The sequence below is a fragment of the Equus quagga genome, chromosome 13 (assembly GCF_021613505.1).
Source record: "Equus quagga isolate Etosha38 chromosome 13, UCLA_HA_Equagga_1.0, whole genome shotgun sequence".
NCBI lineage: Eukaryota > Metazoa > Chordata > Mammalia > Perissodactyla > Equidae > Equus > Equus quagga.
The window spans coordinates 86,416,128-86,474,899 of record NC_060279.1 but is presented as its reverse complement, the minus strand read 5'-3'; the positions used below and the strand labels follow the sequence as shown (position 1 = coordinate 86,474,899).

General features: G+C 40.1%; 2 protein-coding genes across 3 annotated transcripts in view; one reads left to right on the top strand and one right to left on the bottom strand.

Annotated features, from left to right (window-relative positions):
• Positions 1–9,562: 9,562 nt before the first annotated feature.
• On the bottom strand, positions 9,563–25,552 carry LOC124251516 (zinc finger protein 677-like). The gene is made up of 5 exons (XM_046684388.1): positions 24,955–25,552; positions 22,655–23,607; positions 22,244–22,334; positions 18,897–19,062; positions 9,563–12,573 (listed from the first exon to the last, which is right to left on the bottom strand). The coding sequence occupies exons 3-5, from the start codon at positions 22,256–22,258 to the stop codon at positions 10,511–10,513; spliced, it is 2,244 nt and encodes a 747-aa protein (XP_046540344.1). The 5' UTR covers positions 22,259–22,334; positions 22,655–23,607; positions 24,955–25,552; the 3' UTR covers positions 9,563–10,510.
• An 11,262-nt stretch (positions 25,553–36,814) lies between these two features.
• Positions 36,815–58,772, top strand: part of LOC124251513 (zinc finger protein 665-like) — a 25,204-nt gene continuing 3,246 nt past the window's right edge. The window contains exons 1-6 of one of the 2 annotated variants that reach the window (XM_046684382.1): positions 36,815–36,856; positions 38,975–39,080; positions 39,339–39,417; positions 46,582–46,668; positions 51,632–51,758; positions 56,951–58,772. In XM_046684382.1, the coding sequence (XP_046540338.1) occupies positions 39,034–39,080; positions 39,339–39,417; positions 46,582–46,668; positions 51,632–51,758; positions 56,951–58,772 (2,162 nt within the window). In that variant the 5' untranslated portion in view covers positions 36,815–36,856; positions 38,975–39,033. Of the gene's footprint in view, positions 36,857–38,974; positions 39,081–39,338; positions 39,418–46,581; positions 46,669–51,631; positions 51,759–56,950 lie in introns of those variants that run through there. The other variant, XM_046684383.1, reaches the window with a different exon arrangement.

Here is a 58,772-nt window from a genome sequence, read left to right as displayed (position 1 = left end):
CAGGGGTTTTAATACCTTCAGGGAGACCCATAAAAATGGAAAGCAGGTTTCAGAATTACTAAATTCTATGCCACTACCAAAACAATTGGCAATTATTAAAATACCTGGCTGTTCCAAATCTGACATTTGGAACCTAAAGGAAATCAGCTTTCAAATGTAGGTGCTAAGCAGGCAGCTTTAAAAATTTATTCTATTCAGCCTCCAGAATGCCCACTGCTCTCTGTTAACCCTGCTAAGCCAAAGAAAGGTTTCCTTCTACAGGCTTTAGAAATTGCTATAGAAGAAGAGAAACAAATATGGCAACAAAACGGGGAGAACTTTTGACCCCACCACACAAATGTGGTTTCGGCCAATTAAAAAACTCATAGTGCCTACTGAAGCACAATTCCACTGCTGAAGCATATACATCAAGTAACTCATTGGGCACCTGAAAAGATCATTTTGTGGGGAATTGATATTTTTGGAAACTTTCTCCTACAGTGGCTCATAAAGCCTATGATCATTGTACTGTATGGCCTAAATATAATCCCAGAAAACCACCTCATGGGTCATAAGATCACTTTCCCCTTCCTAAGGGACCCTTTGAGGTATGGCTATTGGACTTTGTTCAAATGTCACCACTCAAGGACATAAATATCTCTTTGTAATTATTTGTGTGTTTTTCCCAGAGGTTGAGGCTTTCCCTTGCAGGAGAGCAACCGCATTAACACTAGATAAGTTGTTACTAGGAAGAATAATTCAAGCTTAGGGAATTCTATAGAGTTACATGGTGACTGGGGAACTCATTTCACCAGACAAATAGTTAAATCTATTTGTGACATTTCGCCAAAAATGCATCACTTTTACTGCACTTATCATCCCAAATCCTCAAGATTGATGGAAAGAACTAAGGGCACAGTCAAAATTCAAGTGGCAAAACTTTCAGCAGCATTTAATCTCTCATAGTCAACAGCTCTTCCACTAGTGCTCTTCAATCTTGGATCTATACCCTTTGGTGCACTTTGGCTGTCTCCTTTTGAAATAATAATAGGACAGCCTATGCAATTAGATGAAGAAATGTATGAACCAACTTTGCTCAAAAGAGATATCTTGCAATATCGTCAAGTTCTTATTGAGCCACTAAAAAGAAATTAAACACTCATAACAGATTCTTTTCACAGCAAACTCCTGGGAGACAGACACCTTGAGGATCATGGACTACAGCCTGGAGATTTTGTTTATTGAAAGAGACACCAAATTAAAGCCTGTTTGCAGCCTCATTGGAAAGGACCATCCTAGGTACTTTTACCCAATCCGTGCTCTGAAAAATTAAAAGACATAAACTCATGGATTTACATTTCTCATTTTAAAAAGACCCTTCCTCCTGAGTGGATTTCAACTCCAGTTACTGACACCCAGCTTCGATGGACTATGACAAGTACTACAAAACCCGAATGAGAAGAAGCCAACATCAGTTTTGGAAAGCTGTCCCAAGATCCTGGACCAGGCTTGTATTCCCAACCTTCCATCTCCTTTTAACCCTTGTAATTTGTACACTGGATGCCCATTTATGATTGCTATAGTAATCATACTCTTGAGTATATTAGCAATTTTAACACTTTTATGTCATGCTAGTCACCTTTCTTGTGTTTCAGGTTGCCTATTTGGTACCTTTTAATTATTGTTCCTATAACTCTAATACTTTCTATCCTGCTAGACTAAAATAGATCAGAGCTTAAGTACAAAATCTTTTCATTAATTACCAGAATATCATTTCAGGTTTTTCTGACACTATAAACAACTAAGGTTGTTTATTCACCCCACATCTGAATGGACCTAATGGTAATACCTTCTTAAAATGGCCTCATTCTCTTGTTTCACATTATAATCAGTCCAATTGTTGGATATGTCGCCAACTTCCTCTTTCTAGTACAGCTGAGTTACCTTGATGGGTTTCTCCTTTTCAAGGTACAGATTGCAAAGTTCTAAAGTAATTTATTATGATAGAGAGATCTAGTTCCAGTGTTCACAGTTCACGTGATATTACTAATTATGATCCTGAAACCTGGCCAATAGTCAATACATGTTTATTCCTTTTATGTTGCTCAAACTATTCAATTGTCCTAACAATCTGCCCACTAAACAAGAGAAATTGGATTCCACAACAAGAACTATGGAGGTTTCACCCAAATCTGTGACAGATCATTTGGCTCACTCCTAGTTACGGATCTCTAAGGACATCAACACCTTTATGTTGGGAACAGAGAAACCACTGGAAATAACACTTATCTAACTGTACCTGAAATATGGTATGGATACATCCAGAATAATGTCCAAATACTGTCATTCTTAAAGAAAGTGGTTGGTTTGGAACAGATTGGTCTTAAAGGCCAAGTATTTACTGGCTGGTACCCAATGGAACTCAGTAATTATGTAGAACAGACTTTTGTCCTTTGCTCCCACCTGAATGGCTAGGTTGCTGCACCCTGGGGTTCCCTTGGAGGCAGGGAAGAATTCATTCTAAATTAACAACTGTTGGCAATCTTTCTTTCCTTAGGGCCAGATGGACTCATTCGGGCTTCCATTGGTATGACCATCTAGCACTATATTTTTTCCCTCCATAGGAGTAGAAAATGTCATCACCTATAGAAGTCCTGACTAAATTTACTCAGCAGACCTTTAATGATAGCCAAACAGGAATAGCTTTATGGAATTCTGAGATGTCCTTAATGAGAAAGGCCGTCCTTCAAAACAGAATGGCCTTAGATATTTTGACTACATCTCAAGGTGGTACGTGTGCTATAATTGAAACTGAATGTTGTGTTTTTATACCTGATGAATCTTGCAATGCGTCATATCTCTTTAAACACATAAAAAAAATGTGAATGACCTAAGCAATCCCTCACCAAATTTCAATTTGTTAAGTTGGCTCCCTTCAGGTACTAGGTCCCTTCTGTGATCCAGATTACAATTCTAATTTTTGTTACTTCTTGGAATTCTTGTATTAATCATAATATTCAAGCTAATTATGGTTTTCTTTACTCAATGTTGTAAAACTGATAAGCAAGATAGAGTAATGATCGCTTAACAACTTGAGATGGTTGATCATTCTTATAATTCCGAATGACCCTCTTTTTCTGGTAAGGATTATACTTAAGACTTATTCTTTTGAACTAAATGTTTTATTAACATTATCACTATATCTGCTCTCTAAATATTACTGTTATAAGTGATGATTACAAAACTTTTCTGAAGCACATGTACAATGTTTATGTGACAATCCAGAATTACTGACCTATGGGATGATTCCTCTTTCATAATATACCTGGCGGCTCACTAAACTCAGGTATTTCCCCCCAACATGGATAACTGGGTAAATCAATAAAATAAAAGCCAAGTTTCAAGGGACATGATGGACCCAGAGCAGGCAGCAACCACCTTGGCACTGAGGGACAATACATTGATCATCAATGCTTTCTATCAAAAGATTATCAATCAAAAGGGGGAAAATGATGAAAATAATAATAAGAAAGCATTTTTACACATTGAGGTCTATGGGAAAGCCATTCTGGTTTAAATGTGATTCAGTCTAAAACTTGGTTTTCGCAGAGAAGCCTGACTTATGGCCCACCAAACAGGCAGTGTACATCTACTTCAAACATTTTCCCAAAGAATGCACTCTTTAAAGATAGGAATGTAATATTTCCCTTTCTCTGAGGCTAATACCAGCACTTCTTTGAAGATAAGCTTTTCTTCTGAGAGAACCAAGTTCAAGTTGACCTGCTGTGTATGTGCTAAATTAGGGCAAAACATCTCCTTGTGACTTTGGGGAAAAAATTGTACTCCTGTTGTGCTTGATGTATGTTCTTTGTTCTGACAGGGTATATGATCATGCTATAAGCCATGCTTCTCTGGCGTGCTTTCTTCTCTGGGAAAAACAACACTCTTAGGCTAGTCGTCTAATTAACTCATTACATAGCTCTCATCTATTAATTGGTTGTGGATTATTTTCATCAACAGATGTTTCAGCTGAAATGATTTGCCCATTTTTTTATTCTACTGTCTGGTCCTTAAGAATTCTTTGTGCTGCTTATAAGTCATATGTCTTTGTCTGTGTGTGTTTGTGTGTGTGTATGTGTGTGTTTTATTGAGAACCATCTCTGAATTTTAATAAAATCTGAAGCCATTTCATATGGTTAATATTTCCATATGGTTAATATGTTCTGCACTGTTTAGGATATATTTCCTTGTTCTAGGACCATAGGGAATTTTTTTTTTTTGTCTAAAAAAATACGATTTATCTTTAAAATTTAGAACAGCAATACATTCAGAGTTGACTGGTTTTATGAAGTGGGTAATGATCAAGGTTTTTCTTTTTTCCAACATGGCTAGCAAATTTCAGCTTATTCTGAAAATGTTGTATTATGCTTTCTTTTGATATGTCTCACTTGTCATTACTTCCCTCAGGTTAACAGGGCTTCATCCTTAGTGCCGACTTTCCCTTGAAAAGTACTGGTTATCTCTCTCTCTCTTCTTGTCTCATGATGTCTTGGCAATCAAACAGGAGCACGCAATGCAAGTTACTCTTGGTGTCAAAAATATTCAATGGGGGCCAGCCCAGTGGTGCAGCGGTTAAGTTCGCACGTTCTGCTTCAGCAGCCCCAGGGTTCCTGGTTTGGATCCCGGGTGTGGACATGGCACTGTTCACCAAGCCACGCTGTGGTAGGCCTCCCACATATAAAGTGGAGGAAGATGGGCATGGATGTTAGCTCAGGGCCAGTCTTCCTCAGCAAGAAGAGGAGGATTGGCAGCAGATGTTAGCTCAGGGCTAATCTTCCTCAAAAAAAAAAAAAAATCTTCAATGAGCCTTTTGACTCAGAGAAATGACTGTTTCCGTAATTTAAAGGAAAACATGTTGAGTGAGAAAATAGCCTCCAGGGACATCACGGTAGCAACTATCTTCTGGTCACAGACTATAGTTGGAATTCTGGACAACATCTCTCTTCTTTACCATTACGTATACTTTTACGACACTGAATGCAGGTTGAGGGCCACAGATTTGATTCTCAAGCACCTGACTATGTCCAACTCCTTGATCATTCTCTTTACAGGAATCTCCCAGACAATGGCAGCTTTTGGGTTTAAATATTTTTTAGTGATGTTTCATGCAAACTTCTTTTTATGTTCACAGAGTTGGCAGGGGTGTATCCTTTGGCAGCTCTTGCCTCTTGAGTGTGTGCCAATCATGATCAACCCCGTGAACTCCCGTTGGAAGGATCTTAGAGTCAAAGCTCCAAAGCACAGAGGCTTTTCCATTTTCCTCTTCAGGAGCCAATTCATGTTTTTAAATTTAATGAATATTTCCTATGTATATGTTTGGCAAATGGAGCACCAAAAACCTCACTAAGAAAAGAGATTTGGGATACTGTTCTGCTATAGATCATGAGAAAATCACAGGCTCAGTACATCAGCATTGATAGTATTTTCTGAAGTTTCATTTTCTATGCTGACTGACTGGGCCAGTGGCTCCATGGATTTTGTCCTGTACAGGCATAAGCAGCGGGCTCAACACATTCACAGGACAAATGATTCTCCCAGATCCTCCCCTCTGTGTCCAGAGCCACCCAAAGCATTCTTGTCCTGGTGAGCACCTTTGTGTCTTTTTATTCCCTCTTCTCCATCTTTCATATTTGCAATGCTCTTATTTACAATCCCAATTGGTGGTTGATGAATGCTGCTTCCCTAATATGTGTGTATTTCAACTGTCAGCCCCTTTCTGCTTATAAGTTATGACTCCACTATAACCAGGTTCTTTGTATGGATAACAAACACTGTATATGTATAGTAAGCCTTGAAGCCAAGTAGTCTCAGTCTTCTTGCTATTACGGGTCTTCTGACTCTCCATATAAACTTTAGGATATAGGATACTAGGATATCAAAGTTCATTGATATCCACAGAATAACCTGTTGGTATTTTGATTGGGATTGCATTGAATCTGTAGGTAAGTAGGGAAGAACTGACATCTTGACAATATTGAGTCTTCCTATCCATGAACATGAAATGTCTCTCCATTTATTTAGTTCTTCTTTGATTTCGTCCATCACTTATATAGCTCCCCTCATGTAGATCTTGTACATACTATGTTAGATTTATGTCTAAGTATATTACCCTTTTTGGTGCTAATGTAAATGTTATTTTGCTTTTAATTTCAAATTCCACTTCTTCATTGCTAATTTATAAGAAAATTATTGACTTTTATATATTAAACCTCTTAGTCAGTTTGGGCTGCTATAACAAAGTATCAGAGATTAGGTGATTTATAAACAACAGATGTGTCTTACTAATCTGGAAGCTGAGAAATCCAAGATCAAGGTGCTGGCTGATTTTCTGTCTGGTGAGTCCTCTTTCTGGTTGCAGATGGCTGTCTTCTTGTTGTATCCTCATACGGCAGAGAGTAGGAGAGTCTCTGAGGCCCCTTTTATAAGGGCTCTAATCTCATTCACAATGGCTCCACTCTGATGAACTAATTACCTCCCAAAGGTCCCACCTGCACATACCATCACACCATGGGTAATAACTTCAACATATAAATTTTGGGTGGGAGACACAAACATTCTGTCCATTGTATTAACCATGTATCCTTCAATCATGCTATAATGACTTAAAAGTTCCAAAACTTTTCTGTTGATTCCTGAGTTTCTACATATCAATGTCAAAGATAGTTTTACTTCTTCCTTCCCAAGATGCATATTTTCCATTTCCTTTTCTTATTGCACTAGCTAGGACTCCCACTAGAATGTTGAAAAAGAATGGTGAGAGAAGACATTCTTGTCACTGAATCGTACACTTTGAGAGTGAATTTTGTGGTATGTGACATATACTTCATTTAAACAATCAAGCAGAAACATCTACTAGCTTTACGTTGGACTTAGAAAAAACGTGCTGACCCTGTCCTACAAAGCCTTGGAGATACAAGGTCCAGCATCCATTACAATAAGGGAGGCCAGAGATGATAATGATTATGGCAATGAGAATGAAATGAGAGGAACTGGAGATTATTTTAAGGTAAAACGAATATATTGTTTTCCCCAAATCCAACTATTAGATTTGTGGGGTACCAAAAGGTTTCCTGACTCCACCTTACCAGATTTAGATTCCAGTTCACCATTTTGTATTGTCCCACTTCTTTAATTGAACTAAAGATGTAAAGGAAGTCTCCCTCTTTATATCATAGAGCACTTACTTTGCACCTGTTATTGTCCTAGGTACATTTTCATGTTACACAGCCTTAAAACAATTTTTAGTTTATGTATCTTCAAATTTTCTAATGGAAGTAACAGGGGGAAAAATATAAGTTAAATATAAAAAATGTGTTAGGTGTGGAAGAAAAAATAGTAAGAAAAAATTCTAAAGGAGCAAAAAGGATTTCTAATAGAGTTGAAAAGAATCATGTAATAACACTATAATCACAAATTGAGAGTTTTATAGCCTTTGAAAAACTCTCCTGGTAAAATTATTGAATCATATTTATTGTTTTATAAACACTTCCATTAATTATTATGAAACTACTGTAAAAAATATCTTAGGCAGTTTATCTAACAGTATTTCAGAAGCACTGTTGACAACTATATTGGGCAAAGGGTTCTATGTAGGCAGCAAGAAAGACATATAAGAAGTTATTAACATGAGGAAAACTGTGCTCTTTCCTAACTAAGGAATCAAGAGGTTTGACAGTAAAATATTCAGTGTTGTGTTAAAGTCTTACTCCATTTTTTGATATCTGACTATGGACAGCTTTTAAGCCTCAACCCTCTCTCAACTCCCCTCCCCACTTTTGGTACAGCTTATTGAGGTGTAATTGCTACATTTTAAAAAAAAACAACCCTGCTCATATTTAATGCATCCTCCCTCTTCTTCTACTCTATAGGTGTGCAAGCTTATAAGCCCAGTTGCTCCTTTGTTTGGTGCCCACAGGAAGATCAAACGACCTGCGGGATCCTGACCCCAGGGCCAACTCATAAACTCTATATAAACCCAAAACAAATCTACTTTCCTTGCTCCCAAGCCATTTTTTGTTCTAATTCAGAAGGCTGCCCTGCTTTCCTTGGAAAGTCTCATTAGGCATTAAACATTCTCATCCCCATTTGGCATCTGACATTATCAATCTTGAAATCTAAACTAAATTTTGGATGGGGTCCATCCTGTGTCTGCATGATATACGCAAGTGCAAATTAACTATTTTTGAGGGAGTCAATATGTGAAGTTCCTAGTCAGCCTAGAGACAAAACAAAACAAAACAAAATCAATCTTTCCCCCTTAAGTGAGTCTATTCATTCTTAAGGGGAAGCTCATGATCAGTGATCTGTTCAAATTACTCCAGTGAGAGCTCCATGCAGAAAAAAACTTTGTTTATATATTTATTTCTGAATTTTTTAAATTTTCTAACACTTTTTCATATACTTAACATATTTTTATTTTTTACCTCATGTAAATCAAGGCCAATGCAAGCCATGGGTCTTAAGTATGCACAAAAAAGGGCGTGTGGAAATATAATCATATGGTCCACACTCATGAATAGTATTTCAGATGTTGAGGGCAGTCTAAAGTTGCACCTCTATGGTATTTTAATCATAGCCACATAAATATCCAAGGGGCAGTGTGTGGAGACAGTAACTCAACTAACTTATGAGTACATACTGACAAAATTGTACAGGCATAACCCAAAGATATTGTGGGTTTGGCTCCAGACCACTGCAATAAAACAAATATCAGAATAAAGTGAGTCACATAAATTTTTTTGTGTCCTACTGCATATAAAAGTTATGTTTACACTATACTGTAGTCTATTAAGTGTGCAACAGCATTACCTCTAAAAAAGTGTACACACCTTAATTTAAAGATACTTTATTGCTAAAAAAAAAAAAGTTAACCATCATCTGAGCCTTCAGGGAGTCATAATCTTTTGCTTGGTGAAAAGTCTTGCCTCAACGTTGATGGTAGCTGACGGATTGGAGTGGCTGTGGCAATTTCTGAAAATAAGACAATGAAGTTTGCCACTTTCATTGACTCTTCCTTTCATACACTTTCTCTGTAGCATGTGATGCTGTTTGATAGCATATTATCCTCAGTAGAACTCCTTTCAAAATCAGAGTCAATACTCTAAAACCCTGTACTGCTTTATCAACTAAATTCATGTAACATTCTAAATCCTTTGTTGTCATTTCAATAGTCTTTACAGAATCTTCTCCAGGAGTAGATTTTATCTCAAAAAACCACTTTATTTGCTCATAAATAGGAAGCAACTCCTCACCTATTAAAGTTTTATCATGACATTGCAGCAATTCAGTCACATCTTCCACTACACCCTCAATTTGCAAAAGAAACCACACAGTACCTTTTAGACACAATAAAGCAAAGCACAATAAAACAAAGTATGCCTGCATGTTGTTTGATTCCACCACGAAAAGAAACTGTTGCATATGCCTTTCAACCGTGAGAAGCTAAAGACATATTGTTAGTGCTTGTTATGAAGTAACACGATGATGTGGGATATATTTGATTTGATAGAAAAAATATGATTCATTTCAAGTTTTGGAAAAATGATTAAATTTTATTAAACATTACAACTATGATATACTGTATGTAAAATGGTATCAGTGATATAGTGCTTAAAGGCGAATCCTACACATGTACACCATATTCTGGTTTTTTGATTACATTCTCCTCTCTGATAGGTGCTCTCTTTGGCTTCCAAGAATAAGATTAATTTTTCACTCATTTTTTGATACATGCAACAGCTATTTTCTTTACAAAGAAAGGATGACCATCATTTCTTTGCCATTATTTCTACCACAGAAGCAGTCCCTACTAACCTATCATACTATTCTCATCAAAATCTCAGTCTCTCAATCTTAAGGCCTGCTGTTTCGTGCTTATCTAGTAGAGCAATGACTTCTGATAATCCAGGGGCCCTCTGTTGTACCAACAAATTTGTAGAAGAGGGTCCTGAACATGTGATTTACAACATTTTGCATATATTCTCAGCCAAAGCTTATGCTCTCATTCAAAACCACACATTATTGTAAGTTAAAATTCAGAGTCCTCATTCTCCCAGGAAACGTGGATATGATTGATCCTCATCTAATAAAGTACACCTGTTTATCTATCTCATTGATCTCCTCCAACAGACCATCATGGCAACACAGGAAAAATATGTGATGACGGCATAAGGTCAACAAACTTCAAACTTCAGGTCGGAAGACATCAACAGTAACGTAGCCTCTTCAAGAAAGCTCAAATAATAAAAGTATCTTAAACATGAAGAAATGGTACACTTTCAAAGATCTCCTTGCTCCACAATACTCGTCATTTCATGAGTTTCAAATGACTTTTTTAATTACAGTGAAGAACTTAATAGCTGAGGATGATTAATCTTCTAGGACTACAGACTTAGTCCTCCCTAGCATAAATTCTCTGCAGTATAGTCTATTGTAAAAAATGGTTAAATGATTTACACCATTCATTACATTTTTAAGATTTCTCTCCAGTATGAATTCTTTTGTGAATCCTGAAGTCAGACCATTGTCTAAAGGCCTCGCCACATTCAATACACTTGAATGGCTTCTCTCCAGCATGCATTCTCTCATGACCCCAAAGGTGTGACCGTTTGATAAAAGCCTTACCACACACATTACATTTGTGTGGTTTCTCTCCAGGATGTATATTCTGATGTCTAGTGAGGCTTGAGTACTGTTTAAAGGCCTTGCCACATTCATTACATTTGTAAGGTTTCTCTCCAGTATGAATTCTCTGATGAATTGTAAGGTTTGAATTTTGACTAAAGGCCTTGCCACACACATCACATTTATATGGTTTCTCTCCAGTATGGATTCTCTGATGTCGAGTAAGGCGTGAACACCAGTTAAAGGATTTGCCACACTCATTACAGGTGTAAGATTTCTCTCTACCATGAATTCCCTGATAATCCCCCAAGCTTGAGCTTTGAATAAAAGCATTATCACGTACAGCTGATTCATAATGTTTCTTTTCAGTATGTATTTTCTGATGTCTAGTAAGGTGTACAAATTGTGTATAGGCTTTACCACATTCATTACATTTGTAGGGTTTCTCTCCAGTATGATGTCTCTTATGTTTAGTTAGACTTGAACGCACAGTAAAGGCTTTGCCACATTCATTACATTTGTGAGGTTTCTCACCAGTATGAATCCTCTGATGTTCTACAAGACTTGGTCTTTGGATAAAAGCCTTACCACATTCATTACATTTGTATGGTTTTTCTCCAGTATGAATTTTCTGATGTTTCACAAGGCTTGAAATGTGGATGAAAGTCTTGCCACATAAACTACATTTGTGTGGCTTCTCTCCAGGATGTATATTTTGATGCTTAGTGAGGTGTGAGCACTGCTTAAAAGCTTTGCCACATTCATTACACTTATAAGGTTTCTCACCAGTATGAATTCTTCGGTGAATCCTGAGCGTAGACCACTGCCTAAAAACCTTGCCACATTCAACACATTTGTATGGTTTCTCTCCAGTATGAATTCTCTTATGATCCCAAAGATACGAATGTTTGGAAAATCCCTTACCACACTCATTACATTTATAAGGTTTCTCTCCAGTATGAATTCTTTCATGACGCCAGAGGTCTGAACATTTGATAAAAGCCTTACCACATTCATTACATTTGTGTGGTTTCTCTCCAGTGTGAATTCTCCAGTGATTGGTAAGATGGGAATTTTGATTAAAGACCTTGTCACATATATTACATTTATATGGTTTCTCTCCAGTATGGATTCTCTGATGTCTTGTGAGGTTTGAGAACTGCTTAAAGGCTTTACCACACTCATTACATCTGTAAGGTCTCTGCTCAGAATGAATTCTCTGATGACTAGTAAGGACTGAATAATGGCTAAAAGTCTTTCCACATTCATTACATCTGTGTGGCTTTTCTCTGTTTATTTTCTGATGGTGTGTAAGCAATGAAGGATACATGAAAACTTTTCTATATTTATTACACATGTTGGTTTTGATAGTAGGAGGAGGAAATCTTTGAAGTGGTGAAATTAAGGAATACATTTTGATAGACTTCTCAACTTGATTACATTCATAAATTTTCTCTTTAGTTTGAAATCTCTGCAATTCAGCCAGATGTGACTGAAAGCTTAATCCAAGTCTATTTTCAAAACATTTCATATACTTGTTTCCTGAGGAGACTATGTTTTTTATCTTTAACAAATTCTTTATAAATGACTTCGCATGTTTGAAATGTTGATATGCACTTTTCCTTAAAGAAACATTCTGCTTTAAAGGTAAATTAATGCAAGATATGTTGCCTTGTTTCTCTTTTTTACTACTGAGATTTACATTATCTGTCATAAGCACTTCTTCGGAATTTCTTTCTTCATATCCACACGTACTCTCAAAGTCATACATATTTCTCCAGACTTCCCCAAAGTCAAGATCCTCAATGTCATGGCTTTTATGTCTTCCCAAGACCACTGGTTGGTATAATTCTCCAATATTAATGTCTTCCTTTAGTAACAATTCCTTGATCATAGATCTAGCAGAGATATCTGAAAGATAGGGAAAAAAATCTTCATATTAACTAGAGTTGGCAGATGAATACTACACTAAAAGTAATATTTACATAGAATAGAAAAAAACTTCTCAACATAGGTCTACAAATGTTTAATAACAGAACACGTTAATAAATGATTACCTGTATTTTAAATTATTTTTAAGAGAAGCCTACTTTCAAACATGTTATAACCAAATTGCTCACACTATGTAAACAAATAAGCTCTGAAAGAAAGTGTATTATTTCACTACCACACAAAAACACAGAGTGGCAACAGACAAACGGGTGTCTCACATTTCAAGAGAAAAAGATATTATACAAATGCATATTTACATAATTATTGCACAAAAAAATGCTAAAGTACAGCATTATATGAGGTTATGATAAATAATCCATTAAAAACAGCAGACACACTGAAAAGCCTGGGAAGAAAGGCTGGGGAGTTTTTTTGTGGTTGAGCTCTATGAGTTCTTTGTATATTTTGGATATTAACCCCTCATCTGACATGTGGTTTGCAAATATCTTCTCCCAATTGTTAGGTTGTCTTTTCATTTTGTTGATGGTTTCCTTTGCTGTGCAGAGGCTATTTAGTTTGATGTAGTCCCATTTGTTTATTTTTTTCTATTGTTTCCCTTGCCCAGTCAGGCATTGTATTTAAAAAAGTGTTGCTAAGACGGATGTCAAAGAGTGTACTGCCTACATTTTCTTCTAGAAGTTTAATTGTTTCAGATCTTACATTCAAGTCTTTAATCCATTTTGAGTTGTCTTTTGTGCATGGTGTAAGATAATGGTCTACTTTCATTCTTTTGCATGTTGCTGTCCAGTTTTCTCAAGACCATTTATTGAAGAGACTTTCCTTTCTCCATTGTATGTTGTTGGCTCCCTTGTTGAAAATTGGTTGTCCATATACACGTGGGCTTATTTCTGGGCTCTCGATTCTGTTCCATGGATCTGTGTGTCTGTTTTTGTGCCAGTACCATGCTGTTTTGGTTACTAGTGTCTTGTAGTATATTTTGAAATCAAGGAGTGTGATACCTCCAGCTTTGTTCTTTTTTCTCAGGGTTTCTTTGGCTATCGGGATCTTTTGCTGTTCCATATAAATTTTAGGATTCTTTGTTCTATTTCTGTGAAAAATGTTGTTGGAACTTTGATTGGGATTACATTGAATCTACAGATTGCTTTAGGAAGTATGGGCATTTTACCTACGTAAAAACAAGAACATCATCAAAAAAAAACCCCAAAACAAATCAAAACAAAAAAAGGCTGGAGAGTAACATGCTTTGGGGAATAAGGGCTTTTAAAAACTGCCACATATTCATAGAAATCTAAGTCATAGACATGCCGAGGGCTGGGTGAATGTTCAGAAAACATATGAGAAGGCCCTGAGGTCTTACCTCCAGCTAATCTTCAGTCTCAGCAAAAGCAGGAGGTAAAGGTGAAGGCAGCATTGTAAATTGTCAACCTGAGTTTTACAGGTATTCCCAAACACACAGAGTCTGTCACCAAAGACTGGGAGTTGACTTTTTTGGTTTTTTGTTTTGATTTGTTCGGGGGTTTTTGTGGTTCCAGGTGTTTGAGAAATTCCATGTTGAACCACTACCTAACCACTAAGCTAACTAAACAGAGACTTGAGTAGCCACACATGACAAAGAATAAGGAATAGCAGCAAACCAATGCTGGGGTGGGGAGCAATGTGACTTCCAAAGTTGCCATATAATAAAATTCAAAATATTCAGTTTAAAAAAAAATTACAAGGCATGAAACCAACAATGATGTATGGTCCATACACAGGAAAAAGTGAAATTTAACAGAAACTATCCCCAAGGAAGCCCTGATATTGGACTTTACTAGACAAAACAATTTCTATCACTATATTAAATATCCTCAAAGAGCTAAAAGAAACCAAGTGCAAAGAACTAAAGGAAACAATGAGAACACTATTTCCCCAAAAAGAGAATATCAATAAAGAGAAATTATAAAAAGAAACCAAATAGAAATTCTGCAGAAGTACAAAAACTGAAATAAAAAAAAGCTAAAGGGTTTCAACACAGAATGGAACAAGCAGAAGAAAGAATTAGCAAACTTGAAGATAAATCAATTGAGATTACCTAATCTCAGCGCATAAAGAAAAAAGAATGAAGAAAAATGAACAGAGAACTGCGGGACACCTTCAAGTGTACCAACATAGATAATGGGAGTTCCAGAAAGAAATAAGAGAAAGAAATGAGCAGGAAAAATATTTGAAGCAACAAGGCAAAAACATTCCAGAAGTTTATGAAATTCACAAATCTATATATCCAAGGAGTTCAACAAATCCCAGGTGAGATAAACTGAAAAAGATCCCCAGTAAGACACGTTATAATCAATCTGTTCAACGACAATCTTGAAAGCAGTAAGAGGCAATTTCTCAGGTGAAAGAGATCCTCAATAAGATTAACCATTGATTTCACATCAGAAACCATGAAGGCTAGAAGGCAAGGAAACGAAATTTTCAAAGCGTTAAAGAGAAATAACTATCTACCAAGAATTCTATGTACGTCAAAATTATCCTTTAAATAAAGGAAAACTTAGGACATTGTCAGAAAAACAAAAACTGAGAAAGTCCCTTGTAAGCAGACTAGTCCTACAAAAAACACTAAAGGGAATGCTTCAGGCTACAATAAAAGAAGAAACAGTAACTTAAATCCACATAAAGAAATAAGGAAAAGTAATAAAGACACTACATAGGTAAATACAAGGTCAGTATTAACATATTTTTGGTCTGTAATTCCTTTTTTCCCTATCAATTTAAAAGACAACAACATAAAACAGTAATTCTAAATCTACATTGATGGACAATGTACAGACTGCAATTTGTGACAAAAACAATAGACGAAGGAGAGGCAGGAGATGTATGTGTGTGTATATATAGTACATCAAAGTTTTTATATACTATTTAAATTAAGTTGGTATTATTTGAACTAGATTTTTATAAACTAATATTTTATTTGTAATGCCCAGGACGACCATTAACAAAACAATTAAAAAATATATAGTAAAGGAAACAAGAAGTAAATCGAAATGGTACATTAGAACACACCTAACACAAAAGAAGGCAGTAATGGAAGAACTGAGGAGAAAAAAAAGATATAAGACACACTGAAAACAAATAGCTAGAGGGCAGAGGTTATTCTTTATCACTATTTAAATTAAGTGTAAATGGATTAAACTCTTAATTAAAAGGGAGAGGTTGGCAGCATGGATAAAGAAAAAAGGATCTAACTATATTCTGTATGTAGGAGATTCCCTTTAGATACAGAGACACAAATATGCTGAAAGTGAAAGGACGGCAAATGATTCTGTTACGGGCCAAGGGGTCGGCTAAGTGGCGCAGCGGTTAAGTGTGCACGTTCCACTTCAGTGGCCCAGGCTTCGCCGGTTCAGATCCTGAGTGTGGACATGGCACGGCTTGGCAAGCCATGCTGTGGTAGGTGTATCACATATAAAAGTGGAGGAAGACGGACATGGATGTTAGCTCAGGTCTGATCTTCCTCAAAAAAAAAAAAAAAAAAAAAAACTGTTAAGGGCTGAATTGTGTCCTCCCCCAAGAAATTGATATGTTGAAGTCCTAACCTCCAGTACCTCAAAATGTGACTGTATTTGGAGATAAGGTATTTAAACGGGTAATTAGGGTTAAATGAGGTCACTGGAGTGGGCCCTAATCCAATGCTTGGCCTCTTTATAAGAAGAGATTAAGACAGAGACCCACACACACAGGAAAGACCATGTGAAAAAGCAGGGAGGAAAGACAGCCAACTACAAGCTAAGGAGAGCAGCCTGAGAAGAAAACCCTGCTGACACCCTGATCTTGGCCTTCTAACTTCCAAAACTATGAGAAAGCAAATTTCTGTCGTTTAAGCCACCCTGTTGTTTAAGCCTGTGGTACTTCGTTATTACATCCCTAGCAAACTATTACAGATTCCATGCAAAAGGCAACCAGAAGAGACCTGGAGTGGCTCTACTGATAACGAAATCTAAGTCAAAAATTTCTATGAGACAAAGAAAATTGTATATTTAAACAAAGATAACTCGGGGCTGGCCCTGTGGCCGAGTGGTTAAGTTCGCGTGCTTCACTGCAGGCGGCCCAGTGTTTCGTTGGTTCTAATCCTGGATGCGGACATGGCACTGCTCATGAAACCACACTGAGGCAGCGTCCCACATGCCACAACTAGAAGGACCCACAACGAAGAATATACAACTACGTACCGGGGGGCTTTGGGGAGAAAAAGGAAAAAAATAAAATAAAATAAAAATAAAAAAAAGATAACTCATCAAAGAATTACAACAAATATGAACTTATATAGACCTAAACAAAAAAGCCCTAAAATATACGAAGCAAACATCGACAAAACTAAAGAGAGAAATAAAAATAGTTTGAGAATATTTGGAGACTTCCAGACCCCACTTTCAATAAGCGAGAGGAGAGCCAGAGAGAATTTCAATGAGGACACGAACACTTGAGCAAGACTATAAAGCACCTAACTCTGACAGACACATACAGAGCACGCCAGCCAATGACAGCAAAATACACATTCTTCTCTAGATGCACATGGAACATTCCCCAGGATAGACCATACAGTAAACTATGAAGCAAGTCTCAATAAACTGAAAAAGGCTGAAACTATGTAAAATATTTTTTCCAACCATAATAGAAAGAAAGAAGAAAGAAGTAACTGCAGGGAAACTGGAAAGTTCATAAATATATGGAAATTTTAAAAACACTCTTAGAAAAACCAGTGGATAAAAGAAGATCTCACGAGAGAAACTAGAATTTTAGAGGAAAGAAACAAAAACACAATGTACCAAAACTTATGATACGGTATAGCATGGCACTGCTTATACTCCTGCTGAGTAAAAGCAGTTTTACTGCTGGATCAAAAGATCCACCCCACTCTCCTGTTACACACGCTCCTTTTGTTTTTTGAGGAAGATAAGCCCTGAGCTAACATCTGCTGCCAATCCTTCTCTTTTTGCTGAGGAAGACTGGCCCTGAGCTAACATCCATGCCCATCTTCCTCCACTTTATATGTGGGACGCCTGTCACAGCATGGCTTGCCAAGCAGTGCCATGTCCACACTCGGGATCCCAACTGGCGGATCCCAGGCCGCTGAAGCGGAACATGCGCACTTAACCGCTGTACCACCAGGCCGACCCCTACACACACTCCTTGATGTGAGGCAAAAGCAGAACTGAAGAAATGGCTGGGGCATCTGAAGAGGCAGTGAGGGCTTGAAACAGCCCCGTGCACTTTCCTGGGGCCCCAGATGCTGACATTTTTCCATCCTGCGAGAAGGTCTCCCAAGTACATGAAATGGGAACAGAAGATGGAGAAGGCCTGGGGTCCAGACTGTGAAGGCTTCAGTTCTGATCTGTGTGGACTGAGAACTGTGTATGAGAACAAGGAAGAAAGAGGACCCCTTATAACCAGCCCTCCTGGTGCACCTCAAGGTCAAGCTAGCAAAGAGATCCTCGGGGGCAGGTAAGAGAAGGTTCTATGTCATGATAAAGATTTTGCCTTGGTCTTTGCACGAGCTGGTGGGTGGGAGGAGGAACTTTTACTCATCTGAAGAAAACAGTGATAAATGGAAGGGAAGAAAACTTTCCGTTGAGAGCCCACAAGAAATAAACTCTTGTTTTCCCACAGAACTCTCCCACTTGTGGAGAGTTTCCCAAACATGATTAACGGTGCGGCTTCCTTTCCGTCGAGCTAAACTCTTTCCTCTGTTCACACCTTTGATACATTCCCACCCACTTAGTTTTTTCACTATTTTCACCTGGCTTTGCACAGTCCAGGGCTCTTTCCCATGCTCCAAAATGGAGATAATACTCAGGCCAAAAAGAGACATTTCTGCTTATAAGAAAGGAACATGATATGCTGTGGCTTTTCCAGAATACAATTTCATCCCTTTGTTCAGCTGAGGAGAGAGGACATTACAGACACGTCTAGAAAAATATTTCACAGATTTGTTCACTGACTATCTCCTTCTGAATGCTTAAGGAATATTTTTAAAATATAGATGTCTAGCTCCCCTCCAAGAACTACTGAATCAAAAGGACAGGGGTAAAAGCAGAACCAGAATCAGATATTTTTAAACGTTTGCCATAAGGTTTTGTGATTACTTGACTTTGGGAACCACCGTTAATCTAATGTGGAGTGGGCAGATCATCTGAAGAAAAAGGAAGGTGAAAGTCTAGATGCTACATCATGAAGCTTTTCATTTCAGAGGCAACCCAGCATCAATCGCAAGTGAGCATGGCAGGGTCTCCCGAGAGACTTACCAGGGCAGATCCTGACTTCTGGAGGGCAGCTCTCCTCACCCAGGGAGAGCAGGTTCCTGTAGTTCTCCAGCATCACGTCCCTGTACAAGGCCCTCTGAGCGGGGTCCAGGCTTTCCCACTCCTCCTGAGAGAACTCTATGGCCACGTCCTTGAACGTCAGCAGTTCCTGAAAGGAAAAACACATTTCACTAAGGTACAATGGGAATCATTCTTCTCTTCAAACAATATGAGAGCAGGAGAGAGGTGTAAGGATTGATTCAATTGAAGTGAATTCAATTGAAGTGAACAGATCATTTTGAGCAAGATAATTGTGAGCAAGTTATATAGCCCTAATTTTGCTTTATTATATTTTTCCATCAGAGGATATCAAATCCACGAAATCACTGTAGATTTCACATTTTTGCGGACAATAAAAGAGACACATAAATGAAAAATATTCAACACAGGGTTGTTTACACGGACATGGTACATATTATGTTCTACACACTGAGTGATATTCAATATCTAGACAAGCTAATGCATGAGTGGTACCTTCAGGGATGACAAAGTCCACATACATGCACAAATATAAATAGAACTTTCCATTTAAAGTGAGATATTTAGCCATTATGGAGTTTATCAGCCTAATGGAGTTTAATCCACTAATAAAAAAATGATTCAAAATGAAAAAATGTACTACTGTTGTATGTTAAAGTAGCAGATTAAATAGAACAAAGATTTATCACCGCAGTAGATCTTTGAAGAAATACTCGATGATTAAAAATCATGCCAGGGCCAGTCTGGTGGCGAAGCAGTTAAGTTCGCAGGTTCCACTTCGGTGGCCCACGGTTCGCCGGTTCGGATCCCGGGTGCAGACCTATGCACTGCTTGCCAAGCCATGCTGTGGCAGGCGTCCCATATACAAAGCAGAGGAAGATGGGCACGGATGTTAGCTTAGGGCCAGTTTTCCTCAGGAAAAAGAGGAGGATTGGCAGCAGATGTTAGCTCAGGGCTAACCTTCCTCAAAAAAAAACTACGCCAGGCAAAAAATTAAAAGAACTGTTATCAGGCAAGACAATTTCACCAGGCATCATAATCTGCAGTAAGCACTAGAAGAATTTCCACTACAGGTAAGGCTGAGGTAAGTGGGCCAGCCAGGCGCCTGCCATTCGCCACTGCACAGGATGCCTGAGCCAGAACCAGAAGAGGGAAAAGCAAATGCCAGTTAGGAATTTTATCATGACACCTAATTAGAAGAGATTTCCCAAGCTATGTGAAGAAATGAGGAGATTTTATTGAAGGAGATAACAAAAACATAATCAAAGACTGACAGACCTAATTCTTATTGGAAGATGTGGTGACATAAAGACGTCAGTCATTTAGAAATTCGGCGCAATTCAAATATAAAAGAAATGTGGAATTTCAAATAAAAAGTCTCCACTTCGTTGAGAGATAAATAATTTTGAAAAGAAAAATAAAATGGAGGGCCCTGGCAAATAATATGTGAACCTGTTAGTATACGTGTACACGTGTGTGTGCACTAGTGTGGATTACACGAAACTTTGAAATCAATGAAATAAAATGGCTACAAGATATCCACAAAAAGGCCAAATTAAAAAGATTTCAGTAAATCCAAATTAAAGAGAGAATTTTAAACAAAGAAAGATTAGGACTAAAGAGAACACAGTATTTTGAAATTATGCTGGGTGAGGCCTTCAAGCAACATCAGAAAGCAGAAGACAAGAAGGAAAGAGATGTATGTTTCACTGCAAAACAATGATAAACTAAGAAAGACACCAGGGCACATATAAAGAATTAAAGTACAAAATACAGAATAGCTCCTAAAATAAATCAAAGGAAAACTCAGCAAAGTATGAAAATCCATGTTTTATTTCCACAAAACAATGAAAGTTACTCACAAGTAGTTGGAAAATGGAAACACAAACAAAGGATTATCATTTTCCTCTAAATTTTCAAAATACAAAAAGATAATGGCACCAAGTTTTGCTTATATCCGGGGAAATCTCATGTGCTGTTGGTGGGAGAGGGTACCTTTGCAGCTTTAGGGGAGGGAATCTGACAGACTCTATCAAAATACCAAACACACCATCCTTGACCCAGTAATCACATGTCAAGTTTCCCAACCTAGAGAAATCCTCAGACATCTGCAGAGAGGTCAGCCTGCTCAGACACAGCCACTGTGGCATTCTTCACACTAGCGAAAAATTGCAAAGGTCTCGTGTGGCTTCAATAAAGAGAATGCTCCAATAACCATCTACAAAAGAGCAAGCTATATCTGTGTTTACTAACATGAAAATAGCTTCTAGACATCCATTATGTAAATTTTTCATATTTGCAGAATAAAATGTTACTCTAACAAACTTCATTGAAGAATTTTTTCCAAAACCTCATTAGAACATGTAAATTCATTTTTACAAGATTTAGCTGACTCTTGCCACAGAACTGACAACAGTGGTCCCTCACTGAGACATGAGGGATGGTGAAGGAAGTAACAGGGAAGGAGATACATTATATCTTAGTGCCTAAGTTGCTTCTTTTTTCAGAGTTTGACCACACACACACACACAAAAATACATATATCATGTAATGTTTAAAATGAAAGACATATAATAGTTAATAATAATGATGGAGCAAGAATTTGGATTCAGCCTTTTTGATGACAAAGACAAAGTTCTGTGCTCCACGTCTTGGCTGAATTATAACCATTTTTACCTAAAACACCTGCTGCACGAGAGACCCTGCAGGAAGACCACGGTTTCTGTGGGATGGACGTGCTAAGCATGATTTTTGTAAAACCTCTTATTGTTAGATATTTAGGTTGATTCTATATTTTAAAACCAATAATGGAATAAAACATCCTCTATCACTCAGGTCTGTTTCTGAACTTTATTCTCTATCATTAACATTTTGGAACCAGAAACACCATGATTCATTTGTGTAGCTCTGAAGGCATTATAAAGTCAGGAACAGCTGATCTCCTTTTATCACTCTTCTTTTCCAGAATTGTCCAACTATTCCTAGATATTAATACATGACTTCCCACATGCAGCTTCTTTCACCGAGACATGGCCCAACCTCACAGACACCACGTGGCTCACACTCCATCCCCAATCCACAGATGTGAAGCCCTGCCCGGGACAACGCCCAGTGGAGGCTCCTCACAAGTTCCATGTCACTGGGTCGCGGTGAGATGGAATCTAAGTGGAGACGAGAGGGACTGAGGGAAGGCCCCGAGTGAGTGGAAGGAACATGTCAGGCAGGACACTTCAGAGTCAGAGATTAGCAAGTCCAAAGAAGGACATTTCAGGAAGGAGAGACAGATTAATCAACAGAGAATATGACTTCACCTGGGAAAGAGCCATTCTTGACTCCTCTTCTTTCCTCTTCCTCCTCTTCCAGGCTTCTTCCTTGGGCAAGATTGCTCTTGAGAAGTCAACCCTGAGTGTCAAAAATATGCTGTTTAATGTTTTGAATCAACATGCCTCCTTCCTGTGCCACAACCACACACACAGGGAAGACCTCACCACGTAGCAAAGACAGCCCTGTGCTGCCCATAGCCACAGGAGGGATTCAGGGAAAACAAGCTCCTATACAGAGACCAACAAGTGAGGGGTTTGACCCCTTTCTTCAGAACTCGCTCCCCTCCTGGTGAAGCCCTCAATACACTGCCGCAGCAGGGACATGAGATGGACTGTCCCTCCCCTTCAGGTCGCAGACCTGGTCTTAATCAAACCCTAATCACAGCAGAGCCCCCTCACCTGTCCTGGGATCACAGGCTGATCCCATCCTCAGAAATGGAGGACCCAGAGCCTCGCTGCTCGATGCTGCACGCAGATCAGAATCACCTGGGACACTTAAAACATCCCATCCCACTTGACCATCTGAAGTGGATTCTCTGGGGACTCGGCACAAGAGATATACTTGCAAAACGCCTCAGCAATCCAACACAAAGCCAGGGTTGAGCACCCCTCAGAGGAGGCAAGCCCAGCACACCTCCCAGCTTGTGGCTCTGTTGTCATGTGGGCACTGTTGTCATGTGGATCCAGCCAGAGGAAAGGGAAGGAACAGAGAGAAACAAGCAGAGTAGGCAATACGGACCAGACGTGGGGGTGAGGGGGTGGCTGGATGTTAAAAGGAGGCAGGGAGAGGAGAGAGAAATCAGAGAAGGTGCCTCTGAGAGGTGATATCAGAACAAAGACCTGAGGAAAGAAGGGATTTTGTCACCTGCAAGTGAGGGGTCAGTGACTTCTAGGCAGAGGGACACCAAAGTGAATGCCCTGAGGCGGTGGTGTTCCTGGCTCCAGGAAGGGAAAAGCAGCCTGTGTGGCTGGAGTAGACTGAGTGAAGAGGAGCCAAGTAAGAGCTAAGATCAGAAAGGGCTGTGGTCTTCAAACATTCTTCCCTGTCCCCAAGATTTTTGAAAACCAAGTATTCCCTTAACCATTTTTTTATTTGTTTTGTCCTAAGTTAAAATACTAACAAATAAAATAATATCTTATATATTCTGAAAACATGCTGAGACACTCATCTAAATCCCAGGAAGTACAGGGTCGCCCTCTGCTGAGATGTAGCGGGAGGACTGCAGAAGAACACATCTGGCGGAGTTCAGGGGACCATTTTTGAACATATGAAGATGAAAACGCCAGTCAGTATCCCAGCAGAGATGTTGAGGAGACAGCTGGATACAGAACTCTGGCTTCAGAGGAAAAGTCTGGTGGAGAGGTGAAAACAGACATTAGTGTTTAAAGTCAAGAGATGCGATGGAAAAGCAGTGGGTGTGGACAGAGAAGAGAAGAGGTTCAAGGACTAAGTGCAGAAATGCTCTCACAGAGACTAGGGGGTTAGGAGAAACAGGCACAGGAAGCTGAGACATAAACAGGGAGAAAAAAATTAACACTGGTGACTGGTAGATAGATTCATTTTCTAAAAACAGTGTGATGCGAAAGCCAAGAAAAAAGTGCTTCAAGAAGAGAGAGTGCGGCATGCTGGTGAGAGGACGAGATGCTAAGAATAAACTACTGATTTAGAAATGGGGAGCTCACTATGACTCTGATAAGGAAAGTAACAGTGGAATGTGGATGTGAACACGAGAGCTGAAAGCAAGAATTGAGGCAGAGAGTATAAACAAGGTTTTAGTGTATTTTGCTCTGAAATGGAGCACAAGAAAGAGCACTTATTAGAGTGGCAAATGTAGCTAACAGAGGATTTTTTGTTTTAAAAATGGGAGAATGTAGTAAAAGCCTCCTCTTTTTTTTTTGAAAATGGGACAACATCGCCATCTGTATATGCTGAACATAACAATGGCCTAGAGGTAAAAATTGATGACATAGTGGCAGTGGCCAAAGGATGCTATACTGTCCTGAGACTGCAGTACTGCCAGCCCTTATAACCCCTCCACAGTTGTGCTCAGAGACCCACCTCCAGCAAGCCCATCCCAATGAAAACCCCAGCCACCCATCACCCACTGTTTCTCTTCTTGACCCAGACACTCCTACAAGCTCCCATGGTGTTCTATACTCCCAGTGGACACCCCAAAATATTACAGGAAAGAGCCCTGTGATCATCTATACACTTTCCCATAGAATCCCACACCACATTCCTAACATCAATCTTTTGTTCTGGCAGGAAAACACCCACCAATCCAGGATCCCATACGTTCCTTCTTGGAGACTACCCTAAAGTCAGGCACTGCCATAATGTCAAAATACAAGATTACCGTCTCCAACGACCCACATTTTCCAACAAGACTCCAATATCGTCTAATGAAACACCCCAAAATGTCATCTGTATCCCACAAAACACATGTGACACCCTCAGTAATGCTTGGCCTCTATTTTACCCTCGCTTTTTCATTCACGGTTTTTCCCATTCTCCCTCAGACTGTCTCTACTCCGCCCCCTACCGTGCACATTCACAGATATGGAATAAAGACGTCCCTTGCCCGGGAACAGAGCTTTCCAGAAGAGCTTCAGGAATGTAAACGCACCACAGCAAGCACAGCCAGGGGGATGCGATTTGTGCAGGAGAAACACAGTGTCACCGAACGGGTGCAGCTCACCTCCCCCAGCGAAAGAATCAGACATCTCCCCTAAGGCGGTGACAGCAAAGTGGAGGACTAAGGACGGAAGGAGCCCGACTCCGGAAGACAAAGAGATGGAGCAAGTGTCAGGAAAGCGGTGGGGTTTGCGGAATCCCAAGGCCAAGGAGATGTGGCGTCCATGTATGCACTGCCATCTCTGCCTTGGAGGAGCAGAGAGGGGCGAGGCTGGGGAACAAGGGAGGGAGAAAAAGAATCCACCTGAGAAGTAAGGACTTCACACAGCGCGGCTGAGAGGGGAAGGGGACGGGAGCCTGCGGGAGTCACCGAAAGGTTCTGAGCAGGAAAACGACGCAGCACGCGGTGTCTACTGCACCCAAGGCGGGAAGGCCAGGGTCGGGGACCCGCCTCACAGCGATTTTAAACCGAAGCAGACGGGGACCTCCGGACCCGCAGCGGAGCTACAAGGGCCTGGAACGTCTCGCGGTGCTGCCGGGACTCATCGAGCGCGGAAAGAGGGCATGAAGGGGTTTTAACGTACGCGGCGACCCCCAAACCTCGGGTGTTACGGTTCCTTGAGTCTGAGGGCGCCGCAAAGATCAGGGTTGAAGCAGAAAACAGTGACTGACTCACCCAATCTTGCCCCTCGCTCCTCTTCCGGGTCTGGAGGAAACTGCGCGTGCGCGGCGCTACAGGGGGCGGGGCCGGTGAGGTGCGGGGCGTGGACAGTGGCCCGGAAGAGACAAAGTACGCTGCGAGACGGGCGCGGGCCGAAGTAGGGGCGGGGACTGGAGGCAGAGGGATCTGGGCTTACGCCCGCCCTCGCACCTTTCCGGAGCTGTACCTGCTTCTCAGCTTTTAAGCGTTCATGAATCTCTTTGTCGTCCCGCGGACCGAGGCTCTTCCTCGCTATTTTAAGGCAATGTCAAAACCTATTTAAGGTAAAAGATTAGAGTTGTGAGGGTTGCTTATATTAGAAGCTAAGATGTTTTCTTGTTAACTGAAAACTGTTGAAGTCAAAGTTCTTTTTGCCAGCGGGTAGTGGTGGAGCATATAGTTAAAAATAAAATCATTTCCCAACCCAGAAATCCTCTCCACAAAGCTAGCAGAAAAAGAAAACAGTTTCATTATTGAATAAGCATTAAACCAGACTGTGATGGGGATCACAGGCAGTCTGCTAAGAGATTGCAAAGAGAAAACTCTCACAGTGTCGTATAAGCCAAGCAGATACAACCCATTACTTTTTACATACATGTTCTCAAGATAAAAAAAAATAACTAGTCCTCATGTAAGAAGACGTGACAGCACCATTTGTCAAACATGCTTCATCCTAACTTCATCAGGTAATTGGGGTGACCATCTGTGTCAGTTAATTGGCTTTATCCAAAGGAAAAACAAACTTCTCACATCTCACAAGGCACCTGCTGAGTTAAGCACCTACCCTCCCACCGGAAACCAGATTAGTGTGCTATCTCCCTTGATTTACATTTCGAAGAGATGCCTCCCAGGTCCTTAAAGAAACATTCCTGGGTTACAAAATTGGAAAGGGCCTTATTTAGCTTTTTAAAAGACACACATTTCAAAGAGGCAGAGAAAGAATTACAAGTTTTCTAAAGGAAATGCTCTAAGAAAAGGGAGGCGGAGAAGTCTCTTCCCTTTCTTTCAACAGAGAATTGTCTTTTTTTTCCCCCTCTTATTTTTGATTTGTATTTGTCCTTATAGAAACAACATGCATTCATTCATTAAGGCAATACTTTTTGAACATCTACTATATGCTCACAAGAATAGTAGTGTGCGCTCTGCCTCGGGAACTGTGCTCGGAACCTCACATAAATTGAGTTAATCCTTGTAAATACCTTGGGAATTCAGTATTATGTGTCCATCCTCCCCAGGAGGATTAGGTGCTGGGCTTTGCCTTTCTAGGGGTAGAAATTCTCTATGTCTCTTCTGTTTTCTTATCACTGATCATTAAAATGGTCTTACATGTGATGGTAGCTCAGTACACGTGGAAGAGAGAAGGCAGAAAGGAATGGTGGGGTTAGTGGTTCTGAGGGATTTTTTGATGGTTTGTCCATTTGTCTTCATGTGTTTTGTTTGTTTTTAACATGTAGAGTGACCAATGGGCCCCCAGGAGTTGGAGACATGGTGCTTCCAGGAATTCTCTACTCATAGGTTATAACCAAAGAAGCAAATTCTGTTATCAAATTTTAAGTCCTTTGCTCCTGGCACATAAATGAAAAGCAATGGGATATATTGGAGTATATGAGGAAGCCATTTGTTGTAAAAATAATTTGACCTGATCTTGTTTTTCCAAAAGAACCTGACGTGGCCTGTCGAGCATGCATTATACATCTGCTTTAAACATTTGCTATGTCCCAAAGACAAGAATGATGCCCTTAAAGATAGAGATGTAGCTTCCACCCATATTAGCATTTCTTTAAGGATAAGCATCTCTTCCTAGAAACTAAGGATTTATTACTAGCCTGCTGTGCTCACCTGTTGACCACTAGCCAGCTGACCACTGACCTGCTGTGCCAACTGAGTATCTCATGACAGTAGTAAAAGAGATATTCCTGTCATAGGTGATGCATGCTCTTTGTTCCTAGACAGTATATAACCACTCTGTACACTCCAGTTCTTTGGTGCCCCTCCTTCCTTTGGGAAGGAAGGCCCCGGGCTATAGTCCTCAGACCTGGCTCATAATAAACTCACCCCAATTTTGATTTATAGATTGATTAGGGATTATTCCTGTTGACACTCCCCTTCATGTTCATCTGGGTGTCTGGAAATTCTGAGTCCCAGTTCCAGGTGGGCAGCAGGAGGAGCCATCTTGAACTAGGTTCTGCTCTAAACAGTTCTGAGAAGGGAAGACCTGAGGGGGATGGGATGGATGGGAGGGGTGTGAAAGGCAAATTTGGCATCTAAGAGGTTATTTTAGAGGGGAACTGCACTGATGATTCCTGGACTGATGGACAATACATGCTCAACAGGCCATGCTAGACCCTAGCGACCCCAGCTAAGCAAAGAAGATCACCTCTTGGGTGCAGATTCTGGAGGCAGCTGAGCTCTGTGCACACAATTGTGGAAGGCCAGAAGTATGGAGTAGAAATTCAGGAAGTTTTGGGAGGAGTAGTTTTAGCCAGGACTTATGGGCTAGTTATATGTTACATAGCACAGGATAATTCTGGGCAGCCAGTTCCAGCCCCTGTGCAGCCTTAGGGACATGTATTGTAGGATGCCCTGAGGGGCTGCCCACTTTCCTATGTGTGCATGCCAGAGGATTTGGGCAGGAAGGAAGACGCAGAAAGGGGGAGAGCAGGGGAAATCAAGTACCCTGGGGGACAGTGTGGGATGGTGGTGGAACTGGTTTGTGCTACAGATTCATGTCCAGGCAGGGCTGAGCTCTGCAGCTTCTTCCTATGGGCTTGGGTTCAGACTGGATTCTGGTTGGATGATCAGAGCCCTAAATCAGGTAGATGGACCAATTTGCTGCATGTTTGGATCCTGAGAAAGGGGTGCATATGACATAAGACTTCAGAGCAGAAGTGCAGCAACTTGGGCAGAAACCTATAGTAGCACAGTGGGGCTCCCGTGGGCAGAGTTTGGTCCCAAGAGGGACAGAGCCACACCAAGGTCCTGTGCACATGCGTGGGCATAGGCACAAAGTGCTGTGTGGTGGCTTGGCATTCAAGTTAGGTACCCAAGGATCCTCCCTCCCTAAATTCCCTGGAGAAGATGCATCCCAAAGACCTGTGCTCAGATGAGGTCTTGCCCTCTCCCAGTGACCCTGATTTTGTTATAGTGCTTGTATTGTCTAATTGTGACCATAAAATTTATGATGCTGTTATCAGGTTTTTTTCCATGATCAGTGAAAAAATGGCAAAGGGGAAAATATATTTATTAATACAGCTTCTAGGTTCTTGTTCAATTTAACAGTCACAGAGACCTCTGAGTTTGGTGACTTAGAACGTCTTCCAGCAGTTAATGATGGCTCATGTATGACAAAGTGAGATAATAGAAAATATATTTATTGGTCTCTGTCCCTGCCTGGCCCCTAGCACAGAGCCCTTAAAACCCTTGTAATCTCCTAAGTGATGAGAGCACTAGGAGCATCTTTTGTTCTATTTGGTCTTACCCTGATTCCTGGCACTAAGCTCCAAAATTCGTTGGAATTTTGTGGATGATAGTGTCTTTTGTCTTTTTTTCTAGTGAGTTGAATCTTGGTTGGCTCCTAGATGGGAGATGGTCACCAGAAAGACCAGGCCATGATTAGAAGCTTGAAACTTTCTGCTCCCATCCTCCACCCCATCCCCAATCCTCCTGGTAGAGGAGTAGGGCTGAAAATGGAGTTAGTGATCCATCATGCCTATGTGATGAGGCCTCCATAAAAATCTCAAAAGTATGGGGTTCAGAGAGCTTTTGGGTTGGTGAACACATGAAAGTGCTGGAAGAGTGGTGCGCCCAGAGAGGACATGGAAGCTCCAAACCCCTTCCCACATACCTTGCCCCAGGCATTCTTTAAAATGGCTGTACCTGAGTTATATCCTTTTATAATAAACTAGTAATCTAGTTACTAAACTGTTTTCCTGAGTTCTCTGAGCCACTCTAGCAAATTAATTGAACCAGAGGGAGTCTTATGAATTTATAGCTGCTGACAACCCAGACTTGCGATTAGCATCTGAAGTGGAGGAGGGGAGAGTCTTGTGTGACTGAGCTCTTAACCTGTGGGATCTGAAGCTATCTCCAGGTGGATAGTGTCCAATTTGACTTGAATCATAGACCACCCAGCGGGTGTCACAGAGGATTGTTTGGTGGGAGAAACACTACCACACATTTGATAAGCAGAAGTGTCAGAAGTATTATGCGTGTGAGTAAAAGAGAAACACAGGAATGTGTTTTTCCAACTCAGACAGGGACACAACAGAGCCACAATGAAGACACAGGACCCTTCAACACCATTCAAAGAGCATACCAAGGTTCTTCGGCAAATTTTTTATCATTAAAGTTTCTAATGTTCCATTGTTTAAATATAATGTGTATTTATTATTTTTTGAACTTTACTTGGTGTCATAATATGTAATGACAATGTTGAACTGTACTCCAACTCTCTAATTCTGGAAAATAGCAAAGGCTAAAGAACCCCTCACCTTCACCCACATGTTGCAGGAAATAGCCTATTGCGAGGAACCACACTTCCTAAGTGACTTCAATAGGACTCATGATAGGCCCCTTGTTTACCTAGGAACAAGACAGATACAGATGCTCCAGAACCCCATCCTTTGTCTCATTAATGTTGTCTCATCAATTGTTTGTCCACACTGATGAATACAAACTGAAGAAAACCAGAATAGTATGTCACTCCAAAATATGCCACTTAAGCATATTGATTATTTTGAATTAAAGGCACTTAAGAAACAGCCAATGCAAGAAAGACACTGACCCTCTATTGTCTTCCTGAAAGCAGGAGATCAATCTCTCATGTGAAAGTTACCTTCCTTGTACCAGGAGGAAAGAAGACATTCTTATCACCCGAGACAGGGGATTTGGGGCTGAGAAATCTGTACAAACAAACCTTGTTAAACTAACCCTTATCTTACTACCTCTAACCCAAACCCCTTTCTCTTCTCAATTCTTCACAAATTTATTGTTTTTTGTCTAAACAGTATAAAAGCTTCCTGCTCTGACTACTTCCTCAGGCCTTTATTCTCTTGTGAAGGCTCCTATGTACATGTAAAAATTTAATAAAACGTGTATGCTTTTCCCCTGTTAACTTGTCTTATGTCAGTTTAATTCTTAGGCCCAGCCAGAGACCCGAAGAAGGTAGAGGAGAATTTTTCTTCCCTTACAGAACAATGCTTATTAATATGACTTAATCAAACTTTACTTAAGCTTCTCTCCTTCCCAAACGTCCCTGAGTTTTAGCCTCCTCTGGAACACTGTAATTCAGAACAACCTCTCCATCAAAACAGCCCCTCTCACCAGCAGGCAACTTCAGGGTGAAACATTCCCTGATCAATTATAGGTCATGCCACATGCTCATCTACTCTCCGATACCTTTTTTTCCTAGCCTTGCTTACCCCTCTTTATAAAAGAAAAGCTCTTTTCTGTCTGACTTTTGAGACATTTGCAGATCATGTGGTTGGAGCATTCTCCCTATTGTTAACAACCCTTTCAAATAAAACCTTTCTTTATCTAAGTTCATATTTGTTCTTGATTTGGCAGTGGTAAATATTTTAGTTTTTCATTTGTTCTAGAAAATGTATATTCTCTATTTTTGTGTCACAGGTTTTAAGATCTATTCCTTAGGTCCAATTAGTTCCCTGTGTTTTTCATATTTTTGAATTTTTAATAATTGGCATCTGTTTCTTCATGATATTACAAGGAGACATGTGTCAAAATACTCCTGGGATTGAGGAAAGATCCTTTTTCATTTCTTGTGAATGTATCTATTTTGCTCTTACAATTTTACAAGCAACAAAATCCCTCATGAACAAAATAGTAGTGGTAGCCTTTAGGAAAAATGGAGCAGAGAAGAGCTGTAAACAAAGCTCATTTATTTCATATGAACATATTTTAAAAAGTAGATTGAGGGGCCTGCTCAGTGGCATAGTCATTAAGTTCAGCGTGCTCCACGTTGGCAGCCCGGGTTTGCAGGTTTGGATCCTGGGCCCAGACATACATCGCTCATCAAGCCATGCTGTGGTGGCAACCCACATACAAAATAGAGGAAGATGGGCACAGAGGTTAGTTCAGGGACAATCTTCCTCAAGCAAAAAAGAGGCGATATTGGTAATAGGTGTTAGCTCAGGGCCAATCTTCCTTACCAAAAAGAAAAACAACAAGAGAATAAGAAAAAAGTAGAATGACGTCAGACATATATTTCACTCTGAAAAATTACAGAACAGCTGAAGTTATTGTTTCCTATGTAGGTTACTATAATTATTACATGTAAAAATAACTAGTGTTTCTAGGTTGGATTTTTGAGATAGCATGCAAATCGTAAGCAGTTTCAATAAAACACACTGAAATACCGTTACTTGAATTCACATTGAATACACTGTTTCTTTTTAGTATATTAATTTTGTACTCCTGAACACCTCAAATTTCACAGGGATCCCTCAATCCCCACTCTACTCTCACTGTGTAAGGAAAGACCACTACTCGTCCACTGGCCAGCTTTCTCAGGACACTGCCTAAATCAGTACGTATGGAGTGATGACTCAGATAGTGTTATCCATGAGGGATGGCTGAGTAACTGTGAAATAATAAGAAATATATATATATATTAATCTCTGTCCTAGTTCCCATCACAGAGCTCCTTCTAATTTCGTAAATGATAAGAGCACTAGGAGCATCTTTTGTCCTATTGAGGCAACTCTGGGTAGATTCCTGAATGGCTCCTGCATGGGAGCTGATCACCAGAAAGATCAAGGTATGATTAGAAGCTTGGAATTTTTAGCTCCACCACCCCCCCCCCCATCTTCCAGAGAGGGGAGAGGGGCTGGAAATGAAGTTAATAGTCAATCATTCCTACATGAAAATGCCTCCATAATATCTCAATAGTAGGGAGTTCAGAGAGCTTCCAGGTTGGCGAACACATCCACACTGGAAGAGTGAAGCACCCCAACTCCACAGGGACAGAAGCTCTTCTGCTTGGGACCCCCCCCAGACCTCACCCTATGCATCTCTTCACTTGGTTTTTCATTTGTATCTTTTATCATATCTTTTAATAAGCCGGTAAATGTAAGTGTTTCTCAGTTCTGTGAGCTGCTCTGGCAAATTAATTGAACCCAAGGAGGAGATCATGGGAACCTCCAATTTGTAGCCAAGTTGGACAGAAGTTGTGGGTAACCTGGGGTACTACTTCTTGTGCTTGGCATCTGAAGTGGGGTGAGAACAGTCTTTTGGGACTGAGACCTTAACCTGTGGGATCTGATGCTATCTCCATGTAGATGATGTTAGAATTGAGTTAAATTGTAGGACACCCAGCTGATGTCATGGAGAATTGCTTGGTGGATGTACAGAATAAAACCACTACACATTTGGTGATCAGAAGTGTCAGAAGTGAAGTGTTCTATGTTACTTTTACATATGGAGATACACAGTAGGAGACACAGTAAGGAAGACACACGGTGAGGAAGAACTGGGTTTTCCCTACACAGGAAAGAAAGACCCAACTGAGTTTTTCTAATACAGTAACATTATTAGCAACACAACTCAGCTCTTGTATCTCTTTTGAAGTATTTCTTTCTAAGCTCCTGGTATTTGCTGTGACCAGTTGTTATTTGTACTAAGTAGTTGGGAAGTTGTGCTTAAGAACGTGGTGTCTGAGTTTGCAGGTCTGGGGTTAAATTCTGTTTTTCTCACTCACATTCTGTGTAAATTGGGATTAGATACATAAACCCTGTGGGTCTACTGTCCTTATTGGAAAAATAGTGGTAATTTACCTAAAGGTTTTTTTTCTTTTAATATTTATATCACCAAGTTTATTCTTATATATGGTGTGAGGAATAGATCTAACTTTATCTTCTTCCAAATAGCTATATAATTTATCCAAAAGCCTTTATTAAAACCTTATCTCAATGATTTGAATACCACTTTTTTTTACTGAGGTCATGATAGTTTATAACATTGTGACATTTCAGTTGTACATTATTATTTGTCAGTCACCATATAAATGTGCCCTTTTACCCCTTAGGCCCACCCCCAACCCCCTTAACCTCTGGTAACTACTAATCTGTTCTCTTTGTCCATGTGTTAATTTATCTTCCACATATGAGGGAAATCATATACTGTTTGTCTTTCTCTGTCTGGCTAATTTTGCTTAACGTAATACCCTCAAGGTCCATCCATGTTGTTGCAAATGGGACGATTTTATCTTTTTTCTGGCTAACTAGTATTCTATTGTACATATATACCACATCTTCTTTATCCAATCTTCAGTTTATGGGCATTTGCATTGCTTCCACATCTTGGGTATTACGAATAGTGCTGCAGTGAACATAGGGGTGCATAAGTATCTTTGAATTGTTGACTTCAGGTTTTCTGGATAAATACCCAGTAGCGAGATAGCTGGATCATATAGTATTTCTATTTTTAATTTTTTGAGAAATCTCCATACTGTTTTCCATAGTGGCTGCACCAGTTTGCATTCCCACCAGCAGTATATAAGCGTTCCCTTTTTTCCACAACCTCTCCAGCATTTGTTATTTTTTATTTTGGTGATTATAGTGATTCTAATGGGTGTAAGGTGGTATCTAAGTATAGTTTTGATTTGCATTTCCCTGATGATTAGTCATGTTGAACATTTTTGCATGTCCCTGTTGGCCATCTGTATAGCTTCTTTGTAAAAATGTCTGTTCATATCCTCTGCCCATGTTTTGGTTGAGTTGTTTCTTTTTTTCTTGTTCAGTTGTGTGAGCTCTTTATAGACTTTGGAGATTAACCCCTTGTCAGATATATGATTTGCAAATATTTTCTCCCAGTTGGTGGGTTGTCTTTTTGTTTTGATCCTGGTTTCCTTTGCCTTGCAGAAGCTCTTTAGTCTGATGAAGTCCCACTTGTTTATTTTTTCTTTTGTTTCCCTTGTCTGAGTAGACATGGTATTCAAAAAGATCCTTCTAAGACCAGTGTCAAAGAATGTACTGCCTATATATTCCTCTAGGAGTTTTATGGTTTCAGGTCTTACCTTCAAGTCTTTGATCCATTTTGAGTTAATTTTCGTGAATGGCGAAAGATAATGGTCTATTTTTATCCTTTGCATGTGGCTTTCCAGTTTTCCCAACACCATTTACTGAAGAGACTTTCCTTTCTCCATTGTATGTTCTTAGCTTTTTTGTCAAAGATTAACTGTCCATGGATGTGTGGTTTTATTTCTGGGTTTCCTATTCTGTTCCATTGATCTATGTGCCTGTTTTTGTACCAGTACCAGGCTGTTTTGATTACTATAGCTTTGCAGTATATTTTGAAGTCAGGGATTGTGATGCCTCCAGCTTTGTTCTTTTTTCTCAGGATTGCTTTTTTGTACACATGAAACTAATATAATGTTGTATGTCAATTATACTTCAATAAAAATTATCAGTGGTAGAAATTATCAACCTTAATTAATATAATTAACAACGTATAAAAGCAAAGTTGAGTTTATTCAGGAATAGCAGAGGAATTGCATTTCAGGACAAGCAAACTATGGGTGAACCAAAGAGGTAAGTCCAAAGAGACAAAGGGAAGGTCAACTTTTACAAGGTGTTTAGGAAGAAATTGGGAAGGGTTGTTTTGAATAAAAGTTCATTGGAGAAGAACCAGAGTTAGAGGTTGTGATGGTTTCTTACTGGCTGCAAGCAGTGGCTAGTGCATTGTCTTGGGGGCAGGAAAGGATCTTCCTTCCCTAAAAGCAGGGGAGATGAAATTCCCATGTGAAAAATGTCCTCCCCTTTACCAGAAGAAAAGTAACATGCTTATCATCACGGATAAGAAGTTGACATGAAAACATTTTATACAAAACTTCTATACAAACAGACCTTGTAAAAATACTTGTCTTCCTTCTTGCTGGTTATGTAGGCTGCAAGAGTAATACATGGTTGAAAGCTCCCCTCTCAGGGCTTCCTGACGCATTTAATATAGGGTTTTCCTTTATTTTCACACAGTGAAGTTACTGGATATTTGATAATCTAGTTTTACTTTCTTTATGGTTCGTATTAAAGAGAAAATACCTCCTTACTAAATGCCCTTAGAAATATTACAAAATTGATTATTCTTTAGGTGAAAATATATCCCAATGTCTTCTAAAGACTATATATTTCACAGGCTTTGTTATCCACACCTGACAGAACATTCAAAAATAGATAACAAATAAAAGAGCTAAAATATATTACAACTTTTAAATAAAAAATAAACTTCTAATTACTTTCAGAATGAGCGTAGGGTGAATCTGAAATTACGTTATATTTAGACATTGATTTAAGGATATTGTGATGTAAACAAGTTTATCTCAAAGGTATTTGAAGGCAATTCATCTCAAGTGTGGAAGAGAATAACAATTATAAAAAACTTGCAATTTATAACAATTCTTTTTAAAGTTATTGCTCTTTTTAATGCAATTGTTAGTGACCTAAACAATCACATGCCTTAGTCCTTCATGCCTCATACCCCAGGTCTTGTCCCTATGAAAGTTTCTGGAACTGAGCACAGTGTTGAGTTTGGCAGCCTTATTGAATGGGAAATAGAATTCTGTTGGGTGTCAGTAGGAAATTGCCCATTCTACCAGGGAAAATTTTCTATTTCACATTTTAGTTTGTAATCCTTACAAACCCTAACCCTAACCCTAACCCTAACCCTAACCCTAACAACTCCAGTTCTTCTTTAATTAAACTCCTTAAATTGATTCTAATTGCAGGAAAGTTCCTGGATCCAACCATCGACCCTCCACCGAGATCCCAGTTCCCAGACCATTGAACTGCTTCAGCCTGGCTAGTAGGACTCCCGGGCAACAGCTGGCAAAACAGCTTTTGACTTAAAAACCGTTTTCAACTTGAGGAAAACGTCTTAGTTTCCAACATAACTGGCCAACACAACTCTAAGCTTTTACCTTAAAACTGTTAGTGTTAGTAACTAAAAATAACCAGGAAGCAAAGCGGCTCCACAGGCCACGAACCACGCTCCAGCGTTTCCAAACCCGGAAGAGACGATTTGGGAACGAGGCGGGGGACGCACAGGCCCCGCCCCTGAAGCCCCGCGTGCTCCGCCCACAAGGCCCCGCCTCACCCACTCCCGGTCGCGGCGCAGGCCGCGCCTCTCTCCGCGCCCCGCCCCCGACGGTCGCGCCCCGCCCAGGCCCCGCCCCCGGCCCGCCCCGCTTCTTCCGCGCGCGCGCAGTTTCCCGCAGACCCGGAAGCGGGAGAGCGGAGCGAAGGTCACTCTGTGGAGCGTGAGTTTCTGTCTTTCCAGTTTAACCCTGGGTTTCGCAGTCCCCTCTCCTCCACACCTGGGGTCTCGGGGTCGCTGCGGACCTTAAAATCTCTACACCCGCCTCTCCACCTCAAGTAAATTCAGACGTCGCCGTGAGAGGCTGGGGGGAGGCGGGGAGCTCTTCTCTTTCGGTTTAAAGCCCCTGAGGCTCGTCCGTCCTTTCTGCCCTCGGTCCACGTAGACACTGCCTTTCGTGTCGTTTTCCTGCTTTTAAATCCCTGTTCTGACCTGTCCCCCCGCCCCGCGCCCTGTACAGTGGTCTTTCGCGAGGTGCGTGTATTCCCTTCGCGTCCCCCAAGCCTCGTCCTTCTCGGCCCCTGGGGGCAGCGCTGGCCGCCCAGCTCCGGGAGAGGCCCCGCCCTGTCCCGGGTCCTGGGATTCTGGAGACCCCACGCTTCTCTTGAGACACCCTCCCCGTCCCCTCCTCGTTTCCTCCTCCAGCCAGTCCGTCTGCTCCCCAGGCCTCTTCTTCCTAGTCACCCCTTCCCCTGACCCCGCGTTGGGGAAGGTGACCTGGGCCTGCTGTTTGACACCCAGTGTTCTTCCGTCCTAAATTCCACTCCAATGGAAAACGTGCTCTTCTGGGAGGCGGGCGTCATATTCCTTCGCCATCTCTGTGAATTTCTGGGCGAGGGACATCTGGAGAAACCGAGACAGAGAGGGGCTGAGACAGAAATAGAACTGAGAAGGAGAAAAGAATGAGTGAGAAGAGATGTCAGCTAGAGGATGGGTGAGGGCCTTGCAAAAGGACAGTAAAGAGTGAAAGAGAGTAAACGGAGAAAGTAGCAGGTGGATAAAATAGAGAAGTTAGAGAAAAGCGGATCACCAGGGTGATGAAGGTGAGGAAGATAGGAGAGGGACCCTTGATGAGCGGTAGGCGCGGGGACAACAGGGGTGAGGTACTTCAGACAGAGGGCCAGGAAGAGATGATAAAAGAGTTGGAGCTATGGCTGACAGAGCCACCTGGTGCTAGGACAGAAAGGACCAGAGGTGACAAGGAGAGCAGAATAGCAGAGCAGAAAGTATAGCCACCTGGGGGTGCCAGAGAGTGAAGACCAAAGGAGAGTAACAGGGAAAGAACTGGGAGAGCAGAGAGGGAGCAGGGATGGGGGAAGAAACAGGCAGAAATACATGGAGATTTAAAACAATCAGAAAAGTTTGGGAGAAAGAGCAAGAAGAGGGGAAACAGGTTGCAGAGTGGGGCGGACCAGATGTGAGAGAAGGAATACAGAGAAGAGCAGAAAGAGCAGGAGAGTAGAGAATAAAAAAAGACAGAAAGAGAGTGAAGAGAAAGAAATGAGGAAATAGATATACAGAATGAGAGAGGAAAACACATCGTAGTGAAGAGATGGGACCCATATCCAGATGAGTTGATTAGATATGATTGATTAACTTGTGATATATTGGTTCATGACTTTATAATCTAAGTATTTAAAATTTTGCCTAAATTATGTAAATGAGGATGAGAGTTGCACAATTCCTCTCTGTAAGGCTTGCGTATTTTATAGTTATTAGTATCAGAAGATAACTTCCCTTTGCAATCCCTATTCAGCCAGAGGGCAATGACTTAACTGAGTCAGCTGCGGGTCACCCTCTACCGTTTGCCTGGGATGGGGGAGGGTGTGTGTGTTTGGTGGAGGGGAGTGGAACAAGAAAAGACTCTGTCACTATTTGGTGACATATACATTTAATTCATTAGTCTTTTTGTAGCTTGAGATAAATCTTAGTTCGTTCCATTTCTGCTTTCCTACAAATAACTTCTGAAATAAGCTTTGGTGGCCTCCTGTAATCAACTCATCATTCTTTTCTAAATATGATAGATTCTCAATATTTTTTACTTTGACACTAGAATTATTTAGCTTTAAAAAAATTAAAAATTGTTTCCCTTTTAAATTTTTCCTGGTTTAAATTTCTCCTCTTTATCTTCTATATTGGAAATGTTCTTTGGTAACTAGCGAATAATTTTAGACTATTTCAATGAGGACTTGGTAATGATGTCAATGATCTTTTATCTTAACGGTCAAAACCTAGTTTAACCAGTCTAATATTCAGTTTTCTTCCCTTTATGTGATCATAGTGAGCTGTGAGCTACCAAGTAGATGTTCCCCTCAAGTGCCTCTTGTCTGCTCTCTGCAAATGTTGAAGGATGGCTGGATTGAGTTGGAACCTTTTTCCAAAAGAGCGTATCTATTTGTGATGAAGAAAGTTGCTCAAAAAAACAAAACCCTCAATAAAGGTGAAATTAAAATTAAAAGAATTGCTCAGAGCTTATTTCTACACCTGACCCTTTTTCAGCGTTTTCCGCACTAATAGTTATGTTTTTGCAATTCTGTATTTTAAAAATATTTTAGTGTGATTTTCTGGAACAGAGGAATTAAGAGCTTGGTATCAGTGTGATCAGACCTTGAAAGAGAAGTTTCCTTAGCTCAGGCATGTGAAAGATGGCCCTGGTATTTTAAATGGAAAGATGATAAGGACAACCTGCCCACTGGTCCATCCAGCCACCATTTCAGAATTCAGGTACAGCTACTTCTGTTCACTCAACTCAGACCTTGGAAACGTCTCCCTCTCTGGACCTCAGTGAACCCATGTGTAACATGAAGATGAGAGACTAGACCAGAAGCTCTGAGTCTGAGCAACACTCATCTCTGAAATGATTGGGCAAATTGAGTGTGTGGCCGTTCTTCTTGGAGAGAGTGCCCAGTTGTAATTAGAATTGTAAATAGGTCCTACTCCTCCAAAAATGAAAAACCAAAACACCAGCATGAAGTCCGGGACATAGGCTCAGAATTAGGGAGACCATTGTGACCTGTCTTTCTCAGCATTAAGGGTAAACTTGAAGGGAGATTGTCACTCCTTGGCGTCTGCTGGCTCCTCACTGTGGCTACACAGCCCTGTATCACCAGGACGCCTGCTAGGGTCTCCAGCCTCATCCTGGGAGCTTACCGTCTTCTCATGGCTCACTCTGCCCCAGTCACGTTTGCCATTTCTCTGTTCCCTAACACCACACCTTTTCTGTCTGAGATCTTCGTTCCTGCTCTTACCCTCTGTCCCTGAATCGTCTTGGCTCTGACCCTTTCTCCCCCTTCAGGTCTAGGCTCAGAGGTGTTTCCCCACCCCCTCCCACCCACCATCTAAAGCTCCGTTGACCAGTCAATCTCTGTCACCTTACTCAAGTTTTCCTGCCTCCATATCAATCACCTACATCTAAACTGTCCTTCTCTATAGATTATTTTGAGTCTTTCCTGTTTTCCCTCCATTGGAGGGCGCACAGTCTCTGTCTCCTTCCCAGGACGGCTGTGGCACTTTACTTTTGGGTTGTGTTTACACAACAGGGGCTGTGGTTTGGGCTGAGTCCACCTCAGGAAGACCTCGAGGCTAGGGCAGGTGATGAGGATGATTCCCTTATTTGTTCTGGAAATTGCATCTCTAATTGATATAAACCTCCTGTGGCTACGTATTTGCTCAAAATAAGAGCAAAAAGATGTACTGAAGCCTGAAAAGCTCTCCAGAACTGGTGTCCTCACACAGTCGGCTGAGATGTCTCCATATTTAGCCTGCTGTGTCCTGCTCCCCTGTACCTCCCAGGTCTTCCAGGCTCTGCACATCCAGGCACCAGTTGCCGTCTTGGGCAGGAGCTTTACCTTCCAGCAATTCATCTGCTCTGAATAAGGGATAATGATTTCACTTTGGTAAGGATGGGGAGAAGGTCAGGAGCCTAAGGGGGTGTCAAAGAGGCCCCCATTAAAGAGCTAGGTTGTCTTGAAATTTGCTGTGAGTGGGGAGAACAGGAAACAGTGAGATCTGGGGCCTCGCTTTATTTGTGGCGTCCTCACTGAAGTCAATCCAACTAGTCCACAAATGCCTTTAAAACTGGACTCCACAATCTCCCCATTTGCTGGCAAGTTTTACAGGAAGGCCAACTTCTTGATCTCCACACTGAAGGCCCAGTGTCGTTCCATTTGCAGCTTGTGTCCATTCCTCTTGCAATGCCTGGTGCCTCTGTCCCTTTGCCTTTTAGCCCCATTTGCTCATGCATGCATGGAGAAGAAGTAGAAAAATGGGGAACACTGGACAGGAGCAGGAGGGTTGTGGAAGCAAGTGTGGGCCTCTAGATGAGCCCAGTGAATGGTGTGTGCACCTGTCCCAAGCATAGTTGTGTGATCAAGGGGTATGGGGAACAGTTGGAAAGGGACGTTTCAGGCCAGGCTGGAACACCTGGAAGTGGGTTTATGGGTAGTTGTGGGGCTGAATGGATCGGTTTGGGGTGCCACAGTATCTTAGCTCAGGTTCCCTGGGACAAGGATGCTGAGACTGAGGTTTGCATGCTTGGGTTTAATTGGGAAACTCATGATCACACCTGAGAAGGAATGAAGGCAGTGGAATTAGGCAGAGAGAAATATTATCCTGCATTGTAGTTAGAACCAAGGCCTGAGCTGAGCCCACACGGAGCTCTGGCTGCAAGAGAATGGGTTCCTTGGTCCTGAGGGGTGGATCCAGGGGGTGCCCCACAGCATCTACTCCACAGGGTGACTTCTCTGGGGTCTTTGGGGAGAGCAAGAATCATCGTGCAACCCACAGAGTAACTGTAGGGAAAATCAGGGATCCTTTTATAGGTTACCTTTGGTATTTTGGAGTATTTTGAGTTTCAAGTGAAGAAAGTTTCAGATACATTTTAGAAAATACAAAAGAGAATTTGGAGTGTTTCCTTGGAAGATGTTGGGGTATCGTTGGAACATTTGCATCACCGCGGACATCTCTCTTTTATTAGTAGATTTTGAAGGTGACCATGTTGGGCTGGGGTCATTGTGAATGAAAATATAGTGTCTTGGATCTGATGGGTCCTTGGATGTCTTCATGTGGATTATTCCATCATGAATGCATGAGTTATTAGGGTTTGGAATGTTTTCTGGGATTTCATAGCAGTATGGGGGGATCATTAAGGAGTGTCTGGGGAATGTATTGAACCCCTGGGTTTGTTTGAGTCCAGATGGGAAACAGTGGGTCCTAAGCCTCAGATGGCAGAAGGTTTTCATTAGGGAGGGCCTGCTGGGGGTGGGTTTATGGGTACAACTTGAGAGGGGCTACAGGGGCCTGTGACTTAGGGAAAGGTTGTTCCAAGAATCAGAGAGCCATCAGCACCACAGGGACCTACAGCACCATAGCTTGTCTTTGGGAAGATGCAGCTGCCACTTTCTTACTGCTAGGCCTGCCATGGTTACTCTACTGTCCTCTCCCTGCCTGTCCCAAAACACACACATGTGCAGGTGCACACACACACTCACAGTGCAAGGTAGCTGGTGAGCTGAGGGGCAAGATGTTTTAAACTAAAGGTGGAACAAGGATGTGTCCCTAATAGGAGAGCTACTATGTTCTAGAATGGGAATTTGGGGACAAGAAGGGGATCACTGTTTGGAGACTTAGAGCCCTAGTAATGGCAAGGAGACTCAGGAACTGGATCATCCTCCCTGGGTGGGCCCATGCTCAGCAATTATTAGAATAGAATGGGACGAACTAATGGGGTCACATTCAGAGAAAGGATCTTGTCTTTCTGACCAACACACTCTCACCCTATGTAAACACTTCTCCCTTTGTCCATTGTCTTCTCTAGAATGGCAGTGTTGGTGCTGCCCCAGGTAGGTGACTTGAGTAGGAAAAGTGGTTTGTCTGTTGGTGCCTCTCCTGTGTCCTCTCCCTCATCTTCCAGCTTCCCCTCTACTGTTTGTTCAGACAGACACTTCCTGTTGTTCTTTCACGGCTGCTTTGCACAATCCCAACACCCAGTCAAGTCAGGATTTGAGGCTATGAATTTTTAAGTCATTGTCATTGAAAAGTGAGAAATCTTAGACAATAGGAACTTGTCTCCATCAATGGGTCTAGGCAGCCAGGAAGCCTCTTCTCTTTCTGCTGAATTTAGGCTCTTTTATTGCCGAAGTAGGGGCGCTCAGCCTCAGGCAGCTACCCCATGGGTCAGCTCACCATGCTTCTAGTTGAACTTACTCTTTCCCTTCAGACCTGTTGAGGGCAAGGACAATGGTCTGGGTGAAGGACCCTTGGCTCTACTCTCTGCTGCTGCTTCTGGTCACCTCCCTTCTCACTCGTTCCAGGGCAAAGGACCCCTGCACGCATCAGTCCCCCAAAGTGAAGACTTTGCGAGAAGGTGTGCTAGTTAAACTTTGTGTCCTTCTTGTTCATTCATTTATTCACTGCATATGGAATATATACTATATTCCAGGCTTTTTTTTGTCTTCACCGGGGATAAAATGATAAACCAACGGAATATGCTCCCCTGCCTCATCCAGGTTGTTTTTAAATGATGGAGACAAACCCACCCTTTCAGTTACTTACAGCCGTGCAATTCAAATGCCCCAAAGCAAAGGACTGATGTTCATTCTTCCACAGGCCCCCTACTTCCTTGCTGTTCCCTGACATCATCATCACATCCGACTCTGCCTCCTCTGCGCCTCTCCCCATGTGGCTGATCATAGCAGGAGAAAACATACACCCTAAATGACTGGTGTCACTTCAAATTCCTGGCCCTGCTCCTCTTGCATTTCTCTATTGGTCTATCCATCTCTCTCCTCTGGAGCCCCTCAGAAGTCCAACTCATCCTCTTCCATCTTTTTTCTCAAAGACCTTGTTTCTTCTTCATTGAGCCCCTGGAGCAAAGCGCAGAGATCTTCTCCAACATGCTCATCCCCCTGCCTCAGAATGTGGGCTCTCTACTCAGTATTGACCAGGAATGGTCTGTCCCTGCTCCTGGCCATTGCTGACCCTGCAGTTGGGCCCTGGTTGCCAGCCCCACTCACAGTGTCAGGACGGCATGGCATCCTTCCTCCACTGCATTGCATATTTTTACTTTTTGAGATTTATTTTTATCATCATACACACATGGTAGTATTGTCTGTCTTACACATAAACATTGGTATTTTCTATCACACACAGATACACACACCCCAAAACCTTTCTATGCACTCTACCATCTTTAAAAGAAAACCTTCTCAATTAACTACATTTCTCCCCAAATACCCTTTTTTATGCTTCATTTCAGAGCACAATACACTAAAAATTTGCGTATACTCTGTCTTCAATTCTTGCCTCCAATTCTCATTTGAACCCCATCCAATTAAGCTTTCACATCCACCATTCCTCTTGACACTTTCTTTCCTAGAGTCACCAACGACCCCCTCATTTCTCAATCCAATAATTTATTTCCTCTTCTCATCCGACTTGTCGTACTAGCAGCCTGTTGCCCAGTTGATCGCTCCCTCTTCCTTGAAAGATTTTCTTGACTTTGAGGACATCCCATTAACCTTTAAAAATCTATTTGCTTCAATTTTCTTCTCGCCTCCCTGTTCTCTTCTCAGTTTCCTCTGATGGATTTTCCTGAAATCCCTGGTCTCTGAATGTGGCAGTGAAGGCTTAGTCCTTGAACAACTTCTCTTTGTCTACACCCACTGCCTTTCCTCATCATCTCATCGCGTGACTTTCAACACCAGCTACATGTCTCCCCTTTTCTCTTCTCAGGACGAGATCTCTCCTGTGAAGTCTAGTGTCCTGTTTCTAGACATTTCGGCTGGGACATCTAACAGGCCTCTCCACCTTAATATGTCTAGAACTGGCTTCTTGACCTCCCGCAATCATGTTCCCCCTGCAGTCTTCCACATCTTGGTTAAGGGTGACCCTGTACTTCCTGGGCTTAGATGACCATTTTAGCATGTATATAAAATATGTAAGATATTACATTATTTGTATGTGTTTTAATAATTAGATAAAGAAAAAGTTAGATGTTTACTTAAAATGAGTGAAGTAATACATGGTTTCTAAAATTCTTTTGAGATACAGAAGAAAAATGTTTGAAGACCAAGGCCCTTCCTCATCAGCTTCCCCCAGTGCCCCTCTGCCCTCCTCTCCTGCTTGTCTCCTCCTCCTCACCCTGCTCCTGCCATACAGGTCTCCTTCCTTTTCCTGGGGCCAAGGTTGCTACTGCCTCAGCATGCTGACAGAGTCTGTCCCTCTACCTAGAACTGTCTGGCTCCTCAGATGCAGGTGGCAAACATCCTCTCTCCTCCAAGTCCTTGTTCTGATATCACCTCATTGGAGCCTTCTCTGACCCCCCTCCCATTTAACATGTCAGGCACACCCTTACCCCCACTTCTGGTCCATATTGCCTGCTTTGCATGTTTCTTTCTTTTCCTTCTCTTTCCACTGTGTGGCTACTGGAGACAAAGCTTCAAAGGGAGAACAGTGACAGAAGGTAGGAGATGTCACACCTATTAGGATAGCTATTAGCAAAATGACCAAGAAATAACAAGAGTTGATGAAGATGTGTAGAAACGGGAACCCTTGTGTACTATTGCTGGGAATGTAAATTGGTACAGCCATTATGGAAAACAGTAAAGAGGTTCCTCAAAAAGTTAAAAATAGAACTATCTTATGATCCAGCAGTCCCGCTTCTGGCTATATATCCAAAGGAGATGAAATTAGTATCTTGAAGAGATGTCTGCACTCCCATGTCTCTATTGCATTATTCACTACAACCAAGATATGGAAAAACCTAAATGTCCTTTGACAGATGAAAGCATAAGGAAAATGTGGTACATATATACAGTGAAATATTATTCAGCCATGAAAAAGAAGGAAGTCTTGCCCTTTGTGATGCCATGGATGAACTTGAAGGACTTTAGGCTAAATGAAATAAGCCAGATAGGGAAACACAAATACTGTATGATCTCACTTATATGTGGAATCTAAAAATGTCAAACTTATAGAAACAGAGTAGAGTGGTTGGGAATAGGGACTGGGAAGTAGGGAAAAATAGGGAGATGTAGGCCAAAGGGTACAAATTTTCAGTTGTAAAATGATGAAGTTTTGGGGATCTGATGTACAGCACCGTGACTATAGTTAATAATACTGTATTATATACTCAAAATTTGCTGAGGATAAATCTGTCACCACACAGATACAAAAAATGGTAATTGTGAGGTGATGAATATATTAACTTCATGGTAATTGCTATTTCACATTGTATATGTATTTCAAATGATTACATTGTACACCTGAAATATACACAATTGTCATTTGTCACTTACCTCAATAAAGCTGGAAAAGAAAAAGAAAGTGGGACGTGTGCTGGGCTTGCCTCCTCTGAGTGGTGCTCATCCTGGCCTCACATTAGACTGCTGAGGCATTTTGCAAATACATCTCTTATGCCTTCTGACCAGAGATTCTCCTGCAAATAGTTGGAGTGAGGCCCAGCCTCACTCATATTTAAAGTGCCCCATGTCATCCTAACCTGTATCCAGTGTCGAGCACCAAGGCTCTGAGTCCTCCCTTCCTGAGGGCTGAGATCTGGGCTGAGGGTGAGGGGGCTCTGCTCTGCATGGCGTTTGATCAGGGCCAGGTCTGTGACCTGAAGGGAGGTGTCTGGTCCAGCTGAGGTTCCCACTGCTGCAGCTTATGTATGGGATTCACCAGGAGGGGAGTGAGTTCTGAAGAAAGTGGTAGAAAAACTCACTTGTTGGTCTCTGTGTAGGAGTTTACTGTCCCTGAATCCCTCCTGTGGCAGTGGCAGCAGAGGACCTGTTTTTCCACATGATGACGTCTTCCCTGTTTGTGTGGTTGTGGCACAGGAAGAGGGTATGTTGATTCTAACCATTCAACAGCATATTTTCAACTTTCAAGAGCTCTAAAGACTCATGTTGCCTGAGGAAGAAGCCTGTAAAAGGAGGAAGAGGAAAGAAAAAGGAGTCAGAAATGGATCCTTCTCAGGTAAAATCATGTTCTTGCTTGATTATTCCGTCCTTCCTGAAATGTCCTTTGGATTTGCTAATCTCTGACTCTGAAGTGTCCTGCCTGACGTGTTCCTTCACAGTCACCCAGGGCCTTCCGTCAGTCCTCTCATCTCCACTCAGATTTCATCTCACCTTGACCCAGTGACATGGAACTTAGGAAGAGGCTCCAGTGGGCATCATCCGGGGCAGGGCTTCACATCCATGGATTGGAGATGGGTGTGGGCCCTGCAGTGTCAGTGCAGTTGGGCAGCAGGGCTTGTTTAAGGGTCACATCTGGATGCACTGACAGCTCTCTGTAGACCAGGATGAAAGAAGTTGCACATGGAAGTCATGTATTAATGTGCACAAATATCTGGTAAATTCTGGAAAGGGAGATCAATAAGGGGAAACCTGTTCTGCCTGTTTTTAGAATACATTTGAAGCTAAATGAATGAGTCACTGACTTCAAAATCTTAATGATTAGGAATGCAAAGTTCTGAAACAGACATGCATGATAGAAGGTCTTTTATTCCATCATCAATTTTAAAATACAAAATCAACCTAAATGTCTAACATTTGGAGACTCTTTATTTTCATCACATCTGTTCCTGGGGGGGTGGGGTGTTTTTTCACTCTGTTGATTGTATCCTTTTGACACGCAGAAGTTTTTACATTGGATGCAGGTCAGGTTCCAGATTCATTCCTTTGTGTGTAGATACCCAGTTTTCTCAGCACCACTTGCTGTCTGTCCTTTCCCCATTGTGTCGTCTTGGCAGCCTTGTCAAAAATCATTTGGCATATGTGCAGGGGTTTATATCTTAGCGTTCTATTCTGTTCTGTTGGTTTATATATGTGTTTATGCCAGTACCACACCATCTTGATCACTCTTGCTTTGTAATATGTTTTGAAATCTAAAAAAGGGAGGCCTCCAACTTTCTTCTTCTTTATCGGGTGTTTTGGCTATTTGGGGTCCCGTTCAGATTCCATATAAATTTAGCATTTTTTTTTCTATTTCTGCAAAAATTGCCTTTGAGATTTTATTAGGGATTCCATTGAATCTGTAGAACACTTTGATAGTATGGACATTTTAACAATGTTAAGTCTTCCAGTCCATGAGGATGGGATGTCGTATTAGTTATTTGTGTCTTTTTTAATTTCTTTTAGCAGCATTTTGTGGTTTTCAGTGTACAAGTCTTTCACCCCCTTGGCTAAGTTCATTCTTAAGTATTTCATTCCTTTTGATGCTATGTTAAACAGGATTATTTTCTTAATTTCCTTTTCAGACTGTTCATTGTTAGTGCATAGAAATGCAACTGATTTTTGTGTCCTAATTTTGTATCCTGCCACTTTTCTAAAATTGTGTTTTTGTTGTAACACTTGTTTTGTGTTTCTATATATAAGATCTTGTCATCTTAAGAAAAGATCATTTTACTTCTCCAATTTGGATGACTTTTATTTCTATTTCTTGTCTAATTGCTTGGGCTAGGATTTCCAATACTTTACTGAATGGTAGTTCTGAGAGTGTGCATACTTGCCTTCTTTCTTTCCTTCTTAGAGGAAAAGTTTTCAGTCTTTCACCACTAAGTATGATGTTAGCTGTGTGGTTTTCATATGTGGCTTTTATTATGTTGAGGTGGTTTACTATTCCTAGCTTTTTGGGTGTTTGTATTTTGAAAGGTAGTTGAATTTTGTCAAATGCCTTTTATGCATCAATTTAGATGATCATTTTTTTCTTTCATTCTATTAATGCGGTGTATTACATTGATTGATTTTTGTATATTGAATCAGCCTTGCCTCACAGGAATATATTCCACTTAGTCATGATGTATAATAATTTTAATATGCTGTTGAATTTCATTTGCTAGTATTTTGTTAAGGATTTTTTCATCAGTATTTTTCAGGGATATTCGTCTTTCCTTCTTGTCTCTTTCTCTGAGTTTGGTATCAGAATCATGCAAGCTCCATAGAAAGAGTTTGCAAGTTTTGGAAGATTTTTAGCAGGATTAGTATTAATCCTGTAAATGTTTGGTAGAATTGTGCAGTGAAGTCATCTGGTCCTGGATTTTTCTTTGTTGCAGATTTCTGATTACTGCTAGACTCTCCTCTCTAGTTATAATTCTGTTCACATATTTTATTTCTTCATGATTAGGTCTTAGTATGTTGTGTGTTTCTAGGAATTTACCAGTATCTTCTATGTTATGTAATTTGTTGGCATAGTAAGCTCTTAAAATCGTTTTTAAAAATTTCTGTAACATCATAGTACTCTACTATAGTTTATAAAATTTCTGTAACATCAGTTGCAGTATCCCCTCTTTCATATCTGATTTTACTTATTTGAGTTTTCACTCTTTTTATTAGTTAATCTAGCTAAGGGGTTGTCAGTTTGTTAATCTTTTCAAAAAACTAAATCTTGGTTTGTTCATTTTATATTGTTTTTCTGTTTTCTATTTCACTTCTTTCTGCTCTAATCTTTCTTATTTATTTATTTATTTCTGCAAAACTTGGGTTTAGTTCTTCCCTTCCTACTTCCTTGAGGTGTGAAATGATGTTTCTGATTTGAGATCTTTCCTTTCTTTTAATGTAAGCATTTACCAATATACACTTCCCTCTTAGTGCTGCTATCACTGCATATGAGTTTTGCTATGTTTTATTTTCATTTTCATTTTTATCCAGATACTTTTTGAATTCCCTTGTGATTTCTTCTTTGACCCATTGGATGTTTAAGAATGAGTTGCTGAATATCCACATTTTGTGGATTTTTCTCTTTTCCTTCTGCTATTTGTTTCTCATTTTATTTCATTATGTTTAGAGAATGTATTTTTTATGATACCAATCTTCTTAAATTTGTTAAGATTTGTTTTGTGACCTGACATGTGGTGTATCATGGAGACTGTTCCATGTGTGATTGAGAAGAATGTGTTTTCTGCTGTTGCTGGGTGAGTGTTCTGTATATGTCTGTTAGATCAGTTGGTCTATAGTGTTGTTCAAGTCCTTTGTTTCTTATTGATCTTCTGTTTGGTTCTTTTATCCATAACAAAAACTGGGGTATTGAAATTGTGTACTATTACTATGCTGCTGTCAACTTCTCCCTCATTTCTGTCAATGTTTGCTTTGTATGTTTGGGAGCTCTAGTGTTTGATGCGTATAGATTTATAATTATTATATCTTCCAGGTGAGTTGGACATTTTATCATATAATGTTCTTTGTCTCTTGTGATGGTTTATGTCATATAATCTGTTTAGTCTGATATAATATAGCCACCCCTGCTCTCTTTAGGATCTCTTTTGCATGGACTATCTTTCCTCCTTCTTTCACTTTAGCCTTTTCTTGCCCTTAGATTTTTTAATTTTAACAGTTCCAGCTCTTTGACGCTTTCTCACTCCTGCTCTGTATTTTTCTTCCTTTTCCCTCTTCTACTGGTTGGGCTCAGGCATCCTGTACAGAAGTGAATAGCAGAGTCCCTGGGCAGCCCCCTTTTCTTCACTGTAATTTCAGTTGAAATGCACCCAATGTTTTATACTAATCATGGCATTTGGTGAAATGTTCTTGTTTAATAACAGTTTTTTTCTCCATTTTCCTTTTTTCATGATTTTTAATTATCCAAGAACTTTTTCAGGTATCTACTACTGTGATAATTTTTTTTATCTTATTCTGTTAAATTAATATATAACACTAATAACTTTTCTAATCTTGAATCATTGTTTTATTATGGAGTAAACTCTTTAGCTTTTGTTAATGCCTAAATATCTGCATTTAAATGGATAAAATTGTATTTATATTTTTGAATATAGGTAGTTTTTAGAGATTGAAGGAAAGTATTCTATTTTTTTCACGTTTGTACAATTTTTTTACTAGCCTGCTGTAATGGTGACAAGCTAAATTAAGTACAATTGATACATTTTTATTGTCCCAACCATGCTGAAATACACATGAATAAAAATGATAATAAGTCATCCAAACATATGTCATCCAGAGACAGCTCTTCTCATTTCAGTTAATTTTCTTGTTTACGTATGTGCAAGTCTGTAGTTATTAGAAAAGACATCATCATTTCATAAGTGAGTTTTATATTTTTTAGCAGTTGAAATTGTATTTTAAATATATTCTGTGATGTTAAATTTTTCCTACACTATCACATTAATGATTTAAATAGTAATAATCGTAGTGTATTATGTGCATGAATGTGTGTGTCTGTATGTATATAATAACCTTTTATGCAGCTTTTTGTTTCTAACCTTGAACTTACTTCAGATTTCTCAGGGAGGGAGCCCTCTATGAATGTGCTTTTAATGTTCAGCTGTTACTTAACTGTTTGATTCTTTAGGTTCAATTCTAAAGCCTGACCTCCTGAGGCCAGGTGTTCGTTGTGTTATTTTTTAGCTGTTTGACCTGAGGCAAGTTTCTTAGAATGTCTGTGACAGAATTTTCTCCTCTGTAAGATGGAAACAAGTTTTTCTCTAATGAGCTATTACATTGATAACCAGTTAATACATGTAAAGCATTTAGAGTAATGCTTAGTATATAGAAAGTGTCATTTCTCTTGTTATTATCATCACAATTTTTAGATTCTCACCTTTCTTTAGTGCCACTATGGACTTTGTCGTCTCTGAAGACACCACTCATGCTCTAAATGATCTAGATATTGAATGTCATTCAGTGTGTAGATGATAATATCTAACACTTCTGTATAGACAACCCAGTATTGAATTTTTATTTGTGTATTTCATGTATTGTCAACAAAAATGAGAAATTCACACTGACTTGGAGTATATCATAATATCTTACAGAAAAGCATGAGAAATTAAAATTAGAGACAGATAACTTGCTTAAAATAGCTTTATGTGGATCTGTCAAAACACATTTAACTGAATTCATCTTCACACCTCTCTCCTCTTCTCATTTTGTGTGAAGATAAGAACTCTCTTCATGACCACTTTGGTGAAATGTGTTTTTCATTTCAGAGACGGTTGACATTCAGGGACGTGGCCATCGAATTCTCGCAGGAGGAGTGGGAATGCCTGGACCCCACTCAGAGGGCCTTGTACAGGGACGTGATGCTGGAGAACTACAGGAACCTGCTCTCCCTGGGTGAGGAGAACTTCCCTCCAGAAGTTAGGATCTATCCCTGGATATCTTTTCGTTGTCTTTTGTATGCCTCTTGGGAGCCCCTGCCTTAGTTGACTGAGATCAAAGCCCTGTTTACTCAGAAATGAAAAGCTTCACGCTACAGCATCTGGACTTTAAACTTGCCCTTTCTTCAGGTGATCTGCCACTTTATGAAACATCGGGGGTGGTTCCAGAGCTTAAGTAGGCATAAAACCTATGACAAACTTAAAATATACAATTCCCTCTTTTTTACCCCTATGCTATTGATTCAGTAATTCTTGGAAGAGAGCTAGATATCTGCATATTATACTCTTCCCTATATTCATATGGATTCAAGAGTGGATAAGATTGTGAAATATTTTCTAAACCCATCTGTAATGTCCTCTTCAGCAGAACAGGGAGCTGGGCTTCTGGAAGCCGCAGCATATCGTGTGCCTTTCTTCTTATGAGCAGGAATTTCTGTTTATGGTCTGATTATTATCTCCATTTTGGAGCAAGGGAAAGAGCCCTGGACTGTGGAGAGTGAAGTGAAAATAGCAAAAAACCAAATGAGTGGGAATGTACCAAAGGTGTGAATACAGCTAAGAGCTCAGAAAGGGGGAGAGGAAGCTGCACCATTAATAGTGTTTGGGAAACTCTCCTCAAGTGGGAGAGTTCTATGGGAAAACAGAAGTTTAGTTTTTGTGAACTCCCAAAGAAACTTTTTCTTCTCCCCAGCTTATCACTCTGTCCTTCAATGTGTAAAATTTATCGTTTCACCCCCTAGTGGTGTAGCAGATCCAATAGAGACAAAGGCAAAGTCTTCATCATGATCTGTAACACTGATCTGGCTCCTGTGAATTCCTTGGTTCCTTGACTTTGAGAAGCATGGAGTGGGCTGTTTTAAAGGGGTCTCTCTGCCCTTTGGTCTCCTCCTTCTGCACTTGATTCTATCAGATGCTCAGTTCTTGGTCCATATAGATCAGAGCTGAGGCCTCTGTAAGCCTAATCCCTGGACCTATCCCAGTTCCATCCCCATTTGCTATGCTGGGAAGACCTAACTAGAGGATGGGATAACCCTGGCTGCTCTACCATTCCATCTGATGCCCCAGAAACTACATGGAGCTTCTCAAGCCCTGTCTGCCTATTCACATGCCTCAGCGATTTCTTCTGTTGTGCTTTTGCCACACACTTCAGGGGTGTATGTAATAGGGAGGTAAATTGGATCTCCTGTAATTGTTACTTAGGAAAACTATAAAGACAGTAAACAGAGATCCTCTGTTTGATCCCCAGTCCTACACAGGTAGCGTTTATCAATCTCTCAGGCTCTTAGCTTGTCATCTGTGGGTAGAGCACAGGTTCCCATCTTAAGATGCTACAATATCTGACCCCATAACTTGTACTACAGTATCTGACCCCATAACTTGTATTTTCTTTCTCTTGCACCTCTCTACCTAGTCTGGGAATATAGACTCTTCCTGATTTTATGTTCTCTTAAGTTTGTATGAAATACACGTTTCTAGGGTCTGAAATGTCTTGCTGTTTTTTTTCTTTAAAGATTTTATTTTTTACCTTTTTCTCCCCAAAGCCCCCCAGTACATAGTTGTATATTCTTCGTTGTGGGTCCTTCTAGTTGTGGCATGTGGGACGCTGCCTCAGTGTGGTTTGATGAGCAGTGCCATGTCCGCCTAGGATTCGAACCAATGAAACACTGGGCCGCCTGCAGTGGAGCGTGCGAACTTAACCACTTGGCCATGGGGCCAGCCCTGTCTTGCTATTTTTTGTTGTGTTAATCCAACTTTAGGTGCTGGGCAACTTCTGGTGGACTCTCATGGAATGGGTTTACTTGGTAACAGAAAATTCTTGAAGGAGAACACTGACTAATATGTTGCAATATTATCCTGCTGCATACAGAAGCACCACTTGAAGCCGCTCAGAGTGGTCAGCATGTCCCTGGAACCAAGATAGAATGTGTCATGAGGGCCTAAGTGATAAGTGTTTCCACTTGTCTTTCTGCTTTTGAGGAGTGTCACAAAAGCATTTCTCAAGGGCATTGTGACACTCTTGATCACGTACACTAATGATCATCCCCTTTGAGCTACAATAAATGGTATAGGAATTTCTCCTGGGAAAACATTGGCCAAGTTCACATCCTCGTATCTCTGAGGCTGTCGACTAAACTATTATTCATGCCACATTTTCCATCCCGTGAGTGCCATTGTTCATCCTACTTTAACAAGTACAACTTGGAAGCATCTTATTGACGGAGCTTATGAAGTTGCACGATGCCTTCAGTAAAGTCTACTGTAATTTATTTTGTTTAAGCCACTGCTACTTTCATTTTGTGTATTTCTATACATTATAAAGGAACTTGATTTTTATGTATTTATCAGTTCCATATTTTTGATGATGTCTTAGTATTCTTTGTTTTACATTTGCAGCATGTGGAAGGTTTGAATTGGGGAATAGATATCATTTCATATGTTTTACGTTATTTCCTCCTCTAGTGTTGAGGGTATGGCTCAGCAGCAGTTTCCCTAAATCCTATACAAAGTCCGGACTGTTTTGAAAAGATCGCTGTAATCATTCCTTCTACTTCTTTTCACTTCACTTAGTACCTAATATTAAGTTACATTTTTCTCAGTTAAATTTATTAATTTAAATTTAAATTTAAGAAACAGTTTTTAAATTGAGAATTTTTGGTATGTTGAGAATATATATATTTTTATTATTGTTGTCTCTTCCCCAAAATACCATTAAATTGACTTGCCATGTGTTATATAAGATTCATTGCTTCTTCTATAGTATGTTTTCAGTTTTCTATACATAATTTGTTGAGTTTTGTGTAAATTTCACTGAGATTTATTTCTGGTATAACCGCTATATTCTAATAATTACTTTCCCTGTCTAGATTATCGTGTCTATGTTGGTACACTGAATGAATACTTAAATATCTCATCGCATTTTACAGGAAACTTAGGCCATTTCTTGCACTTTATGGGGTTTGTCTCCACTGTTGTCTCTGACACCTGTATTTTCTGCAGAATTTCTAAAGTTCTGGAAATTGCATTCTTGAGTGAACACAGGACAACAGTCTTGTTCCCTGGCTTTCTTTCTATCTGAACTTCATATAGAGTGCACCTGGTCCCTGTTGTCCCAGTTACGTGTGTTGTCCTGTTCTCTAGCTCTTGTTTGCTGTCTGGGTTGCTCACCACCTCTCTGCGTATCCCTCCTCCATGGGTCTCCATGCCACTGCCAGAAAATGTTTCTGCACATACCTGCTGCTACTTACAGTGCCCTCTAATACAAGTCCTTCCCTACCGTGTGTCGCGTATTATTTTCAAAAGGTTACCTATGTTCTTCTCATATTTATGAAGTCTTAATTTATTAATTTTGGATAAGTGAGCATTGTTTCATTGATTCATAATAACAACTATATATCTACTAATACATACAGTAGGAGCACCCGTCACCTCATGTCTCTTTTTTTATTTTTAATTTCCTATAAAATTTATTGCAGGTTATGTTATGAAAACAAAAGTGGATCATTTTTAATATGTCACATTTGTTTATGAATTTAAAAATCTATGACCCCTCATCACACAAAAAGATAATTCTAAATCTACTTTGAAAATTGATTCAATCAAGAAGTATCTATTTGGAGTGTACGTACTTACTATCGCATTGTACCAAAGATAAGGCTGCTGTCCTCACAGATCATATGGATCAACCATAGCATAGTGAATGTTCTAATATTTTGAGAAATATTGGAAACTCACAGATTTCTCTAGACATTGTTTATCTTATTCTTCCAGGAGACTTGTAGTTCCAGATGAGATTAGTTTGGAAAAAGGGCTTGTTTAGTCCAGAAAATCTTTAGAGTCTGATGTAGTTCTGGGCTAATTAGAGACTAAGTAATCTTTATCAGGAGAAGTAGGCTTGGAAATCAAGCAGTCTTATTTTGAATTAGCATGTTTTACTCAAAGGTATGGAATTGTATTCTGTCAAATAACTTTCATAACATTTTCCATCATTTGAGCTTAGCAAATTAATTTCTACCATATTTTTTTATTGTTTGAAGATAGATTCCATTGATTACCATGAGTATTTAAACTCACTTGATTTCTCCCTGTTTTTCCCTCTCCCCAGCTTCTGGCATGCTCCATTCTACTTTCCATTTCTAGGAATTTTACTATTTTAGATGCCTCACATAAGTAGTATCATACAGCATTTGTCTTTTTTGTGACTGGCTAATTTCATTTAGTATAATGTCTTCAAAGTTCATCCATGTTGTAGCAAATGACAGGATTTGTGTCTTTTTTTAAGGCTGAATAAATTCCATTGTGCATGTATATTACATTTTGTTTGTGCATTCATCCATCAGTGGACATTCAGTTGCTTCTGCCTCTTGGCTGGTATGAATGATGCTTCTGTGGACATGGGTATGGAAATATATCTTTGAGATCCTGCCTTCAGTTTTTTTGTATATATGCCCAGAAGCGGAATTGCTGGATTATATGATGTCTTAGTTCAGCTTCTATACCAAAGTTCCATAGACTGAGTGAGTTATTAGCAACAGAAATTAATGTTGTAAAATGCGTATTCTTCATGGGTAGCTTTATAAAAAATATTTAGAAAAGTATTTTATTTTTAAACATTGTTTTGTTAAATTCTTAATTTTTCAATGCTGTATGTGTTTGCAATTCAAAATTGACATTTATTTAGATCATTCATTAGATCATTTATCTAGATCATTCATTTGGATTATTTATCATTGCAATAAATTGTTTATTCTTTAGCTTTTTTTTATGTACAATAAGTATGCACACTATAATATTTCTTTCTCCTACCTTATGAGATAGCAATATGTTTACTGCCCATCGATATGTGCCTTAGGGTCATGGTGGAAAAATACTCTCTGTTTTTGAGAGCTAACATAAGGTTGCACAAGATAAGTGTTTCTGTCATAGGATGTTTGAAACTAGGCTTCCATAAAATTAATTTGAATTGTGTATGATCACTCTTTCTTTAGTAAAGAATCAATTCCTTTGGTGTTCCTAAAAATTTGAAGATGATGGTTGGGAAGTTTCATAACTCTGTTCAATATAAGTATTACTTTTGGTATGTTTTCCACATGAAACATAGATTTATGGACAGTAATTAATACAACATCTCTGTTTCTTTATATCTTGTAGGTGTCTCTCCTATACATGCAACCAAGAAATTACAATCAAAGGAGAACAGTAATACAGGAGAAGTATTCCATACATTGATGTTGGGAAGACATGAAAGCCATGAAATCAAAGATCTTTACTTCAGGAAAATCCAGGAAAACATGCATGCCTTTGAGTGTCAATGGAGAAATGATGAAAGAAATTACAAAGGAGTGCCTGTAACCCATAAAAAAAATCTCACTAACAGAAGAGATCAACATGGTAGAACAGATGCTGGAAACAAGCTTTTTGAGAATAGGCTTGGATTAAGCCTTCAGGATGAACTGCAGGTATTTCAAACAGCAGGAAAAATTTATGAATGTAATCAAGTTAAGAAGTCTGTCAACAATAGCCGCTCAGTTTCACCGCTTCAAATAACTCCTCCTAGTGTCCAAACCAACATTTCTGATAACTGTGGGGATGATTTTATGCATCCTTCAATACTGACACAAAACCAGAAAGCTTATAGGGAAAAACTTTACAAATGTAATGAGTGTGGCAAAACCTTTAATCAGGGCTCACACCTTACTAGACATCAGATAATCCATACAGGAGAGAAACCGTATAAATGTGATGTATGTGGCAAGGTCTTTAGTCAAAATTCAAACCTTGCAAGTCATCAGAGAATTCATACAGGAGAGAAACCTTACAGATGTAATGAGTGTGGCAAGGTCTTTAGTCAAAATTCACACCTTGCAAATCATCGGAGAATACATACTGGAGAGAAACCTTACAAGTGTAATGTGTGTGGCAAAGCCTTTAGAGTGCGTTCAAGCCTAATGAACCATCAAGCAATTCATACTGGAGAGAAACCTTACCAATGTGATGAATGCAACAAGAGTTTTTTCCAAAGTTCCAAACTTATAAAACATTACAGAATTCATAGTGGAGAGAAACCACACAAATGTAATGAATGTGGTAAAGCTTTTATCCAAAGTTCAAGCCTGGCTGACCATCAGAAGAGTCACACTGGAGAGAAACCGTACAAATGTAATGAATGTGGCAAAGCTTTTGTTTTGCGTTCAAGCCTAACTAACCATCAGATAATCCACACTGGAGAGAAATCTAACCAATGCAATGAATGTGGTAAGGCTTTTATCAAGCGTTCACACCTTAGGCATCATGAGAGAATTCATACTGGAGAGAAGCCATATAAATGTACTGAATGTGGCAAGGCCTTTAGGCAATGGTGTGACATTAGGATTCACCAAAGAATTCATGCTGGAGAGAAACCTTTCAAGTGTAGTGAGTGTGGCAAAGCCTTTACTCAGCGCTCCCACCTCACTAAACATCAGATAATCCATACTGGAGAGAAACCATATAAATGTGATATATGTGGGAAGGTCTTCAGTCAAAATTCACACCTTGCAAGTCATCATAGAATTCATACTGGGGAGAAACCATACAAATGTAATGAATGTGGGAAAACCTTTAGTGTGCGTTCAAGCCTAACTTACCATCAGATAATCCACACTGGAGAGAAACCTTATAAATGCAATGAATGTGGCAAGGCTTTTATCAAGTGTTCACACCTTAGGCATCATGAGAGAATTCATACTGGAGAGAAGCCATATAAATGTACTGAATGTGGCAAGACCTTTAGGCAATGGTCTGACATCAGTATTCACCAAAGAATTCATGTGGGAGAGAAACCTTTTAAATGTAATGAGTGTGGCAAAGCTTTTACTCAGGGCTCACACCTCACTACACATCAGATAATCCATACTGGAGAGAAACCATATAAATGTGATGTATGTGGCAAGGTCTTCAGTCAAAATTCACACCTTGCAAGTCATCATAGAAT

Coding starts and splice junctions, on each gene's coding strand:
- LOC124251516 (XM_046684388.1), bottom strand. Junction 12,574..18,896: donor AGAAGTCAGGATCTGCCCTG/GTAAGTCTCTCG, acceptor CCTATCTTTCAG/ATATCTCTGCTAGATCTATG.